General features: G+C 43.4%; 1 protein-coding gene across 1 annotated transcript in view; it reads right to left on the bottom strand.

Moving 5' to 3' along the window:
- Window positions 1–71,947: 71,947 nt before the first annotated feature.
- The window catches only part of PAX1 (paired box 1), a 7,267-nt gene continuing 7,125 nt past the window's right edge, over window positions 71,948–72,089 (bottom strand). Inside the window, exon 6 of the mRNA XM_054062341.1 lies at window positions 71,948–72,074. Within this exon, the coding sequence (XP_053918316.1) occupies window positions 71,983–72,074 (92 nt within the window). The 3' untranslated portion in view covers window positions 71,948–71,982. The remainder of the gene's footprint in view (window positions 72,075–72,089) is intronic.

Genomic DNA, 72,089 nt, shown 5'->3' with positions numbered 1-72,089 from the left:
CAGGAGGGAGGAACATGGATATTTTCTCAATTCTGGGTTTTGGATTTTTTTTAATAGCTTTTCTGCTAGAAGCCAGTCAAGAAATCCAAGTACTGTCTCACTGTTGGAAGCTTGTCGTTTTCTGTTTCCAGGTCAATTGAATTCTTTCTTGTTGAGTCCCTAACCTTGCTCTAAAGGCCAGATGGAATAAAGAGTCTCTCTTCTGACCGGTGGAAAATTACACAAAACCCAGAAAATTGATTTTCCGGGGCTTGTGCGGTTTTGTGTAAAAACCAGACAGTTTTCGTTTAGCCTGGCCCTCGGTGACTGGAATTTGGTCCTGAATGATGTGATTTAGTGATTGCTCAGAAGCATCTCTTGCCTGGCTGCTATAAATCAACGGTTCCTCACTGGAGCTGATGGGGGTGGGCCAGTTCCCACCAGCTGAAATTTGACCCTTAGAGACTTCTGTAAGATGCGGGAAAAGACATTGTAGGTGGTGGGTTACCCATTTGAAGCAGAGAAGAGGACCTCTGCACTCTTCTGGCCTGTGGTGGGAGCAAAGCTCCCGTGGATAAGGCTGAGCCCCTCTGGGGTGGCGTGTTCTCCTCCGACACTGCAAGTGGTTGTAATTGGAAGGCTGCATTATTCACAACAATAAGAAGAAATAAATTGGAGAAAGCATATAGCTTAAGATCTAGACTCCTAATGTATTTTTAAGTATATTTTTTTTGATTTCACCATAAACCGAAAACTTGCTCTTCCTTACATCACAGAAAGTGTTCAAGGTAGGGACCTGATTTTGTTAGCAATTCTGAAAGTTGGGCTACTCATTTTAGCAAAGAGCAGGTGTTGCAACAGACAGTCATTAGGCAAACACTCATGTTTAGATCTAGATTAAAAGCAAAGCATTGGTTGTCCTAAAGCAGAGAGAGTCAACAGAATTAATTTGGATTTTTAGTGTGATTCCTGCATCCAGTAGCAAAGAAAAATAGAGATGGCAACAATGTCTGTAAACAAAGATGTGGCATTTTGTTCTATTTGAGGTCTAGAAGAGTCACCACAGGATAAAACAAAGGGCAAGATTTTGATTGAGTGTCTTGGTATTTTCTTTTCATCTCTTGCTGCTTCTGACCAAGAGCATTTCCTGTCTTTCTTAGGAAAAACTATGTACTGCTTTTTGACCAGGTAAGATGCTGGTCTGTGGGTTAGCTATGCATGCCTGTGTCTGCTTTTCACCAGGCTTTACCTTCAAAAGTATTTCCAAAAGCCTAATAGTTATGGCTTTAGAAAAAAATTTGGGGCTCTTGGCCTGGGTATGATTGAAATAGATGTGATTCTTTTTAATTGATTTAAAAGATGTAAAGACAAAATTATATCAGTGACTTAAGCTTGATAGGTTAGGCTTATCGGAGTGGTTGCTAGAAAGATTTTGGATTTGAAACCAAAACCTTCTTGGTTTAGTATTAGTTCTTCTACCTTTTTATGACTAAAAAGGGAAAAATTCAAAGGAAAGAGAGGAATCAATGCAAAATGAAAATGTAGCTGGTGTCCATAAGAAAAGCTTTTTTAAAAAAATAACCCCACTTTTCTCGCAGCCTAAGGCTCCTGAGGTCAAGAGACACTTGTAGTCATACTGGTGCACGATTCCCTTTTCTGTGGCTGCTCACAGGCGAATCCCCTTAACTGAAAACACAGCAACTAGACAATAATGAGGAACAGAGCCAAAAATTGCCCAATGACAAAATATTTAGTAGCAGATAAAAAAACCCAAGGAACTGCTCAAACGAACGCTTCATCTTAAACTTATTTTGGCCCAAATGTCATCTGCTTCACGAAGTCTTTTATGTTGCGGTTGTTTTCTCATGTCATTCCTTCTGGCAGATGTAGGAATTCTGCTATTCCATCTCGAATAAGTTATCTAGCAGACAAGCACCATCCGCGGACTCAGACATGTATGCTTCTGCCATGAAACTTCAGTGGAGTTGAGTGATGCATTGATTTATTTGCTATATTTAGTTCTTTGCCTTGTAAACCCACCTCCTCCCACGTTTGGCACGCGGTGTGGTACCTGCTGAATATCTGAGAGGCCTGGGATAGATGTAGCCTTTGATCTTTAACTTGTTGGAGGGCTATGGTGTGGTTTCTCCAGATTCAAGACATCCTCTTGTTTGGCAAGCTGCTGTCCTGCATGAGGTTAAAAAGATTATAGCACAAAAGCACGAACTGGGAAGGAGAGGGAGGGCTGAGCGTTTGAATGACCAGAACGGCAAAATATTCACGGGAACTACGATAACCAAGCAGTTTATGTCTTGCTTGAATTTTGCAGTGTGACTAAGATCTGTTCCCGACTTCCTCGGAGTTTTCATGCAGAAAAAAGCCTCTGTGCCCTGGCTGTGATACAGTATCTCTCAAATTTGACTGGAGCAGGTTAGTAAGTTATTTTCACAGTGCCCAGGGGCCCCTCCACTGCATGGACCACCCCATCGCAGAGCCCCGTGTGGACAGCTTTCCCTTCACTCCTGGAGTACATGGATCAGCCGCTCTGCCTTCAGCAGGAGGAGCTGGTGAGATGCAGAGGAGGGCTCACCGAGGAGATGCCGAATCACCCCAACATAAACATGTCCAGGCTTAAGTAAAGCAAAGCTGTGCATTGCCTCTGATGAGGATTTTCAGGAGCTTCCATGAAGCAGGGAGTTTACTCCAGCCAGTTTACAGATTGCGGTGAAAGGGAAAACAGCAATGCGCACAGGGTGTAAGGTTTGGCTGGGATGTTCCTGTTCTGGTGCGCACACCCCCCAAAAGTTCAGAGTGCTGTTATTGTTCTGGAGCCAGGGATTGTCCCATAGGGGTTTCTCTCGTGCTATGACATGGGAGCAGCAGGCAGCAAACTTGGTCCCAGCCTTTTCTATCAGGACATCTTACTCTTAATGCATCAGGCATCTTCCTGTATAGAGGGCTGCAGGTACATTCCCTTTTTTTTTTTTTTCTTTTCTCTAAGAATTAATCCTGGAGGGCGTGCGCTTGTAAGTGAGCCACTATACACTGGACTCTGCAGGAAGCAGAGAAGAGGGAAACCTCTGAATCTCCACTACAGATTTTTTTTTAGAGCTTCATGGCATGATAAAAAGGCATAGGCTAGCCTGGGCTAGAGGCAAAATGCTCCCTGACCCTGTCCTGAAAAAGACAAATGGAGCAGGGGCAGGGATGATGGCAACAAAAAATTCTGATGCTTTTGTGGAACTAGTGTAATTTGTGGCTTGTCCTTGAGGACTTGGGTGTCTCAGAGGTGTGCAGGATTGTTTGCATTCTGCCTTCTGGACAACACAGCAGAGTGAAAGGAGCATCTTTGCTCTGGAAAACTTTCAGCTCAACAGCTCACATGGTGTGGGCCCAAGGGGACATGAGGTGGGCAGCCACTGGAGCTTTTACCTCCCTGCATTTTGTTCCCCAAAGTCCTGCCATCATTTGTAACTGCTGCTTCTCCAAGTCATTAAGGCTCTTCTAATGACATAAAGCCTGAGCTGGAAAGATGTAACCCGGTCCAACAGTAATGCAGTCAGATGAAACCTGAGTGGAAAGCTGCCACTGAGAGCACAGCTGTGGAATATCAATGCCAAGTGGTATAGAAGGTTTTCACCCACTACCAGGAGAGCAGCTCTCTGTGTTGATGAATATCTGCTCCAAAACACTGTCGGGAAGGCATATGTGAAGATATTTGCACATTACTGGGAAGCAGGTGTTGCTCAGAGGAAAGGTAAAACTTCAGAGCCAAGAGCAATATTAGAGGCAGAGAAGAGCCTGTCCTTCCTTGAGGTGTGTCAGTTGCAGATGTGGTGGAGTGTTCTAGCAAAGCCCACCACCACTACCACCTCACCCGCCTGTGCTTTGCTAAGTCCAGACACAGATGAATGCGATGCCAGAGAGCTATGCAACAAAAGACACTCACAGGGCAATAACTCATTTTTGCATTCTTTCCACCTTATTTTTTCGCACCGTGGTGATCAGAAGTGCGTGATGTGCCATAACACATATTTCAGAGGCTCAGGTTTCTGTTTAGTGCTGCAGATACAGAAATCAAAGCACTGAAGGGCCTTAAGTGGTTTGTTCCAGAGCAAGCCAGAAGGTGAGAACTGATCATACATTTGCTGGGTTCCTGCCTGATGCACCACTCACAAGACGCCACATTCACCACCGTGGTACAAAGACAGGAGGATGCATCATAGTGCCCTGTAGAAACACCTACCCATGTCTTCAGTGGCATCATTTAACACTAGTGGTGCTGTTTCAAGGGAAGTGGGCTTAACAAAAGCAGTGCAAACCATTGCACTAACCCTATGAAAATCAACCATACTTGAACGCATGCACACAATCATTCCCATGCCTGACGACTCTCAGGAACACTGAAATCCAAGCTTTTGCAACTTTAGCAAGTGCTTTGACAAAACTGGGTGTATTTTTTTTTTTTAAGCCCTGACTTTTGAGTCATATTATTACACATAACTGTGTTTTTAACAAATGAAAGCCCCTAGGCTTTGTAGCTGTAGAGGAAACCTTGAAAAGATCTGGAGTAAAAAATGGGAAGGAAAATGAAAAGAGCCCAGGATTTATTATTTTTCTTATTATTATTTGCCTGGTTTCTGAGCTTGTCTTCTATTTTCTTTGGAGCTAGCTCATTTTTGAATTCTCGGGGCCAATGATACTAGAGCTGGGCTCCAGCAAATGTGCCTGACTGCTGCAATTCTGCTCAAGCAGGTTTTACAGCCTGTAAGCAGGACAAAACAAACACATTTGTTTTGTTATTTCTTTTTTACTAGAGGCTATAAAAGGGAGTCAGATTGTGTCCCTGGGACTTTCTTCCCTGGTTGTAGCACCCAACTTCCACCCCTGCTCCTCCATGTTAAATGCAAGACTCCTCATCCTACTATGACTGAAGTGGGTAAATCCCTTTAAAGCTTCGCACCTTTTTCCTGCAAGATGTTTAATGAAAGCAGATAACACTCTTAGAGCTGAGAATTAAACCGATGACCTCCAAACCTGAGTATGGGCTGCCAAGGCATCTTCTAAGGACATTGCTGTGGGACAGAGGGAGCTGTAACCTGAAGCTCTTCCTGGGGATCTAAGCAGCCAGCACCTGTGACGTGCCCAGCTTTGTATCATCTGGGCAGGGGCCCACAGCATGAGTTGGTAGATGAATCTCACGGCAGAGTTGCCTCCTGAGTGGGGACCTGGTTTGCTCCTCCATCTGCACATCCTGAGATGAACCTGTATTTTTCTACACTTACACGTGGTGAAATGGGATGTGAGCCCCTAAACTACACAGAGTTACAAAATCTGTTGGTAATGCAGGGGAGAAATAGGGAAATCAACTGCTCTCCCTTGATGTTTATGTTGTGAATCTTGTTCATCACAGGACTGCTCACTGGAAAGCTTCAGGCTTTTTTTTTTCTTTTTGGCTACTTTATGGATTTGGCAAACGTCAGTGAGTTTTGGGAGGGTGGAAGGGTCGGAGAGAAGACTGGTTGCTGTCCCTGGAGCTGTAAGAGATCAGCTGTGAAGGAGAAGTGCAGTGAAGGCTCAGCTTAGAATTGTCAAAACTATTAAAATCCCAGTTTGTTACTGAAATGATTTTTTTAAAGTCACCTCCCAGCAAACTGAGAAGTGGATATATTGGCTCTCCAGAGGCTGGATAACAGCACCTGGAAATGCAGAGGCTTGGCTGGGTTTGAAGATGTTTCTTTTACAGTTACAGGGCTCAGGCAGCTGGTGCTTTCACAAGGACACCAAACAGTTTGACGTACTCTGCAGAATTATTTAATGTTGGATATGTTTGTTTCGCTGTCCTCTCTTACATAATTAGTGTGCGGTGGGGGAGACATTGTGGTGGGATAACTGGTTTACAGAGGGATGCCTGCACTTTAGATCCAATGAAGTGACGTGAGGTTTAGAGCAATATTTGGTTTGGAAGCCTGGATCCTGGATCTACTTAAGAAGCCATTTCAGCTGAATTCTTGGACCTATGAGTAGCTGACCCAGGTGAAAGCATCTTCCCTTTTCGTGGTGACTGCTTTTGGAGTAGCAAATCCCACCTCTAGTTCAAATGATTTCCCCTGTGTGTCAGTATGACAGCTGGTGTTTAAATGGAGGAAAAGAACCCAAGTGAAGATCAAACGAGAAGTTCATTGATTTTTCACTAAAATTCTTCAAGAAAAAGCCTTGGAGCTATAAAAGCATTGTGCCAGAATAGGATTTTTTTCCTACCTCCAGACCTAGATGCATGCTTGGCCCACAGAAAGACATATTAAGTGCAATAAAGGAGTTGTTCCTCTACAAAAAGCCATTGAAGGGACAGGAGAGGATGTGCCCAAAGGCAGATGTACAGGGAGGCACAGCAATCTGATAGTCTATATTACATGCATGTGTTAAGTTGTTACTGGAGTCTATAGGAGGCAATTCTGTGTCTATGTGTTTGGAGAGTGAAAGAAAAAGATAATGAACATATAAGCAGAACCAAGAACAGCAATTTAGACTCCAATTGATTAATTGGCAAGAGTATAAAACTAGTGCCCACGTGCAAAGGTTGCAGCCCAGTCACTCCAGTGCCTGGTTCTTGAATGCATTGGGCTAATCAAGGCATTGTGGTTGACACTGGCACATATGGAATCAGTTATTGCAGATGCTAAAAATCAGTTAGTGGATGTTTTTGCAGCTCTGAGCTGGGCTTGGTGTTGAGATCTTTTCTGTGGACTTTGTCTGGACGAACTATTTTTATTGTCACAGTGAGGGAGGAGGAGGAAGAAAAATTACTCCTTTACTAGTGGTGGTGGGGATTTCTTAAAATATTAAGCTGATGCAGAAATGCCAAGCATCACAGCAGTAAAAATGTAAGCCACTAATAAAATAGTTAACATTTCACAGTGCCTGCGTTTCTCAGGGTTTCCTGCTGATTTCAAGTGACTTTGCTTTGGCCCACAGATTTCGCCTTAAAGTAACATTCAGCAGTGGTGTTGCGATGAAGGTATAGGTCTGTAACAATAAGAAACATAATTGCTGTAGTAATTAATATTGATTATTTTATTAGTGCCAGGAGCTCTGCCAAGGAAACCCGAAACCCTTGGTAGAAGACATTCCTGGATGATTTTGGCTGACTGTACATATTGTGATTTGCACCAGGCAAATCTACACACACTGGCACAGAAATGAGTTCACTCACAATGAGTAGAGGAAAGCTGGCAAAGGACGAAGAAATACAGAAAAAATAATATATTTATTTTAACCATATAAGTAGCTTAATCTGTCCCTATTTCAGCATTGCATGGACTTCTCTTTAAGATCATTAAGTATATTCTTCATAGAATCATAGAATGGTTTGGGTTGGAAGGGAAATTGAAGCCCATCCAGTTCCAACCCTCTTGCCAGGGGCAGGGACACCTTCCACTGCATCAGGTTGCTCACAGCCTCATCCATCTGGTCTTGAACACTTCCAGGGATGGGGCAGCCACCACTTCTCTGGGCAACCTGAGCCAGTGCATCACCACCCTCACAGGAAAACATTTTTTCCTAATATCTAATCTGAATCTCCCCTCTTTCATCTTAAAACCATTTACCTTCATCCTGTCCTTGCACTTCCTGACAAAGAGCTCCCCCCCCCCGCCAGCTTTTTCTATAGCTCCACTTTAAGTACTGGAAGGCTGATATAAGGTCTACCTGGGGGCTGCTCTAGGCTCAAATACTCCAACTATCTCATTCTGTCATTGTATGGGAGGTGCTCTAGCCCTCTGATCATCTTCTTGTCAATCCTCTGGACTGACCCCAACAGATCCATGTCCTTCCTGTGCTGAGGGCTCCAGAAGTGAACACAAACAAAGGATGCCATGTGGGCTCTCACCAGAGTGGAGTAGAGGGGCATAACCCCTTCTCTTGCCCTGATGGTCACACTTCTTTGTCTGCAGTATATGATTCTCTTTATGGGCTGCAGGCACACATTGCCAGCTCATGTTGAGCTTCTCATCCACTAGCACACCCAAGGAGGGTAGCAGGTCTTGAGGTGAACGTTTACCTTTGACATCTATTTTTGCTTCCATTACCAAGTTCTTTACCCATCATTTAATTTGCAGTAGGCTGCAACTTGGCAAACCAGATGTATTTCTTCTAATAGGGCAGAAAGTTTCTTAAAATCTGAAGCTTGTTTCCTTAGACTTCCAGCTTCTAATATTTCTTTCAAGGATTTGAAAACAAAACAAGAAATAACAAAAAAGCCCTCACGCCCCTTTCTTCATGCAGTCACTGGATAATTTAATAAATTTAATCCTCCCTCGAGAGCGTTATAATTCTTTATTAATTTTTAACAGTCTCTCTGTGCTGCAGCTACTTTCAGGAATAGTATTCTGCAAGATGTGCCAGCACCATTCGTTATGAACCCTCACTGCCACGCAGGCAGCGTCCAGGGAAGGTGGGGCTTTGGGGCAGCCTCAATGAAAGAGCCACCTGAATATTGGCAGGGAGGAAGATGGAGCATCACCAACTAGGCGTGATAGTGGGTCCTCATGCTGCTTCCTGCCCTGTGGCAGGGACTGCTTGGAGCATGGATCTTCAAGGATCAATGTGGTATCCCTATCCAAGCCAAGAGAGTTGAGGGTATGGGGAGGAGCAGAGCGAAAAATGGAGTTTCCAGCCAATGAGAAATAACAATTTCTTTCTCTTTTTTTTTTTTATGTTTGTTTGTTGTTGTTTTTCTGGGACAAGAAGTCCGACCATTGCACCTGCTTGCCAAATGGAAAGTCTCTTCCTCCACAAAAGTAGAATTAATTTTGGAAAGACTTCAATGTTTTTCTTCAGCATTTCTAATCACTGTAAAACACTGACGTTTTCCTGCAGATTTTTCCCTGACGGGGTTGGGTAGAATTTTTCATCTAATTCCACAGGAAAAAAAATTGACTTTGGAAAAAATTAGTGTCCAGCTGAGGTTGAAGACCTGCTCCCCTGGGATGGTCATGAGGAAGGAGGTGCCCTCTGGAGGGTAGTAAGGTCCTTGAGCCCCACAGGGACACCTCAGCCAGAGGGGAGCTGTGGTAGCTACCTGCAGCTTTCCAAGCATCCCTATTGCTTGCAGCCCAGAAAGCCAACTGTATCTTAGGCTGTATCCAAAGAAGTGTGACCAGCAGGGCATGGAAGGGGATTCTGCTCCTCTACTCCAGACCTCATCTGGAGTCATCAGCACAGAAAGGACATGGATCTACTAGAGCAAGTCCGGAGGAGGCCACAAAGATGAGACTGAGAGAGTTGGTCTTGTTCATCCTGGAGAAGAGAAGGCTCCAGGGAGGCTTCCGGTACTTAAAGTACTGGCTATGGAAAAGCTGGAGAGGGGCTCATTATTAGGGAGTGCAGGGATAGGATGAGGGGGAAAGATTTTAAGCTGAAAGTGGGTAGATTTATATTAGATCTTAGGAAGAAATGTTTTCCTGTGAGGGTGGTGATGCACTGGCCCAGGCTGCCCAGAGAAGTTGTGGATGCACCATCCCTGAAGGCATTCAAGGCCAGGTTGGATGATGCTCTGAACAATGAGATCCAGTGGAAGGTGTCCCTGCCCATGGTAGAGGTGTTTGGAGCTGGTTGGGCTTTAAAGTCCCTTCCAACCCAAACTATTCTATGTGTGTATTAAGGCATGCTTCCTTAATGTATTTTTAAGCATGGGGTTGTTTTGCAGTGAGCGTTGGGTGCTGAGAGGCAATGTCTACCTCTTCCTCCCCTCCTTGGGATTTCTTTGGGATGGGATCCCTAACAGGTGTGAATTTGCACAGTTTCATTTCACTTTCAGAGCATCTGCCAACACGTCTTTTTTGGTCGTCTTGTACATAAGTATATATGCATCCAAAAAATGACTTCATTGAAGTCGTTACTAGTCCAACTCATTTGTCAGAAGCAATGTGAACATGTGCTTAGTTTACTAAGGTAAAATTGCAATCTTCTCTTTTCAAAAGGAAAACTAGCTTTTTTATTTTTTCTTAAAAGAATGCAAGCAAAGATTGTAATAAGTTTGGGTTTTTTTTCCACTAAGATTGTATTTTTATTTTGTTTCATGATCAAATGGTTTAGGAATCTCAATCAGCCTGTTTCAAAGCCCTTTCTGCTTCCTTCAGTTGCCCTAGCATATTAATGAATCTAGAGGAAATTGCTAGAGGCTGAGCTTTGTGGGCTATTTCTCTAAATCTGCTCTGTTTTTGCTTTATTTGCTACCAACGGAAGAAATAGAAATACCAAATCATGATCAGACTGTAGTTTTAAAACATACCAGGGAGGTGAGAAGGTGTTTAGCTTTTCAATGCAATGCCAAACTCCATTCCTTTCTTTCCATTGCAGTCCCAAATGGGAAACTGCAAATGCTTTAAAGCAGCAAGAAGTAAAACACGGATAATCATCTTTGCAAAAGGCCTGTAAGTGTTGTGCTGGCCACAAACAGCCTCTCAGGTATATCAGTTGTGCAGAGGTGGCATGTGGCGCATAGAGAGGTCGAGCTGAGGGTCCCAGTCCCCTTTAATTGTGCTGGTGTGTCTCTGGACCTGTCCTTACTGACTCCTCTGCAAGAAGCCATCAGCTCCTCAGCGAGTCCCAGCTCATCTCTCTAGGACTTGTTCTGCACCATGAGTGAGTGCTTCTCCTGCCGGATACTTCCTCTTGAAACACCGGGCTCTTCAAGAGCTGGCTGTGTTCTCATGAATGCAGCCATAAATTATTTGGTATCTTTTTAAGACAAGCGAAAAATAGGGAGGGGAAATCCCATTAAGACGCAGGAGAAATAGAGAAATATTCTGATGACATAACTTTATCTGAAATAATTATATGGAGCCTCTTCTGTGAAAGCTCAGCTTCTTCTGGACAGACTTCAGAGAAGAGAACTGAAAAATAAAAAATGTACCTCTGTGGAGAGCATGAGACATTTGGCTTTGTTAATCTGGAAATGAGGGGGGGTGAATTGTAAAGCAAAAGCATGCTGAAGAGGATTGGTCTGGGGAAAGCATCTCATACTTTTCATAGTGTCTGTGCTATTTCTCCTTCTGAAGTATTGATCCATCTGCCATGATCTGTTTGCATCAGGAGAGAGATGAGAGGGAGTGCACAGAGACTTTGGGAAACACACACATGCTCCCAGCATCAGACCACTCTGTGCTGTGCTCTGATCACTTCAGAAGCAACGTTCCTTCATCTTTGTTGTCACAATCCTATCCAACTCTATCAATGGTACACAAGTAAACATGTTTGATGGTAAAAAGAAAGGAATGACACCGATGAATGGATGTGTCTACTTTCTCTGGACTTTACTGAAATGAGAAATTTCCAGATAAGCAGCAGATTTAGGCTTGTATTACTGGATAAAAGACCAAGTACTTTGGCAAAAGTCAGAAAATGTCCATTTGGGCTGGATTTAAATCAGCTGAGAATCTCATTTAGCCCCCTTCCACCCTAAAATCCTGCTCTTGTGTTCTCCCATCACCATTGCTCTATCTACAAAAATTCTAATTATTTGGGGGTTGCAGAGCAAATCTAATCCATGAATGTCAAGAACAGTTGTACCACTTGTCCAAAATGTGCATTATTAGATTGATTAGCACCTACAAGTACATCCTGCTGTTCTTTTATCCCTTCAGACATCTCATATATTTACTTTTCTTTGCAGCTGGGGGGTACGGAAGCCTCTGGCTGCACCAAGACACGATGAAGTGGAGGAATAGCATGTCTGCAAGCTTTGCATTACAGCTGGATACCACAGGGTGCAGATGTCCAGCACAAACCACCGTTGGCCTGACCCTTCCCCAGCAATGCTCAAGTTTCCATACTGTTTTCTGCACTGGTCAGACACTGTGAGTCCCTCTTAACTGGAAGGGATTTGTGAAGTGCTCTGAGCTTCTGGATGTAAAACTCAACATCGCATGTCAGAGCACAACAGCTCTGTGATGATGTGTCCACTCATCTTATGGTCAACCTTCATCCAAAATTTGAGCTACTCAGAGATAATATCTTCTCCTCCTTGCAAATTGTTTGTGTGCTTTGACATTTTTAGATAAAATCCTGCCTGGGTACTATTTTGAAACACGGGAGAACTATGCTCAGAGTTACAGTGGTATCCTTCTGGAGTAACCTGTCTTGAGTTGAGAACAAAATCTGGGCTCTGTAGGAATGAGTTGCTATCCTCTCTCTTGAAAATGCCCAGACAGGGCTCACCCCATAGCCTGTGGAATTAGATGAGAAACACAGTCTCGATTTCAACAGTTTGGATCAACCCCCAAAACAGCTCGTTTCTTGTTTGCATTTCACTTCCTTGTTTAAGATTAATCGATATAGTTCCCTGCTCAGCACAGGAATGAGGGTGGAAGGGAGAACTCAACTCAGCTTAACCCCCAGTGTTGAAATCCGTGCAAGGAATGCCTGGTTTTATTTTCCTAGCCTTTCTTATCCTGCTTTGCTCCTCCTGGGAGCTGTTTGCATGAGTGTTTTGGTGTCGTTCTATTTTTGCTAGCCTTCTCCTAATCCACCCAGCTCTGTGGGGTATATGAACATTTAGCATAGTTTCGTGTCATTTCCATGTTGATCTTGCACACTGGAATTTTATTTTAATGAATTACACGTATCTTTTACTCATGAAAGCAGGCAAAATGCAGCGTAAAAATGAGAGGAAAAAAGCTATCAAAAACTTTAGATACGCAAAGTGTGCAAAGTCTGAATGTTTTTGAACACACCACGATTGCCATATATATTTTATCACTTGCATTATGCTTTAGTTTAAAGGCAAATGCTGAGATCAACTTTTGAATGCATTTAATATGTAGTAATTCCCACACTGAAAAAAAGAAAACTGCAGAGGGAACTTACTCAAATGATGGTACGTGCTGCCAAAGTGTAGGCGTTTTGATGTGCAGACAAAGACTGAGGCCAATTTATAAGACATTGTAATAATACAACAGAGAATTGATAGAGGAAGAAGAGTAAACATTTTTGTGATCTCAAAGCTGTTTGACTGGTGAAAGTCCTCATGCTGACTTCAACCTGGCTATGAACTGGAGGTACTTGCTAACATCTTCAGGGAATTGCTTACTTGCAAGAGTCTCCTGTCCCCGTAATGATCAGAGCCTCTTAACAATTGCGTTCCATGTGGACTTGGAGTTACCAAGATAGAATCCGTTATCGTGATGTACAACACCCTTTCTCTGTGGCTGAATGCCCACAAGATCTTGCGGGACTGGTAGATTTTAACACAGATACAAACGCTGGGGGATATTTTTTATTGGCAATTTTGACCTTTTTAGGGCAAATGTAGGTTTTCCAATGTATTTGAGTCTCCTTAGCCTCTCCTCGCTCTTGCATTTTTCAAAAGGTAGATGACTATGACAGTGCAGTGATCTGTATTAATGCTAAGTTAATGAGAAAACATCTCCTGTCAAAAGCATTCACATCCTGTTGTGAAAATCAATTCAACAAGATCACGTAAAGATTTTTTTCAAGCTTAATTGGGGTTTGTCATACTGCATTCATGCCTCATTTCCTAATAAAAGTCACCGTAAAGACAATTCTCAGGAGCTTGTGCATAGTTTGAGCCAATAAACACGACTGGCATGAGCAGAATGGGAAAGTGAAATGCAAATCAAATAGAAACAGATGGGAAAGACTGTTGTTCTGTCTGCTGGAGAGATGGGAGAACTAGGATGTTAATTAGAGATGGGAATATTTGCAATGATGCAGGATCCCTGCCTGCTTCCCCTTCTCCAAATTTTCAAGTTTTATCACCCTGTCTTATTCAAATCAGTAACACAAGACTGGTACGTGATGCTGTAGCACCTACTGGACAACATCAGTCATATGTTTGAAGTGATTTCACACGTGGCATCTCTGAGTTTGTGCACTTCTCCTGGCTGGGGGCCCAAGCACCTTTAATCTCTCATGCGTTTTCCCTCCCAAAATTCTTGTGAGAGGTTGTGTTGTCACTTATCTCACAGGCAGTTTGGTAACCAAGGCTAGTACTCCATCCATGTACCAATTTTTCTCCTTCACACATAAATAACGAGCCAGCTGGCCAAGTTTATCCAAATTTCTGTCCTAGACTCCCTTTTCTGGCCTTAGTAAGAACTGTCTTGGAGCTTTCTTACTTTGTCATCTTGGCAGTATTGGAGATGTTCACATTTATCCTTTGCTGCCCTCTTTTGCTTTCCCAGAATGTGATACTTCGGCAGATTTGATGTGGCTCGTGAGGCAGATGTTTCTGCCAGGCAGTGCTTTCTGGCAGTGCTTTTGATTTAAAATGCCCAAATTACCTTAACTGAGCTACCTGTGACACCTGCGTTATATTGAAACCAGGAATAAAAGCATCTTCACTTAGAAATCTGATCTGCCCAGAGCAATTTAATGCATTGGTGATACCAATCATCAAACGGTTTCGGTTGGAAGTAACCATAAAGATCATCCAGTTCCAACTCCCCTGCTATAGGCAGGGACACCTTCCACTGGATCTTGTTGCTCAAAGCGTCACCCAGCCTGGACTTGAACACTTCCAGGGATGGGGCAGCCACACCTTCCCTGGGCAAACTGTGCCAGTGCCTCACCACCCTCAAAGGAAAAAAATTCTTCCTAAGATCTAATCTAAATCTCCCTTCTTTCAACTTAAAACTGTTAGTCTTCATCCTGTCTCTGCACTCCCTCATAAACAGCCCCTCCCCAGTTTTCTGGAAGGTACCCTTTAGGTACTGGAAGGCTGCAATAAGGTCTCTCCAGAGCCTTCTCTCATCTGGGCTGAAAAACCCGAACTCTCTCAGCCTGTCCTCATAGCAGAGGTGCTCTATCCCTCTGATCATCTTTGCAGCCTCTTCTGGACTCAAGCAGATCCATGACCTTTGGAGCAGAACTTTGTCCGCTCCCTAGTCTCCAGATACAAAACCCAACAAGCACTTGTTCCTCTTTGCAAGCTCACAGTCCTTCACTTGCTTGCACTGCCACTTGCACTTGCAAACACACATGGTGCAGAGACGTTCAGCTGCTTTGATGGGGAGACTTTGAAAGACATTGCCGATCCAATTATTTTTTGCAAATCGTAAACAGAGATGACATTTTTGGCTTGTAACTTGACCGTGGCAATTTTGGAAGATGCCTCATTCGCATCTTGCTTGTGCTAGGACCACTTGCGTGTCAAACAATGAATGTCAGAAGCCTCCTAAACTTGGTTAGCTTAGATTTATTTTTTAAAACAAATTTGATATTTGTACCTCATCAATTTGTTCTTGGGAATTATTTGTCCCTCCATTGAACTGTGAAAAGAAAGTAATCTCAAGAGAAACTCAGAAAGCCCCAGCAAGGAGACCTGGGGTTGAAAATCAAGTGCAGTTACAGAAAGCAGTTTTCTCAAGGCCTCAGGAGAGATGTGCTTGATACTGGACCCATTGGGTGACCTGGCTCCCCAATTATTTATCTGCCCCATGGGGAAACTAAGGCTGGAGCTGCTGGTAACGTCCTCCCAGGTGGCAGCTTCTCATGTTGTACAGCACTGGTGATGTAATTTCGGGTACCATCCTATGAGAACGTAGGCATTTTTCTGAAATATTACAGAATCTTAAAATTATTGTGATTTGACCATCTGCCCCTGTAGGAAATTTTATTTAATTATTTAAAAATTAAGTTAAATCAAAATGCCCTTTTGATTTGTAAGTGGGCAAGCTGTTGTGTAACCAGTTAGTAAGTCACTGTTATGTTTGCTGCTCCCTGTTTTTTAGGCTGGATGAAGACATTTGGTACCTGTTGGGGTAATTTACTGTTGCTGTGTTTGTTTTGGGTTCAGTCTGAAGTGACCCATGAAAGGCTGTGGCTCTCTTGGGATAGTGGAATAATAAAGTACAGCCCTTCCCAAAGCTTCTTTTTTCCTGCTTTTTTTGTTTTTATCATATAGTTATTTCTCACCCTGCAGCACCATGTTAGGGAAGGCAACTAGCTCTGGTGCATGACATATCACAGTTCTCTTCCTTTTTACAATTTTTCCTCCCTTTTCCCCTTCTGCCAAATGAAATGCTTCTTCCTCAGGTTTTTCTGGCTTTTATTTGCATTTCCTGTTCTCCACAGGCCATTCTTTTTCTTTGCAATATTACAGAGGGCTTTGCAGCATTAGAGATTTGGGCTGGTCTCAGCCCTACAAAAATACACCTGTGCTAAGCTTATATGTATACTTAACTTTGTGAGTATAAAACGTTTGCATAAGCTGAAAGAGAGGAGATTTAGATGAGGTATTAGGAAGAAATTTTTTACTGTGAGGTTGGTGAGGTACCGGCACAGGTTGTCCAGAGAAGCCATGGATGCCCCATCCCTGGAGGTGTTCAAGACCAGGTTGGGTGATGCTCTTAGTAACATGATCCAGTGGAAATTGTCCTTGCCCATGGCAGGGGACTTAGAACTGGATGGGCTTTAATTTCCCTTCCAACCCAAACCAGTCTATGATTCTATGATTTACTCTGAGGTCATCGATAAGTAGGTTGGTATGTTTTTGTGACTTCAGTGCTCAAAAGTGCAAAACAGAATAAGCAAAGCAAAGCTTATTCTGTTGGTAGTTGCTGATGTTAGAGGACATAACAGTGACTTCCACAGCATTTTCCAAGGGTTGCAATACCAGTTAGAAAGGACTCTGGGGAGAGGCCAGTCTCCAGATCCAGAGACAGAGACAAGACTGTGGTTATCAGTTTCTGAAAGGCAGCAGCACCCTTAGTTGGAATAAAATACTTAAGGGGTTTAAAAAAAAAAAAAAAGAACGCACTGATCAGTCTTTTTCAGATGTGGTCATCTCTATCTTGTGGTCCCTTGAGCAACTTTGGAATAAATTCAGGGAAGCAGTACTTTCACATAGAGGCAGATGACAGGAGAGTCTTCATTGCTTTGAATCTTCTTTCTTCTCTGGAAGTCATACAGAAATTTTACTCATCAGCTTATACAGAGAATTGCAGGACAGGTCCATGACCACCTTGTAGAGGCAAGTGCTTGAGTTCTGCCTGTAAAGCAAAGAGGGATGTTTCTGTTCCTGGACGTAACACATGAGGTTTTGTCCAGTAGTGAGTCAGGGAGAGGGACTTCATGTGAAACACTAAACAGGGCTCGAATAGTATTTTTTAAACACATCTATATATTTAGTGGAACTATATTTCCAATATTTACAACTGCATTTGTAATTATGTAACAGGCAGCATGTCTTCATTTGGCATTTGTAACTTCTTTTCTTGTTGGGACAGGTTGGATGTTTGTGGGCTTTTTGATAGTTTTGTTTTCTTTGGGATTTTTCAGAAGATCAGTTAGGGTAAGTCAACTAAGTCAGTGAAGTTGCAACAGCATCTGAAAATTATACATCCATCCTACTGAGCAGACATGGAATAATCTGCTCTCCCTTTAGCAAGAGAAAATAAAGTTCTTTCTGCATACTTCTATTATATTTGCACAAAGCGAAATATGTATTTATCTCCATGTTTAAAGGCGTTATGGCAAGAAAGTGGAATAAGTTTTGAGGTCATCGTGCAATGCTGCAGACCTTGCAACAGGAGCTAACTGTAACATCTTTCAAAGTGTTCTCCTGGGGTCCATATGTGTAGACTGGTAAAGCTGTTAACGTTCCCAATTAGGTTTTAATTTATCTTAGTTTCCTCAGCCTTGCCATTAAAAGTCACACCATGCAGCCATTAAACCTTAACATTACAGTCACAGAGTTTTGTCAGGTGCTGGCCAGCAAATCTAGCTATAGATGAGCAGCAGAAACTGGACTTTAATTCCAGCTTTTAAAAAAAAAAAAATGTTTAAATGGGTCAGGAGAATTTACCCTGGACATCTGTTTGACGTATAATGTGAGGATATTTAAAAGTCTTTTAAGAAAAACAAATAAAGGCTTCCACATTCCCAAGGACAGAAACCATTTAATCTACTTGTACAGTCCTTTCAAGAATTTACCATTTTGGCAGGAGATATATGTCATTAAAGAAACAACCAATAAGATTTATTACGGCTAATTTATGTCTGTAACAGCTAAGACATGTTTTTGGGTAGCAGAGCTCACCATGGGCAGTATTTTCCTTCCTGCACATTCTTATTGTTTTAGTTTATTACAGCAGCACGTCTTGTGAGATCATTTATTGCTTAGCACGATGGTACGATGAAGCCATTTATTACTGGGAGACATCAACACATTGAGTGAGATCACTCCTTTTCCTTGGGGTCAGCGTACTGAAGGTGATGAAATCATGTATTTATGTACAACTTATTAGATGCATTTGATTGACTGGGGATCAATTTTTGTTTAACCAACTGTGCTGATGAGGAAGTTTCTCGGTGTACCGCCACAATGTTTCAAAACAGCCGTTAAAATAATTATCATAATATGAGACCATGGGACAGCCCTGTAACACATGTTTGCAGCAAGAAGAGGACAGTTCTAGCAACTAAAAATATAAGCCAGATGGAAAACTCATCCAGCTCCAAGGGGGAAAAAAGCTCAACCTGTTGTAGGTTTTTTTTATAAATTGGGAATGGTACAGTAAATGTTTGGGATAACCCAAGTCACCAGTAGGTCTTTCCTGCCATTGGCGAACTTCTGACCTTATTTCCTTGGAGGGCTGTTAAAATGAAGTCAGAGGGCAAGCAGAGTTATTTGCCAGCACTGTTTGCACTTGTGTGGTCTAGAAAGTTAAGATATTTTCCCCTCCCCTTCCATGAGACAGACGCGGTGATGAGGGGAAAGAAGAGATAGCTTAATTAACCTTCCCAAGTTATTCAGGGAATTTGAAGTAGCGGAGACGAGTCTTTCACAGCATCCTGCAGGCTGCCAGACTTCTCCATGATGGTTTCAGCACGCGGGTTGGCTGTATGACATACATGAGTGGAATGGAAATTGCTGGTATTCGGTGCCTCCTTGGTGCTTCCCAAATGGCATTTCCATCCCACCAAGGAATATTTGTTTGTTGATGGTGAGAACAGCATTTTATGACATACTGGGTCTTCCTGGTAGTGTAATAGTAAATAGAGACAGAGGGAGACATTTGCTGCTCTGGTGTTTCAAATAGATGGGGAGAAGTCTGTGGTCAGGAGAGAGTTAATTCCCTTTGTGCTCATCCTCAACTTGCAGACTGGCCAGGAGGTTAGTTTGTAGGATGCTAGGCATCTAGAGGCAGGAAAAGAGCATCATGATGGATGGAGTTCTCACTTCTGGAATAAGACTGAGCTGGTAATATTTTTGACAATTTGGCATTAAAGTGAGTTTTCTTGGTGGCTGGGCAACAAGTCAAAATAGAGCAAAAAATGAGCAAAAAAAAGAAGCTGGAGTATGTCTCATGATGATGTCAGAAGATTATCTGAGGGCAAGGTCCTGGGGGCTGGAGCGGCACTAGATATCAGTGTCTTCATCCCCTAGATCATAAACTGCAACCTCTCCTTAGGTGTCCTTCCTGCTGATTGCATTGCAAAATCTTTCATATGATCCTGGCGCTCCTGGGACTTTATCCTGAAAAAAGCCTTGAGTGTTTCCGAGGTGCCACATTAATCATGATGGCTATCAAACCTCAGTTTATGCTTTATGCTGGAAGATGATGCAGCATGGAGATGGTGTTTCTGCGTGGTCCTCTGGAAGGTGACCTCTCTGACACCTCTAACAAATTCATAACCATCCTGCTGCTTTGCAGCTTGGTGTCTTTGACTCAGCTTTGGGGGAAAATGTACCTTTTTTTTTTTCCTTGTTAGAGCTACACCATGTATCCCTAGGAAAACAGAGACCAAAGAGCAATGTCTGTGATTCTATTGTTTGGCAAATGCTCATTACTCCGGGCTTCTCTGGAAATGAAGAACTGTCAATGGTCAAGGGTGATAATCTGTACTTGGATACTGTTCAGTGCATTTGCTCCCAAAGAAGGAATAGGACTTTGTTTCTAGAGGCCAGAGACACGGGCAGAAAGAAATGTGGCTGAGTGGGAGGACATTATCCCACCTTGGGGTAAGTAGATATAATTTCTAGGGGAAATTAGGGCAAAGCAATAAAAGGAAGGCAGATACCTACCCATGTCTCCATTCTCATCACAAACTCAGGTAAGGAAGATGCTTAGGGAAGAAATAATTAGCCATTAGCTTTCTCATTCCCTTTCTTCTGTCCTCAAAGCTCTGCTCTGGGAACCAGCTTGGACTTTTATATCACTTTGAGGGAACCTGCTGGAAATCCTAACCTTGCTATCGCGTGCCACAGCTGGCATCAGGTTTACCTGACCATTTTTCCCCTCTTAATTTTCTAGCACCGGAGTTTTCTCTGGTAGCTTAAATAACGATTATTAGCCATTCCTTAACGTGCACCTCACAGTTGCATGGACCTCTTTGCTTTAGTTATTTTTAATAGGAAGGGGTTGCTTTTCCTTTTTAAGAGTTGTGATTTTTTTTCCTGCCGAAATTGGATCATAATTAAAGAATCCACATGTGTGTACCATTCCGCTGATTGATTCATGAACTGCTACATTAATTTCTTCCTACAAACATTCAAGTTCATTGTCTTTTTGCTGCATCCCAACCTTGCTCTGAGCTTGTTCCCTGGCTTAGGAGTGCGGGAAGATGATGTTCCTGGGACTGAAATCACTGCACCAGCAATATCAGGCATCCAATGCTGGAAGGATGCTCCCATCCAACCAGCCTGCAAACAGGTTAATAAACTGCTTATCTATGTCTAATTGCACACAATGATGATGAATTAGCATGAAAAGCAGTGGCAGCAGGCAATCCAAAATGGAGCTGAAAAGTAAATAACAGACAGCATGTTTCATTTTATTGCTGTGCTTCGGCAAACAGCAGACATATGTTCCCTGGCATGATACAACTCCACAGCCCAAGGTAGATCATACAAAGCAGCAACTACTTTCAGCTGTGCTGGTGCGATGAAATGTTTCAGACATATGGTCTCAGGGCTAATCCGTACATAGATGATGCCTGGAAATGGGGAGAAGGTGTTTCAGAATGAGTGGTACATGCGAGTACATTCTCAGAGCCTGAGGCATATGAGGGGCTTTGGATACTGGATAAGAGGGGAAATTGTTCAGCTAAGATAATGGTTCAACAGTGGCAAGCTTGAGTATTCCCTCTCCGAAAGAACAAAACCAAAACAACAACATGCCTCTACCCCCTGAAAAAAAACTTCAGAAACTGAACCCTTTGCAAAGGATGAATTCTCTGTCCCTCTTTTAATCTTTCAGCCCTGTGACAATTACCTTTGAAGCAAAACAATCAAGTGATAGCTTGCTAAGACATGCAAGAGGTCCAAAGGTAACCCAGTGTCTTACATCTGGGCATCACCAAAACATTTTGGCCCCAGTACCAGCACCATGCGTTTGCACCTTCTTCATACACATCATTTGCTAGAGGTCTGAGGAAAATCCTGGTGGTTTTGTGATCCATTGTTTAAAAGAGATGGCTTTTCTGAGGGTTTGCAGAGTAATAATGCAGAGTCCTTTCTCTTTATCTGTAGCAAATGGTGTTTGTGTGATTTGATGCCACAGGCAAATGAAGAGCCACTAATTGGTCTGGAGTGGGAGCCAGTCCTCTTGCTTTCTATTTCCCTCCCAGGGGGGCCGTCTAGGCCAGCAAGTTGGTTTAGGTGGGAGTGGAAGGACCCACAGGAGCAACCCACTTAGTGAAAGCTTAGGGATGACTGAAAACTAAGCAAGTAAATACAATTTTTCTCATGTTTTTTTCCAGCCTTTAGTAAATATGCTAGTGTATATGTACTTTCTTAGCTGCATTAGACAGAACGCCCTTCTGTCATGCTCTAATGGTCCTTTATGGCCTTGAAGATTATTGGCATTACCTGTTTGGGGTGGGTAGCTACAAATCTATCTGTCTGTGTGCAGACCTCTCCTTGTAGCTTTGCAGATCCAAGAGTTTTGTGGCTTGAAGGTCTCAGCCATGCTTTAATGAATCTAATTTCTCATGCAGACACAGTGGTGCTCACTAGTCTAAAGGCAGGTTCTTAAATCAGGGTAGCTGAAAATTCCTGGGGCACGCTTAAATCAGCTTTAAGTGACTTAATTCAACTCAGGCTGATTCCTTATCAATTTAAATGACTCATTTAATCTAAACTTTAATGTCAATCAATCTTTCTACCTAGCTGCTCTCATCTTCTGAGGGCAGAGAAATGGAATCCAGCTGTTTGAGTTTAGGTCTGTGAATGGCTGCCAAGGCGGAGATTTGGATTTTTTTTTTTTTTTTTTGGTGTGCAGTTATCCAAACATTCCAGAAGGTTAGCTTCCCTAGTGGGGACACTCATGGCATGGCATCCCTGACAAACGGGACTGGAAGGGGTGTGGAGAAGCCTTCTCATCCAGCCCCACTGCAGAGCAGGCTCAGACACACCAAGTTTCTTCCCATTAGTTGTACCTGAACCCTTCTCCTGCCACAAGTGTTGGAGATCACACTGCCTGCTCAGGCAAGCTCTTGCTGAGTTTCCCTAACTGTTGCAGAAAGTAACTGAGTAGCTAATCTATATCTGAATATATATTGATGCTGCAACTTAAAACCATGACTTCTTTTCTTGTCCACTGTGACATGCAGAAGTTTCTTTCTCTCTTGTAGTAGCTTTTAAATACTTGTTATACTGTCTCATCTTGCTTTTTTTTTTCTTAGTTGAACAATACTATTCCCTCATTCCTTCCTTGGGGGTCATGTTTTCCAGACTTCTGATTATTCCTGGTGCTCTTCACCAGCTCTGTCCAATGGGTCTGTGTTTTTCTCAAAGCACAGGACCTTTCTGAAACATTCAGTACTAACCTTGCTTTGTTGTTTTGAAAACTGAGTAAAGACAAAGGCTAAGGAAAAAATCACAAATACAAATGTGAAATGAAATGTTAGGATTTTTAATGAAGTATGAAAAGAATCTGTATCTCCAGAAATTTTTCCCTGTGTGGCCTCAGCAGATTCACATTTCTTCACTTCCAAAGCATCGATGTCCAACACTAGACACTTACATCTCAAAAGTTTTGCATAGATGGACGACAGAGGAGTCCGTGGCCAGAGGAGGTCAGTGCCCAGCCTAACAGACTGTACTCCTTTCTTGCTGATGAAGATCGTGGGACAGACAGTGACTCATTAATTTGAGATAGACAACAGGAAATATCTTGAGTATTCCCATTGGCATGTTGAATAGCATTACCCACTGACACAGTTGGGAACTGTTAGAGAATGCCCAGAACCCGTCAGAGAAACAGCTGATAAACCCATCCTGAAATGGAAATTCAGTATGTATTTCAAACTCCAAGGTAAACAGCAATTCAGGAAATTACCTCCATAAGCGATGTAAAGAATTAGCAAATAGTGGCCATAGCCACTTCTTTTTGAGCCACAGTCCCCAAAAAGCGCCAAAAAACTAACCGTAGGGATGAATTCTTCTAGGGTCTCACATCAGCCAAGAACTGAACCATAATGTTAACATTGTTCCCAGAGAGGTCCAGGAGGGTGTGCTGAAGACCGTGGGATGGCACACATGCCTCCATCTCTGCACCACCCTATGTACCTCCCTGAATGGGGCCATCCCAAAACCTGAGAGCCTCCTTTCTGTTTCTTAGATGTGTGGCAGACCTCTCAAAGCTGGGTGCAATTGTGATTGCACCAAAAATTGCAATTGAGTTGCAGTGCCCTGCCAGCCCAGCCCAGCTCAGACACTTCAGAGATGGTACATCTACTATAAACCTTCAAATCCTGTCCTCTGACATCCAAAAATTCCTCCTGAGCTGAAAATTGGCACATATGGTCTTGGCCAATAAGAATGTATTTCCACCAAATTTGAGAGAGGAAGAAATATAGGATCAGCAGGTTTTGGTTTGGAAATTGGTGAAGGGGTGTATGTGGGTACTGAAAAGTTTGAAATCTCTTGCCTACACACAGAGCCTTTTTTAAGTTTATTTGGTTTCTGTTTGCTCTGAGCCATTGAAACATGAGGTACTCCCTGGTTCAGCCAGGGAAAAGAGCCTGGTAAGGTGAATCCACATCATCTCTCTGCACTGTGGCTTTGAGGTAAACTTTGCCTGTGCAGTTGCTGAAGCACCTCAGCATGTTATTTTGATTTCATTCAGGCAAGGTTGTACAGTTCTTCTTAATGGGTATGGGGCGTTTTTTTGTTACTACAGGTTGATTACATATTTCTTGGGACAAAGGCCTGAATTTTATTCTCTTGTGCCCTGTAAGAGCACTTGTCTGTGGCATCAGCCTCTGACCTTGTCTTGCATTTTATGGCCTCTTGAAAATTTAATTATAGCTAAAATCCAGGCCGTGGGAGATTCATCAAAGCACCCCTGCAAAATCAGGATGGTTGGGAAGCTCGTGCAGGATGAATGATTCCTGGATTTACCACTACAAATTAAATAACCATCTCCTAGAGCAATGATCTGTGGGCTGTTTTAGGGAATCAAGACCCTAAGGACAGGGCCAATGGGGTTTACTGGGGTCATAGCCCATTCTCCCTACAGGCTGGATTCCTTCTGGCTGTTTCAAACAGCTTGCTGTCTCCTCCTCAGCTAACGATGGAGGCTCACCATACATCGTCTACATCTTCCATTGATTCTCCATCCTTAGCCTGCAATCTTACTGACAATTTATTGTCATATCAGCTATGGACCTAAAAATGGATAGTTGCTTTCCTGTCTGCATCCACCATTCACATCTCTGAAGGTTTATTACCATGGTAATACTCAGGCTACTCTGAAGGAAGCTGAGTTCATTTCTTCCATGAAGCAGGTTAGAGTTTTATGGGCTTGGACTACTCTCCTCTGGTTTCCTCTGCAGTTAGTGTCCATCTTTTCTTGAGTCGTGGACACAAAGTTGAATGCAGTACTACATCACACATCGCTTTGATCTTGAGCAGAGCTGCCTGTCTTGTAACAATGCTCCAAGAAGTGGATGCAAATGTGATCACCTGTTTCTTGTGAGCATTTTTTGCTGCTTGTTTTGCCCCTTTTTTAAACAATATCAAGTTATATCCCCTAGGTTCCACTAGGTCTTGCTTTTGGTTCTTCTGCAGACCTGCCACTCTGCCAGATGTTTTGCCTCCCAGATTTCTGCGAATGATCCTGAAAAACTGGAGTAATACCCTTAAAAAAGAAGGCTATTGGTTAGTTTCTTCAGGCCCAGCTGCTGGGTGACCAATGCAGCATGCAAGCCCAGCCAGCGTGGGAGTTTGGCCAAGCCAAACACAGCCAGCACAGAAGAGTCTCAGCAATTTTATTTTTGGCTGGAGCAATTAAAATAGTCCATGTAATTCTAATAATTCTCCAAGTTAAATCATATTTTATTTGTGAGCTCTTACTCTTTTATCTTCAGTCCATGTGAAAAGTGGACAGTCCTGTATTTTAAGTATAATTATGCAGATCTGAAAGTTTCCTTTTTCATTCTTTTTATTATTGGAGCCTTAAACACGGCATAGGCTATAATCAGCTGCAAAACAGATCCATGTGCAATGCACATGGCAAAAGTATTTCTAACTGAATCTCCGTATTAACAGCACCTCTCACTCTGGAGCAACCGGAACTTGGTTTTCCTCTCCAGAAGAAATTCTTGTCTTCCTCATCTTGTTTTCATGCTCAGTCACAAAACCAGCAAATTTTTTTTGTGGGCTTTTTTTCCCTCCTCACAAAATGATATTACAAAAATTATCTAGGACCAACCAGAGTGTTGTGTAGACAAAAGGAGAATCTTTTCCTTTTTGCTTTTGGTTTTATTTTTATTTAGATATTTCAAAATGGTTTCCAAATAGACCATCCTGTTCCTATACGTCCTGTTTGTTTCCATGTTTTATAACAAACTTTTCAAAGGTAAGAGCCATTCTTCTAGCAAGTTTCATTTTTTAACAAAATGGCAGTCGCTAATGGAAAACACTCCATTAAAATCATCTTGACAGACTTCAGCTATGTTCTCCCCAATTGCTGCTTCTGGTTTTAGATTACCGCTGGTATCATAGCTGGGATTTATTTAATACAGTGCTGTATTTCTGAATAACTAATGGAAGAAAATATCTGTTTGCAAGGAAAGCATATTAAAACTAGAATTATTTGCTTTTAAAAAATGGCTTAAAATACGTGCATGTCGGTACGTCACTTTGGGACACGTATGTGTGCTCTGTCTCCCTTGAAAAGAACGAAGTTCCCAAACTATTTAAAGCCTTCCCAACAGACCTCCCACAAATGATAACTTCTTGAAAGCCCAAACATCTCCAAAGATGTACTTGGCTTCAAAAGGGAATCCCCTCCAATGATTAGAACCGTACAGCCTCCCATCTGGATTCGAGCTCCAATAATAAGGGTCAGGACCTTGTCCATACATAGTAAAAAAAAATACTGTAAGAAAGCACTTTTTTAGTATTTCCAGATGTAGGGAGAACATTTTTCTTTTTGAAATACAATGAGAAAGCTTTGTCAGGCTTTTTTGGAAACAGATATATAGGCAAGCCCAGCAAAAAAAAAAAAATCCCATTTTGCCAAATAGTAAAGACACATTAGGGCAGGTGATTTTAGGAGTTGGCAGCATGATGACTCACCAAAGGCCAGCATATTTTTGAACTCTACTGTAAATGGGATTTATTTAAATCAAATAGGGAATCACATTTTTAATAGATTTATAGATTTTTCAGGCCAGAGAGATCATTAAATTTTCTAGGCTTTTCTTCAGTATAACCGAATTCATTGAATTTCCCCCTCAGTTACTAAGGAAAAAATAGAAGGGGGAGGGGGGGAAAGAAAAAGCCCAGTAACTTGCGTTTGGATGACGTTTTGGAAGACCTGCTTTAATCAGACTTGGCACCACAACTTCAAAAGCTGCAGGGTCCACCACTCCAGCTGGTCATTCAGATGGTCAGTTCTCATGTGCTTTGTTTCACAATTGGGTTTGCTTGGCCCTAGCCTTCAGCCATTTCTTATTTTTATCCCTTTTTCTTCATGATAAAAAGAAACCTTTAAGCACATGGTATTTTTTTTATTTCACAAAGGTTTTTTATGAACTGTAATCAAATTGCCTCTTGATCTTCTTCTTGATAAGTGAAACATCTTATGCTTCATGAACCCCTCTCTGTGTCTAACACAAGCCCTTGAATGGTTATTCTGGCTGTCCCCTGAACAACACCATTCAAACATGATATGAAGCTTGGGTATGACTTCTTTTCAAAATGTGCCTTGAGGAGCAAAATTAAATGAAAAGGGCACTTCCCTAAGAAAAAGGACAGTATCTGCATATCTGTAGACAAGATAATATTGCACGCATTCGCCAGTTTCAAATGCGGAAAACTGGATGCACATGGAAAATAATTCAATTTCCTTGAAAAATTAAAATAAGCAAAATATTTTTCAGCAGGTTTGGACTTTGTCTTTGATTCTTTTAAAGCAGCTGAAGGAGAAGCATTTTCATAGTTCCATTTTTATGGGGTTTTATGTTTCATTATATACCACATGTTTTGCTTGGATTTTTTGGTTCATAGGGTTCCCTTCTGCCTTTTTTTTCTCTTTACTTCCATTTAAAGAATAAGAAACAGAAAAGAAAGAAGGAAAAGGAAAGATATTTTTTTTTTTGCATTTTTAAAGGGCAAGATAAGGACTTAATGTCTCTTTGGAAAAAAACCCAAACAACATTGGTTTCTTTAAAAGCTGCTTTGGTTAGAGAAGAAAGAGCATCTTATGGATTTTTTTTTTTTTTATTTCCCCTGTTCTGGCTGTCCTAATTGTACTGGGAAGCCCAGCAGTAGGATGGCATGCTTACCCAGAGTTTGATCATTGTACTAAGAAGACAAGACTGGGTCTGTACAGAGGAGCTGTACACAGTGCAACCGCAGAATTCATCCTTCTTTGATCACCTTGCCTGGAGCATCCTCTTGCCTTTAATACCAAGCTTGAGTCAGAACACAGGAGACCTTGTCTGCTGCGGGCTGGTTAAAGTCTTGGAGAATTTCATGTCAGTTTAGTTCCACCACTTTTGCTTCCCTGAAGTGTAGTTCTGGGGTCGATACCTGGGGCTGGCCTGTGTTTGCAGAGCTGAGGTGTGATCAGGTTGGTACATCACCAGGAGTACATCCCAGCAGCATCACCCATATCCATCCCCTGCTTCATGCGAGGAAACAAGGCTGGGACTTTGCAACAGCTGGAGCCAGATGATCATCATGGTTGGTGCTAATCACATGGTTTGACACAAGCTACAGGCAGAACCACTGCAGGTCCAGATATCCCCAGATTTATCTGCTTTTTCAGCCTAAGAATGAGGATGGAGACTGTATGGATGTGATTATGAATTTATGCATGTCCAGTGCAGTAGTAATTCCTGAAATAGGACTGTGAATCTGAAAAAATGCAAACATATCCATAATGCAAGAGCACCGAAGAAGGGTGATGTGTACTCTACAGGCAAATTTAGCACAATTTGCTTAGCTCTGAAATTCATTTTCTCACTCGGATGTCACTGATATGATGAGCTTGCAGTTTTATACTGTGTTGCTGTAGAAGATGATTTATCACGGCAGCTGGTGGGGCACAGGCATGAGGATGAGACAAGAAATTGTTGCAACTGCTGAAGGACAGGTTAAAAATGCTTATTTCACACGAGTCTAGATAGACTGTTTTTAAGGCAAGAGCAATAGTAGTGAAAGGGCCCATCAGGTCGCAGTGTGTTTATGAAAGCTCAGTTTCCTGGAAGTATGGGACCTTATGAGACTTTTGGGTTTCATTTTTAAAAACATCATGTTTCTAGCCCGTCTGCTGCCGAGAAAATCTTGACAATACAATCTCTGTAGGTTGGTGAGGTTCAGAAAGCACTGGAGAGTGAAAAGAGGAGCCTTTCAAGTGCCTTCACTCTGCAGCTGATGCCACAAACATTTGGGTCCCAACTCACTGTTTTGAACATGTTTAGACTTGGCAGTGCACGTCTGGTAGAGTCTTTGTGGGATCCAATTCTTTTTGAGAATGTCTAGGTTTTGCTGGTGTTTTGCTTGGTTTGGGGACTTTGTTGATTGAATGAGAAGAGAAGGACCTGGGGGTGCTGGTTGACAGCCGACTGAACATGAGCCAGCAGTGTGCCCAGGTGGCCAAGAAGGCCAATGGCATCTTGGCTTGTATCAGAAATGGGGTCACCAGCAGGTCCAGGGAGGTTATTCTCCCTCTGTACTCGGCACTGGTGAGACCGCACCTCGAATACTGTGTTCAGTTCTGGGCCCCTCACCACAAGAAGGATGTTGAGGCTCTGGAGCGTGTCCAGAGAAGAGCAACAAAGCTGGTGAGGGGGCTGGAGAACAAGTCTTACGAGGAGCAGCTGAGAGAGCTGGGGTTGTTTAGCCTTGAGAAGAGGAGGCTGAGGGGAGACCTTATTACTCTCTACAACTACCTGAAAGGAGGTTGTGGAGAGGAGGGAGCTGGCCTCTTCTCCCAAGTGACAGGGGACAGGACTAGAGGGAATGGCCTGAAGCTCCGTCAGGGGAGGTTCAGGTTGGATATCAGAAAAAAATTCTTCACAGTAAGAGTCATTGGGTACTGGAACAGGCTGCCCAGGGAGGTGGTCGAGTCGCCTTCCCTGGAGGTGTTTAAGGAACGGGTGGATGAAGTACTTAGGGACATGGTTTAGGGAGTGTTAGGAACGGTTGGACTCGATGATCCAATGGGTCCTTTCCAACCTTGTGATTCTGTGATTCTGTGAATGTCTTTTTTTTCTTTTTTTTTTAAATGATCCTTGAAGATTTTGTGCTGTCATCAGCTGAAAAGTGTCTTGGGTTTTGGTGATATTAGCAGAATATCTAAAGGACTATCAAAAACTGATGGGCACCTTTGCAGCCTAGGATGGGTAGTTGTAACCTGGTTTTGACAGTCTAAGAATTTATTTCCAATGATTAATTTGTCTTGACTGTTTCACATCGATTGGTATTCCAGAAAAAAACTTTAATTAGCACCGTATAACTACCTACATTTAACAGAAAATGTGCCTGTAAAGCTATTGTGCCATTTAAAGGCACAGTTCATAGAATCATAGAATGCTTTGGGTTGGAAGGGATGTTTTCAGGTCATCCAGTCCAAACCCACTGCAGGAGCAGGGACATCTTTAACAAGATCACGTTGCTCAGAATCACATCCAACCTGACCTTAAATGTTTCCAGGGACGTGGCCTCTGCTACTTCCTTGGGAAACCTGTGCCAGTGTTACACCACCCTCATTGTAAAAAATTTGTTCCTTGTATGCAATCTAAATCCACTCTCCCTGAGTTAAAAACCATTGCTCCCTTTTCTGCCACAACAGGCCTCACTAAAAAGTCTGTCCCTATGTTTCCTGTACCCCCTTTAAGTACTAGAAGGCTGCTAGGAGGTCTCCTCTCGGCTTTCTCTCTGCAGTCTCAAAGTTCCCATTACCTGAGATCTTTTCTGCCTCCACCCATCTTGGGCTGGGAGAAGAGATGTATTAATTAATCCTATATTGTTAATAGCACTGATTCAGTGGCTCCTTTACTATCCCACACGACTCTGGCTGGAAAAGCGATGGGACAGGATTGGGCTGAGCAGCATGTGGGGTCCAGTTTCATCCATCATGTTCTGTGCAGTTGCTAAGTGGAAGCACATTGTGAGACCCCAAGGCTGCCCGCTTGCACCAGGGTGCTGCAGCGACACAAACCCTGCAGCCACTTGCTCTTCAGGGAGTTTTTATATAAAAAAATCCACACAACTTCCTGGCCTTTTTGTTTGTCAATCTCAACAATTCTGACATAATCCAAATGTTAGCTTACTCAGTTTTGCAGTATGTTAGTTATTTGGAAAAATTTTGTGCCTACTAATTATTTTCATTAATAGCGTTTTTTGAATGCGAGGGGTTTAGCTTTTCTTTAGCTTTTCCTTTAATTAAAAGAAGATAAATTCTGAGCTAACAATGCTGCAAATATTTTTAAATTTATACCCATGTGTCATATATGGTCTATACAGTTTTTAAAACATGTGCCAGACCTGCAGCTCCTTCAGGCAATGCCCATTTCAGTCTAGGTCTCCTCATCTGTGGATAAACTGTGCAAATCCTGCCTGCCCTCCTGTGCGCTAAAGCCGTCTCTTTTTGCTCATTCAGAGAATTAACCCTCCCATCCAGGCTATCCCCTTTATGAAGCTCAATGATTGCAGCACCTTCTCACCTCTGATGAGTACATGCTTCCCTGCCTGCATCCCTTTCCTAGCCCCAACACTCTGCATTCCTGTGGCTCCCTTCTCCTTCATGTCCGAAGTCTTGGAGGTGATGGCAGTTTTTTCCTGCCCTTTCCCCATCTGCTCCCTCCTTTCCTATTCTGCCGATGCATGCACCGTCATTTCCCAATTACCTTTTGTGCTTTCTCCTCACCCTTGGAGGGGTCAGTCCCTATAAATGTGCACCAAGCTGTCTTGCTATGACCTTCTGACACCCACCTTAAAATACACCACGATACCTGCAGGACACTTAGCCTGTTGTACAGCTTTTAAAATAGCAATTAGAGCTGGTCTCAGGTGCTCCTTTGTTGCTTTTTATGTTATTTAAGGAGAGGAGAAGTGGAAACAAAGACCTAGCTGTGTAAATTCTTATTTCATGTGCCGTGTGGCTTTCAAGCTGGGAATTTGGTCTGCTTCAGTCCAAAAGGTTAAATACCACACAGAAATAGTTTATACCCATTTCAACTTATCTAATATTTAATTATGGAGTAGTTATGTTTGCTAAAAGCTCAAACTATGCATCAGACAAGACCACAGAGGCTAAGAAATGGAAAGGTATGTTGTCTAGTGATAAATCCACTGAAGAAGCTGTGTTCACACACACAGCTGTGGCAGCAGCGGCCATGGGAAAAGGTCACCAGTGCCATGGACCCCACCACTGGCCATGGACGGTATCTGCTGTTCCAGACTGGCACAACAACTACCTTCTGTGAATTTCTGGAGGCTGGATTATCTCAGTTGCTCCAGATTGCCATAAATGAATTATGCTTCTGGCAGCAAGATCTGCTTAGAGTAACCAGGGGGAGCTACAGTGTGGATCTCAGGAGGCAGCAGTGAGGTTAGCCACGGATTAGCTTGAACAAACCACCCGAACCTCCATGAAATACATCAACCTAACTTTGCCTTGTAGGGGCACCCAATTTCCAGCAAGTCCTCTCCAGATATATTGAATAGCATTATACACAAGGATTTTACATCAAATTCACTCCTTCTAGCAGCAGTACCATCTGCAAGTATTTGAAATGGTTCTTACCCAGTCTCCTTCCAGACTTAAACCAAACAGGTTTGGTTCAGTGGGAAGTGCTTGCATCTTCTATTCATGCTTTCTGACCTTTATTGCTGTGTCATTCCCTCTTACTAGAAAGGCCCTTACTTCTCCAGAAGAAGCTAATTTATCTCAAACTCCTCATCTCACTTACGTAGCTGCAAAGGAGTAAATTTTTTTTAGCATATCCATTCACTACCATGAATACCACAGCTTATTTTTCTCAGCTTCCTAACCCTCCATGAATCAGCACAACGCAGAGGGCAAATAATTGCAAAGGAAGTGTGTTTTGATTATAAATGTGTTAGAGCATGCACTGAGCTAAATTTTTAACATGAGCAGTGGAGATCCAGTTGTTTCTTTAACGATGAATATCTTGATTCTGCAAGAGTTAAAAGAAATAGCCAGATTTCCTGCATTCCACATCTTCAACTTGATTTCAGTCTGTCTTGTTGCCTAGTCATGGATAGATTTCAACCCTTTGATTGAAATATGGACAGTATGTGACTTAATCGGTACTTGTTTTATCTGCAATGCTCCGTTTGAACTCTTTGTAGCATGCTGTATCTTGGCATGTTCAGACATGCTTCAAATTCACCATCTGGTTTTGGAACCGAGTACCTGTTTCTTTTACGGTTGCACTCCGTATCCCTCCAGGGGTCTATTTGTTTGCTTTACAGTTTTTTGATTTGGGATTCTGCTAAGGACAGAGCCCTCCTCTATCACACCCGGGGAAGCAAGCACAAGGGCAGCAAAGAGCTGCACACAGATCGATGGGCAAACCTCAAAACCTTTTTGAAGTGTGGTTCGGATCTGTGTCCAAAAGTTGGGATGCTTTTCTGAAACTCATCCAAACATATCTGAGACTCTTTACGTTAGGAATTGGGTTAAAACCCAGGAGAATAGTAATTTTTTATTTTTTAATCCTCTTTCCAGTTTGCTGTGCTTACTGGTTCTTTCAAAGCCCAGACACCAGTGAAAAATCGTAGTTCGTGGGGGAACTCAATAATTCTCTCTCTGTTCTTGGAAGAGGTTGAGATGACCAGATATATGCAGTCATTGTGCATGGGAAAATATGATGATATGGGTGTCCTTCCCCTCTAGGGTTGCTCCACCAGACCTTGTTGGAGGAAAATGTTTATCAGACACAAGCAGTGTGACGTTCCATGGAGGAGACCTGCTGGCTTGCCCCAAAGTCCCCAGTGCCACCAGCAGGCTCAGAGTTCAGTGGAGACCAGCACCATCCAATGTGCAAACCTCAGAACCTTTGCCTGCCCTAGCTAAAAAAAAGTTTAACTTGAAGCCAAACCACAGTCAAACCCAGAAATTAAATCGGGTAGAAAAAAAAAGTCATAATTTTCTCCAAGACCATGGCCCAAAGAGCATCTCTGCGATACTAAAATCCTCTACCAAAACCTACGGTACTGATATATTAGCCTACAGTACTGAAATATTAGCCCTGGCCAGCGTAAATCAGAGCTGCGTTGCCAAAGCTCGTGGAGCCCTGCTGATTTACCCTGTTATTGCCCAGTGCACTGACCTGCCCGAGGGTTTTAATCAGGTCTGAAGCAACTGAAGTATATAGCCAATAAATTACTGTGCACTCTTTGATAGCACGGCAAAGGTTTCCCAGTTGAAGAGGTAGAATATCTGAAATCAAACCATCAAAATACAGCCTCTCTGGTATTTTACCCCTTCAGCCTCAGTTCATCAAAAAGCCAGTTAAAGCCTCTGCGGATACTGCCTGGCTGCTACTTATTCTCCTCCTAATGAATGTGGAAATATCCATGGCAAGTGGAATTTATGGATGAAGGAATTCCAGTTACCATCATTCCATCTCTGCTGTAATAAGGCAGGCTGCGACTGACAGCCCTGTAAAATACTGCCAGCTCACCAAGAAAACCCTGAAAAGGGGTCATCTGAGCCCGTCCAGCCTGCATCCGGGGGAGGGAAACCACCTCTAAACCTCCAGAAGATGTTTATAACATAGTGCAGCTCCTGTTCGTTCACAGCCCTCTTCTCAAAGCCAAATGAAGGTGAACCAAATACTTTATTGAGTGGGCTCTGATGACCTTCGCTTATTTTTTTTTTTTTTAAATGAGCAGATCTCTTTAAGGGGGGAGAAAAAGTATATGAAAAACACAAACTAACTTCAGATGGCGAGTTTAACCTCCAGTGGTCTTGTAGATTAAAAAACATTAAATCTTTTTATCTAAATTCTAATAAAAATCATGTCTCCCGTGGTTTTAGTGACTGCTTCCAACTACACTTAAAAGCTTATTATTTTCAGGTCAGGTAGTGTGCACTGCAAAACTTTGGGGTTGGTTGGGTTTTTTTTTATATTTTGAACCATTAATTTAAGTTTTGCTCTTGCTATGAAATAACATTTTGTCAAGTATTCTTGCCTGTCACAATTTCACTCAGGAAATGCTTCATGTTTAAAATGAAGCAACATCATATTTTAACTAGTGGAGGAGAGAATTTTAATGGCAAATCAAATTCACTTACCTTTTTTTGTATAGTGTTATACATATAAAATATTTTAATGTACCAGCTGAGAGAAATATCTCTTTATTTAATGTTCTAAAATTAATAAAGTATGGAGAGTCAAGGCAGCTTCATTTTATCCTCAGGTAGAAGCATCCCCCAGAGGTCATGATTAGTTGTTGATTTCACTGTTTGGAAAAGTCTCTGAAGCCGAAAGAAAACACACACCTTCTCCAATAAAGGGAAATTCTGAATGTTTTAGGAGAATTAAGTGCAGATCTTGGCAAAGCTGAGATGGGCTCAACTTGCCGGCTGAGTAGGCTATTTGTTGAAAAACTGAAAGTTTCAAGTGACCACAGCTGTTCATTAATTTACTCTGGATTCAGCACAGCCTGCTGGCAAGGGGGATAAAATGAGAAAGGCAGAGTCAAACTGTCAGTTTGGGGTGGAATTTTTGCTATATTTTTAAATATGTTTTGAAATGTGTATTGGTGTCTTGAATTGTAAGACCAAAATGATGCTTGAGTGAAAATGTAGTTAAAGCGAATGTTTGTGTTTGCTTGCTTCTTTGCTTTTAGCATGGAGAATGGGGAAAAACAAGCGCCAAGATAAAATGACTTTGTTTCATTTTGGGTGAAACAAGGCGTTTAATTCAATCCACACTTGAACATTACTTTTTTTCACTTCTGATTGATCCAAAATAATTTGGGATATGCCTGAGGTTTCATATGTTATCATTCTTCTGGTTTGCCCACTTAGATGAAAATGTAGTTATTCCTGTGGGTTTTCCCAGAGTAGGCAGAAGGGAGCAGATTTGATCGGAGGGAGCAGCATTGCACGGGAGCACTGCGCTTGAGCCTACCAAGTTGGGAGTTTGGTGGGTAAAAAGGCTGTAATACTGCTGGATGAGGGATAAAATTAATCCATCTCTCCATGCCAGCAAACACCATGCACACACACATCCCAGCCAGGGTCTCTGATGGGTCCACTTGCCAATTTTGACCTTGTTCTTTCCTCCATTTGTCCAGAAGTCTTGCTCTGGCACTAGGTGGAAATCATCATTAAGAGTTGCAGTGGCTCTTCAGCCAGGTACTTTTGAAGCACTTCTCCCCAGATAGGCTACTAGTTGTGCAACACCTCATTTGAGGTGTTGCAGCTCCCATACAGTATTCCATGCTGGAACAGAAAGCCTTGCAACAACATCCCCTGCTCTGAGCGTATTTTCTGACTATCAACAAAGGCAAAAATATATGCTCTTCTCTACCTCTTGCACATCTGCATTATTATTGACAATGTTGTCATTTTCATCTGAACAGACCAGCCCAACTGCTGGAATTAGAGTAATTCCTCACCTACTTAAAAACTGACTTTTTAATGGCCTTAGCCCTACCAGACACGGTATTTTTTTGTGTCCTTCTGATTCTCAGACTGATTTTATGCAGTTCTGAGATTGCTGATATAGCCTTGCTTCTTTTTCTTTGTGGTAGCTAAAATCAGAAGATAATTAGGGATGGCAACAGTGCAATGCACCAAGCTGTGTTTGATTTCCATTAATCAAATAGAAATATGTGATTTCAGTGTGGTTTGTATGGAAAATATAATATTAGATCTGTAATACTAGTGAGTATCGTATATTGAGTTGATAAATCTGAAGGTATTTTAACATCCTCAGTGTTGTTAACATAAAAATATTGGGCTATGCTAATCTAAGACGATGTGGTGCCTCTCGAAGCAGCTATCTTTTGGGACAGGAGCAGGTTACAATGACACCTCCCTCCCTTCAGAGCACGGAGTCCCCAGACCTTTTGAAATATTCTTGGCTGCAGCAAATCCATAAACCAAGAGCTAAATCAGGCTGTATGGAGTCTCCCTTTACTCTAAAGCAAGCAAAAGTGAGTGGGAATAATGGAAATCTCAAAATAATGGGGTAAAACAGCCAGCTGATGTCCAGACCCCCTCTTCAGTGCAACTTTTGTCAATTTCAGAAACCTGTATTTCCCTTTCTAAACATTGCTTTCCAACGACTAAACACTTGCACTCAATGGAGGTATTTTGGTGCCAGGAATATTGAGGAAAAAAACTCTGACTTGCCATTCATGAGAGCATTTAAACAACACTTTACATCAAAGACTTTTCATTCCCCGGCTGGAGGAATTATAAATGGGGCTCAGTGCAATCGGTAAGGCTCCTGCCTCAGGACGGAGTGCTTCAAGTGCCTCGTGCTTTCAAATGCCACAACATTAATATCCACCATTCTGGAAGTTAAAAGAATATTTATACACGTACACATCACATTAATAATGCATTCGTTGACTGCTCTTATATTTAGAAACTAATATATTAAAACAAATTACCAAGTGACAAAACTTTCTTGACAGAGGATGAAATATGTTGGTCTGCTTTATTGTATGTTATATATATTATTAGAAATCAAGTAAATTCTTCCCATACTGTGACTTTTTAAAATAAAGTTTTCATGTCTGATTCTCATTTATATTCCAGGCTCTTTATACTCCCCTGCTCCTGTGAAGTGGCAACAGGGCAGATAAGAACGAAGTCTTTCAAAATTGAAGACTTTAAATCTCTTTATTTAGGATATACTTGATGAGAGAAAATAACCTTCCACCCTGCGTGTACCTACAGTGAGGGCTGGATATCAAACGCTAAGATTTCAGGGCCCCAGTACTAAAATTTTGAAAGGTCTTTAGCGTAATCCTTTAATCTGTTTACTGTTAGATACAAGAGAAAATGCTTATTTACAAGAGCAAACATCTACTTCCATTTCAAATAGGAGTTTAATCTGTTTAGAGAAAGGCTTGGGAGGAAATAATTCAAACTACTTTAAAGATTAGGGTTATCATCTCCCTTTTTTTTCCTTCAAAGGAGATTGCAGGCAACCTTCAGAGGAAGCTGTATTAATTAAAATTAGCCTGAAAGTGTTTAAAATACTCTATTATTTGACCTCATTGCAGTAAACCTAAATGTGAGATGGGCCAATTTTTGCCTTTTTTGGAGTGACTGTAGTGGACGCTGTAAAGCATGCGGCCCCGCATCAGGTGGGTTTTCTATTCCACAAATGTATGCACAGTCCCAGCTGTTCAATTAAGCTTTATGGGTGGCTCTAATACAGCCTAATTTTCAGGATACTGTGAGATTATGATATTATATTCCATTTTCACTCCTTTATTTGAGTCATCAATATGTTCTGAGGCAAACATTAGCAATACTTTTGAAAGGGCTTACTGTTTAAATGCTTGGTTTTCTTTTGAGTTTTTATTTAAATATACTTTTGATTAAAACTACCAATCCTATCAGATAGCCCTTCCTCACACTGCGCATCGATTGCCATGCAACACCTTCTCCTGAGGACAGAATAAATAGACTCTCGTTTACCATAAATCTGCTTACCTGGCAAAAACTGGGTAAAACCTATTTTAAGAAGCAAAGGTGGCTGCTGAGCTCCCAGCAGCTTGGCAGGGGATCAGGACAGGGTGAAATGGAGCTGCAATGTTGGATGGGTGGGAAGGATCTGGGCTTAATATAGCAGTTCCCCTGTTCAGTCTCCTTCAAGGAGACAGAGGGAACAAGTAGCCAGCTCCAGAAATTTAACTCCAGCTTTACCTTCAGCACTCAGACAAGGCTTGATATTGCCAGATGTGCCAGTACCTTCTTCCCTTGACCTGCTGGAGCACTTAAGCACATGCTTAATGTTTGACTTTGGTAGGTCCACTCAAGTGTCTACAACTAAGTGTGTCCTTTCACCACCTTTGCAAGGCCAAAACCTCAGAGTCAAATTTGGACTCTCAAAGTCCAGGTTGGTGCTTTCTCATTTGTATCCCCACCCATGGGAATTTTAACCTCTACTGAAAGATCCTACAGACATGATCCTTTCAGGCTTAAAGGATGTTCTCCCTTAGGCAGCAGCACCTAGACTGGGTGTTAAAGGCCACTGTCTGCATATAAAGGGGCTTGTCACAACCCAGGATGATCTCTGAAGTTTTGCAGTGAAAGGGCTTGGTAGCTCTGTGGGACTAAAACACAAACCCTGCTCTTCTTCTCCAAAAGACCACCTTGGTGACATGAAACATAACAGTGACAATGTCACCATGTCACACAAGAAAGCACAATAGCATTGAGTGCAAAGGATCACGATTGAACTGCCCATGATGAAGAGTTTAGGGCTGATATAACATGAGTTTTCTCCTATATTGAGAGCTGTCACACACATATTCTAAACAATTCCCTTTAACATTTCTTGCCACGGGAGACACAGCAGTTGTGGATGAGTGCCTGTCCACTGAGGTTCCCCTGACCCTTTTCTCAGGCAGTTCAGACATCCACACGCTTCTTAACAGTGTTGAAGGCAACAGCAAAGCTGCCAGGAGCTTCAGTAGAGCCAAGTTTAACCAGATCCCAGCAGAAGCAAACATGTTATAAGCTCATAGACTTACTTTAAGTGGAAGCAGTCATATCCCTTTGTGTTATGTCTGAATTTATCCCTCAATTTTTAGTCCTCAGAGTCTAAGGAGTACTCTCCCATCACTTGGATCACTCCCTGCTCTCCTTGCTTTGCAGAAGTGCCTCGTGGCACAACAGATCTACAAGAACTTTAAAGAGGAAATCACTTTTTTCCCAATCTCCTTTTGGTCAAAAAAATTGGTGATTATAAAAAAAATAATAAACAGGAAGCGCTGGTGCCAACACATCCCAGATATATCAACATATATCAGGTATCTCCCAGCTTGCCCCTCTTAGTAAATCCGAAGTTCAGGGCAGTCTTCTTCCCAGAGCCCTCAGGTGGAGGACATCAGCAGTTATGCAAATGCATTATTTACCATTAATTTAGAGAGATTCACCCTGTGTGTTGGTTTATCAGGCTTTTGTGATGGATGAAATCTGTATTTTTCTGGGACAGTTGTAAAGCAAAAAAACATCAAAGCTGATTTGATCTCCATCATTAAAAAAAGTGATTTCCTTTTTCTTTGGGGGCAGTAAGATAGGCATAGGGGAAGACCAGGAATCATACTCAATAAAACATTCAATAAAGAATGTTTTGGTTTGTTTGAATTTTTATAGGTACAGGAAGTATCAGATTTGTTTTATTAAGAGTGCAAAATGCCTTTTGATTTCTGCTCTGATCAAACTGTTCTTCCACCACAGACAGAGGCCATTGAGCACCACCAAGAGATAACCAAGGCAGAGCATGGGACTGTCAGACGCACCTCCCTCCAATCAGTAAGTGTGACTTTCTTCTCAATGCCTGATTTTTAAGATGTATATGTTACACCTAAGGATGGATCACAGGGTGTTTACTTTGGATGTGGTAATCCTATGGCTTTCGTTATTTTATCCCTGTTGTAGTTACAGTATGCTTGTAACAAGTCAGCATAGAAATAGGAAACTCATAGCAAGTTCTGGGTAGTCGTTGGACAGTTTTATCTATTCTCACCCTGAACGTGGCCAATAAAAATAACCAAAGGTAGAAATGTCAAACATAAAATCAATCAAACTCTAACGAAGCTTGAAATAGCTTCTGCAAGTCTAAGATTCAAGATATGGCTATCAATAATGCTGAAAATATAAAAGCATTTTGAAATGCTTTCTGGACAATCTGGTCTCAGGAGGTAATGTGGGCTGAGCAGGTAGAGCTGGGCTGAGATCCAGCAGCTCTGTAGATGCTGTACTTCTGCACCTCTTTGAGCATCCCTGCATGCTCTGTAGCTCTCTCTCAGCTTTTATAGACAAGGCAAAGAAGCATGGTATTTTTAAGCAAGAAATTTTCATTCCATTAAGTCGAAACAACAGAATTAGGTGGAAAATGGATAAACATCTCAAAAATCTGGCTGAAAAGTAACTGGGACAGTTTGCACTACGCAAACCTGGGAAATCAAAACAGTACACAGTACAAGTTTGTCAGGTTTTGATGGTAGCATTTTTGCAAAATGTCCTCAATTTCAGGTTTCCTTTTTGATGGAAATTCTAAAAATTCACACTTATCTCAAACAAGCGCAACCCTCACCTTCAAACTGTGAAGAATTCCCCCACTTCAGTCTGATATAGCTCTTCCAGAACAAGTGATGGAGTCAGCAAGGTGAAAGTTAATTTCTTTATAATGAGGGTTTAATTTAAAATAATTATTGCTATGTTAAAGAAGCAGTGTCCTCCATGATTTATTTACAAAAAGCGCATTAAAATGCTTAACTAGAGCTCAACCCTATTAAACCAATCTGCAGCATCAGCATATTACTCAATAAGCTTTGCAGCCTCCTCAGGGAGGCTGAAATGATCCTCATTTTTTTTTTTTAAAGGCAGACCCCAAAGTCACACTGATGTCAGTAAGGAATTTCTTATAAGGCAATGAGTGAAGCCGTTATTCACACGCTTATCTGAGCCTGAGATCGGAGCAGAGTAGCCACACACTTCTAAAATGTGCGAATTTGGAATATTCACATGTAAGCCAGTACAGCTGGGAGCGCGTGCCAGGTTTCATTTTGGTTTTGGAGTCAAGTAAGAGCAATTACAGGGTGTGTGTTGTTGTGGAACTGGTCCAGATCTTTTAAGAGGGACTGCTGATGCTTCTTTAAAACATGACTGTGCCCTGTGAAATGAATGCCTTTCTTCACCATCTCTGCTGTAAAGCAAAAAGCTTTGTCTCCAGATGGTGCCAGAGATGGAGCAAGATGGGGGTCTGATCTCAGGTCCCTTTACTAGAAGAAATAAAACACAAGTCTTCATAAGACTTTAAAATTTGATGGTGGTCTGAATGAACAACAGACATTAGATTATAAGTTCTTGTTGAAGAGCATCCTCATTTTTATGTAGGAGAGTAAAACACTCTGGAACAGTCTAATAGTCCCAGAGCACAGGATCCTGAAAGAGAGTTCAGCATGCTCTTTCTGGCTGGTTTTTCCTTTCTGCCCATTGCAAACCATGGTCCTGGGTATTTATTCTTCCTAGTCCTGCAGCAAAAATACGATGACATCATGAAATCCATCCTATGCCCATGCAGAAGCGAGTTCATGTGGCTCAGAATGGGACAGGTTTCCTCCATGGTAATCACTGCTGAAAGCAAGCCAGGTTTTGTCTTGGAGAATGACTTTAAGCTCATCACTCTAAACACGGGGGTGATTTCTAGGTATAGTTTTCCCAACATCACAATGAATGCTATAGGAAAGCATATTTCTTACCTACCTGGGGAATGGATAAGCAGGTTTCTATCACATTTACCCTTCTTTTGCAGTAGCTTACTTAATATGCAAGGCAAAAGCTGTACCACTGCTCTAAGAAATGATTTTTCAGTGTGTGTAAATCGGTGGCTAGTGACAACACCAACGGACAGGTGACATTGCAGGCAAAGAGAAGATGTGTACAGGCTGCTTTGTTCATGGCGTGTTATGGGGTCAGCAGTATCTTCAACATATGGAAAAGTCCATACGGAGCAAGGTGCAGCACTCATTGCAGCTTCCAAGTGAAGTTCTGCTGGGGCTGCAGCAGCCGGCAGAAGGTGAGGATGCACAGCTGAGAAGCTTAATAGAACCCATCCTGTCTGTGGGGATGAGGCAGCCTATCAGGTATGGGAACTGATTTTCCATGGTGGATAGAAAGAGGAGAAACGGTCTTAAATTATAGCGGGAACAATTCCTACTGGAAATGGGTAACAGCTTGCCCACAGCAGTGGAGAGGAGTATGTAAGGAGGCTCTGACATTTCCAGGTAAACATTTGTTTAGTCCTTAAAGGCTATTAAGCCCTCTTGGGAATGACAAAGGGCAGAGCTGGTCCTGGTTTGCAGCTGAGGGATGAAACCCCCTGGTTTCTGGAAGCCCAGCCACCCCTCGCTGCCTTCTGGCATTTCACCACTAGATGCCCCCGCGCACTGCAGGGAGGGCAGAGCCGCTGCTGTCCCCCCGGTCAACACCGACTCAAAAGTGGAGCTCAAGGGGCTCGACTCTCTGCTTCTGCAGCTCCTCCTTGTCGTGCTTAGGACCCTTTGTGATTCTGCATAGTATGAGGCCTCTGTAAAATATCAAATTCTGCAAAGAGTCCATCTGTCCTGACGGAAATAAGGTGTACTGTGAAGTAGCAAAATTATCCTAGAATCATAGAATGTCCTGAGTTGGAAGGGACCCACAAGGATCATCGAGTCCAGCTCCTGTACCTGCATAGGACGACACCAACATTCACACCATGTGCCTCAGGACGGTGTCCAAATGCTTCTTGAATATTGTCAGGCTTGGTGCCATGACCGCTTCCCTGGGGAGCTGTTCCAGTGCCCCACCACCCTCTGGGTGAAGAACCTTTTCCTAATACACAGCCTCCCCTGGCACATCTTCCTGCTATTCTTTCAGATCCTATCATTGGTCATCAAAGAGAAGAGATCAGCACAGCACCTGCTCCTCCTCCTTCCCTTGTGAGGAAGCAGTAAACAACCTGCGGCTGTCACCCCTGCTAAGGAGTTAATTCTCTGCACCACTTAGACCTTTGTTCCTTCGCTGCCTGCTAATTCAGAATTGCAGACTCTGTCATCTCAAAAGCGTGTCTTCAGCAGTGCTGGAGCACAGGAAACCCATGCTTGGTCCACCTGGGCTTTTCCTCAAACTTTGACGAAATTCATTTGTGGCCTCGCATTAGTCACAGAATTAATCATGCCTGACACGTCAAGTGCAGCCCCAGTACGAAGGTACAGAGCTCCAGCAAGGCCAGTGGCTCCTGTCAGCTCTGCCCTGGCCTTCTCTGTCTAAAGCCATTCTTTGCAAACACTAATTTATTTTCTAGACTGAAGCAGGGACTTATTTTTGGTCTGTCCACTGGGTGGGTTTTCATTTTTTAATGTGACTGGCAGGGTCAAGCAACACAAATGCTTTTCTTTTGTGATGGACAACAGAGAAAGGAAGCCTTTGTCAGCATGGAGCTGCCACTCTTTCTGGGTGACACCTTTCTTCCAGGTCTGCCTCTGAGGGAGAAAATGACAGTGATTTGTTTGGTCACTCCTTATGGACATGCCTCTACTTCCACCAGGCAGGTCTATTTATAACATGAGCTTATAACTCTAAGTTAGCCCCCAGCTGTACATAGCTTACCTATGTTAATAGGCTTGGAAAAGTTTTCAGCAATAGTTGTTGGATGGTTTTGGTTGGTTGATTGGTTTTTAATTTGGCTGATATTTTAACAGTGTAACTGCAGTGACCTAATTTGTACTCTAGTTATTTGATTTGCATAACTCCTATTCCGTGTGTGTGTGTCCTGTTGCACCAAGTACCCATGCTCTCTGCCTCTGCAGAAGCTTGCAAGGTGGGCAGACTTTGCTGCAACAACATCCTGCAGCAGAAACAACTTGGACTGTGCCCATCTTTCTTCCCTGCTCCCTGAAACAGAGCAGGCTGGTTAGCTTAAATCACAACTTGTCCAGTCCTTGAGCCCGTGTCCTGCAAAAGCTGTGGCTGCCACAAGCCTCAGTGCCTGCTCACTGTGTCATCCTGGATGCCATCTGTCCTGTCCCCTTGGCTTGCCTCTCCAGCAGACCCCTGCATCAAATCTGGGGTTTCTAAGCATCTAAACACCTAGCTATAAAAAATTGCTTCTTCTATACCCATCGTCTTTGGTCAGAGCCGGGATGGCTAGTCTGTTGGGTTGGATTTGCTGAGCAAATGTGGAGGATTTCTGAAGGCATTGGCTTTGGAGTGATTTACAAAACTGCCTCTCCTGGTAACCAGGAATGGCCACGGATGTCATAGTCCTTCTGTGTAGTCTCACAAAATCACAGGATCATTTAGGTTGGAAAAGAACTTTAAGAACACCAAGTCCAACAGTAAACCTAACATTGCTAAGTCCACCACTAAACTATGTCTCTTACCTATACAGTTCTTGTGTTTTAATTCAAAATTACAGGGGTTTAAGTGTGCACCTCCAGCAAATCATGCATTAAAGCTGAGAGAGGAGAACGAATGCAGAAGCAATGTCTTGAATGCACAAACCATCTCTTCAGCTGAATTTTCCCTGAAATAAAACCATCTACAAGAAAAACTGGAACCTTCCTCACCTTCTGTGCAACAGGGAGTGTAATTTTCTCATGTGGATTCAAACATCAATAAAAATGAGAAGTCCCAGATAAAAACGTCCTGAGACATCTCTCTCTATGAAGGTCCTCCCTTCGAGCATACCTTCCTTTTTTAAATGCCTGCTAAACCAACCTCACTGCTTTTCCTCATCATATTCCCAGTCCCTTTCTTTCTCCAGAAATAAATCTGAATGCCTCTTGAACTCATTTATACTGCTCAGTTGCCATCCCCAGCCTAACTCGTTCCATATGGCTATTGCTCTTTGCATGGAGCAGTTCTGCCTGGGTTCCCTCATTTACTTCCAAGATTCTTAATTTTATGAACAATTTCCTAACAATCAGATCAATTAGAATGTGGAAAAGTCCTCCAAGGGAAGCGGTAGGATCCCTGTCACTGATATAATGCAAATGTGGGCCAGACAAAGCAATTCCGCCTGTCCTCTGCGGAACAATCCCTTGGATGGGCTGATCTAATAAAGCAGTTATTTTCCATCTTTGCATTCCTGGGGCCTGATCATCCTCCCAGTGACACCAGTGGCAGCATTCTTCCGGTTTTCTGGGGGAGAGGCTGGCTTCCCTCTGCCCATCACACCAGGGTTTTGCTTTCTGCACACAGCTCTGCCTTCTTCCAGCATGAGGGCCACGTGATATAAAATTACTTGGGGTTATTTAGGCTTGCTTTCACAATTATAGATGTGGCTGCTTTGCTCTTCTTTTTCTTTTTTTCTTATTTATTCTGAGTAATGCTTGACACATGCTTGTTTCATGCTTTGTACCGATATATTCCAGTGAAAGGCAAACATAAAGAATGAAACCAATACAGTTTTAATGGATCAAATACCATCCTACTAAAACCCACAATTTTCAAATCAACATTTTTATTGAAACAGACTTTCATTCAGAGCAAAGCATCCTCCTGAAAACCAACATTTTTTCAAGCTCTTCTCCAACAGTCTCTTTTATTTTCCCATCTCAAACAGGTAATTTTCCAATCAGACATATTATACCAAATCAATTTACATTTACCAAAAACATATAATTACAAGAATTAGCTCAAACCAATGGGTTTTTTTAATCCTTCGCCTGTTAATGCAAACCACATATATCTGCAAGTAGGAATTCTTTTGGAGACCAATGGAAATGTATTCCAAACAACGCGTTCTTATTCAAATTCTTATACATTATAATCAAAAAAATCTTGTATTATCTGCAACCAATATCTTCGAAGTCAGCCCATTTTAAATCAGACCACTTTAACTACCCCCCTCGTTTATGTGGAATTAATATAGTATGCGTATTGAATGCAATGCCTAATGACTTTGATATAATAACACAAGCAAGTTATTTTCAGTATATATATAACGAATGACTATATTGCCGATATTTACCAAACCAAAACATCTTTTTATTGAAAACAGGAGGGATAGCCAGAAAGGACTAGCTTTTTCTCTGGCTTTGCGTGCCTGAAGGGCTTTGGAGTAGAATAGTGGAAGACCACAGGACAGTGTTCAGGAAAGAAGTATTCCCACCCTTGGAACTCCTGCTGTCTCAAGTAGCACACAAGAGCACAGGATGGTGATAGCATCTTTGCAGTGGAGATTCCCATGTGGTGTTATACCTTCTATAACCTCCAAAAAACACAGAAGTGGGAGTTTTTATGGCCACAACTTGTACAGAAAACTTCTTTGGGACCATCTCTGTGAATGATTAGGAACCTTCTTCCAGCTGCAGGCCAGCAGAGATCCACCTGCCTGGAGCCAGCACTGGCCTTGCTGGATATTCTCCATCCCTGAGATGTGGTTGTTGACAGAAGTTATATCTGCTCTTGGCTTTCACTTCTTTGTGCAAAAAGACAGGCCCTTTTTCCTCTGGGGTACCTTGTAGCTCTTCTCTGTGCCGGCCCTAGCTCCACTTGAGCTTCCTTGCGTGTGGATGACCGAATTCCACAATTCTGTATTAAGGGAGAACTCAACAGTCTTATAAAGCAGCAATAAAATTTTCCTGTCCTGGGTAGATTTACATCACATCATATGTCCGCTCAGCTGTCTACCTTTTCCTGCCTATGGCTGAAATTCCAGCTTTTAGTTCACATGAGCATACTGATCTCACCTAGCTTTGGCATCCATCTCAAAGTGAAATATTTGGTCTGACTTAGCATGGGAAAGGAAGGTGCCTCCACAGGGCAGGGCAGATCCTCTGATCTTACCGTAACTTGGGTCACCCTTGGGAGATGCTGGTCTTCCTCCAAGATTGCAAGAGGGAGCAGGCAGCAAAACGTACCTGCAGCTGGGTGGACAAGAGTGGAGCACAGCACCTGGGGGTGTGCCGGTTCCCAGCTAGCAGGCTCACACATGGTCCCACCTACATGGTACCTGGGAAGAGAGGAGCAGGCAGGCTCTGTAGCACAAACCGGAGGCTGATGAGAGGATTGAGACGGAGCTGGTGCTTCAGTCCCTGCCAGGCAGCAGGGAGAGTGAGAAACTGGCCTGGCTAAATTAATTTACTCCTCTGCTTGCTTCTTTATTTATTGAGGGGCTGAGCAGGCTTGGCAGCATTCTGGTATTTCAGCAAAACTAGATATTAATTTTCTCCTAAATGCTCTATAATTTTGTTTTATTAAAACTTTTATAAGGAGGGAGAGAGAGTTTTCTTGCACCATCCCAAATGGGTGCCAATAAAATCTTTATACCCTACCGCAGCCTCAGGTACTCCATGTTTGCTAAGCAAAATACGTTATGCAGAGAATGTCAGGCTTTTTAAAATATATATTAGAGTAAGGATATAAAACTTTATTGGTACTATATTTCCTACCCCTCTACTTCAGAAAGCCAACTTTCTCAAGTATTATGCACCAAGCATATAGTCCTGAAAGAGAGGAAAAGAGAAATAAACCTTTAGGCAAACATGGGGATCTCTGAGAGCACTTGCAATAATTTTTGCTGTGAAGGGAATACCCTGATTTTAGGGTCTGGTGCCTTGGGAACTGACATAGGTTTAGAGGAGAGCAGCCCCAGCAACTGTCCCTGGTTTGAGGGGCAGGGAAGACAATGCTGGGAAGCTGACATCCCTTGGAAGGTGATGGGACTTCCTGAACTACTTGTGCAAACAGAGGGTTTTTCCTCCTGCTTTAATCCTTTAGATTTTAACACTTAGAAAAAGCATCCCTTTACCATTGTACCCTTTCAGACTGTGGCTTTTTTTCCAGAAAAAAAAAGCTAATTTGCAGCCTGGATAAACTGGGTTAGCCCTGCTAGAATCTGATGATTGCTCTTGACTGAAACTAGCCAATAATCAGGTCCAGCCTTCAAGTTTTTATAGGGAAAACTTGTTTACAACTCTATATTGGGCAAAGGAAGCTTGTGCAGCCCTTCTACAGCTCTTATTCACACAAAGCTTTAATATTTGATAATGTTATTTAATAAAATCTGTTACAAGGTTCTTAAATAACTCTTTATGACCCTTTTATGATTTATGTCATGACACATAACCTCGGGTGTATATGTTTTATGTTATTACAGATGTGTAAACTGATATTAATTGTACACATTTTCCCCTGAAGTATAAGAACTTATTTTCTCTCTCTTTTTCCCTTGGCTATATAACTAGACATATAATAATTTCTATAGAAGGTAAAACCAGCACATATAGTAAAAAATGGATGAAAAATGTTTGTGCAGCTCTGCCTTTCATTTTAAATGAATATAAATGTTCGTATATGTCATAAATTTAAGCTGCAAGTAAATTACTGCCAAGTTCTGAGCCCATCTTATGTTTGAATCCTGGAGTAAAATAGAAAACATTTGTTGAATCAGTCTGCTGAAAGCAGCAAGGAAATGATGTAATGTTTATGAAATATGCAGTTTTGATACAATCCAATTAGCACTCTCGGTTGCTCTCTAGCAGGCTTGCAGCAGGTTTGCTGGGGGGATTCGCCCCCACAGCAGTAGGGATGGTTGGCTTTCCTTCAGAAGATGCCCAAGCAGCTCCCTGCAGCCTGCAAGTTATTGTTCATACCACTCCCGAAGATGTCCCCAAATACTCTTCAAGACCACCAGCCTAGAACACACTAATGAAAGTTTCCTGGTAGGTGAGGGCAAATGGGTGAGAAACCACCCGAGTAAATCCATGTTTTCAAGGGGGCCTTTAAGTGAGAACCATTAAATCTTCTCTTTTTCTTGGGTAAAAAAAACATCAAGAGCTGCTGTGTTTCGATGCAGTAGGGTTGGTGCAGCATCATTGAAAGGAATGGGCACTGGAATGGGCTGCCCAGAGATGTGATTGAGTCTCCATACCTGTAAGTATTTAAAAGATAGGTAGATAAGGTGCTTAGAGATAGGATTTACTGATGGACAGGTACAATTGAACTTCATAATCTCATGTGTCTTTTCCAACCAATCAATTATTTGATTCTATGGTTCTGTGATCCCCTGCCTGCAGGGGCTTTTATGGAGTGAACCCAGGAAGCTCACCAGGTGTGACTGTGCCCCGCAAAATGGGATTGGGACGTCTGATAACACCCCAAAGTAAAAGTACAGTACCAGGAACTGTATCCTGACATTCTGAACCTTCAGGATTTTGCACTCCAAAAATCCATCTCTGCAAATGATAAACCTAGCTGAGGAAGTCAGCATCAAAAAGAAGGAAAATAGAGCCAAGATACCTTTCTCTTCAAATGCGATCTATAAAACATTTCAGCATCTGGAACAAGGCACATTAGTTTTGATTATTTCCTTATGATATTTATTCAATTTGTTATACTTAAAACTATTATTGTTTTCTATGCTATCTCTCCCTCATTCTGTTCTTTTCTTTCATCCCCATATTTCTGTTAATTTATCAAGCACAGCTAAGGGGAAAAAAATCAGTGGCAGGGAAAAAAAATCAAAATATGTCATTCGTGTGGCCGGTTTTGTTTTATGGCATTAAATGAGCTGCCTGCCTAAGTAGAAAAAATAAAGCAAGCATTTGAAGTTTTAAATTATAACAACCAAAAGCGAAGCATGAAAGTGAGCCAGTAATCAAATACTTGGGGAGAGTATTTACCCAGACCTCTGCTAATGATGGTGTAACACTGCTGATGGATGCACATGTGTGTCTGCCACGTCACAGGCTGCGCTAACTTGAACTCACGTTAAACATTGTATATGAAGTAGCCATGCTGGGACAGCACAGGGACATGAGTCTGGCTTGAAGCTTTATAAACCAGTTAAAGCTGCAGAAATCAGGCCAGAGATGCTGACACATGTTGTCAGCAGCTGGATTTTATGTCCGCAGGTCTTGATGTCCACCCTGCATGAGGACAACTCTGTTGTCCCACTGGTCAAGAGGGCTCCTCTTGCCCTTCAACATGCTCATTCCAAGGAAGAAGCAGCAGGGATCTCTCCCCACCAGGAAGTCTGTGGAGGATCTCATGAAGCTGAGCCGATAATGGATTTTTTGGCTCCATGGCCAAATAAGAAGAAAAAAACCAAACAAACCCAGCACATATTAAATCTCAGCTTCTGGGGAAAAGCTTAAAACCCAAAACATGTAGTGTTGGGTCAACCTGGAAGACCATCTTTGATACCAAACCGAAGTATAATACTTTGTTTTGCTTTACTGAGTTATTTAACTCTTTTGTTTTAACTTTTGTCTTTTAATTTAGGTCAATTGAGAAATAAACAAATGCTGTTTGGAAACAAAAGGCTAAAAGGTTTTGCTTGGGAAATGTCAACTGTTTTAGCAAGTCTAAAGCGAAATGTTTTGACATTTTCAAAAAAAAAAGAAAAGAAAAAGGAAAATCCGTGCTTTTTTCTTGCTGAAATCAAAAGCTGAATTTGACCTGAAAGTGTGAAGAATTCCTCTTTTCTTCTAAAACTCCATTTTTAAATTAAGTTACTTTCAGTGGGAAAAAAAAAAAAACAAAACCCTATGTGCGAGCACAGTTCTCTCCTTTTGTTGAAAGGGAAGCCTCTAGAAACCCTGTACTCTCCTGCCCAAGATGGATGCAAGCTTCCCACAGGACCAGGGCACTTACAGATCTTCTGTTTCCCACCAACAGCTATTCAGATGTAATAAAAATGCACTTGTTAATAACCATGTGCGAGATGGTTCTTCTTTTTAGGGTAAGGACCTTGGCAAATACATCATCTGCAAATTGCTTCAATTCCCTTCTTGTTCCTCCTGTCTACCCTTGTTAAACCCTGCCCTCTTTAGATGGCCAGATGTTTTGTCCAGGGAATAGTCAAATTCTGCTAAGCTTTGGTGGCGTTTGCTACTTAATTGCATTTCTGAGTCTGTTCCTTTTCTCCTCTTCAATGCCTGTACTTATGAGAAGTTGGGCAGTTGCTCCATCCTGAGCAAGTAGAGTTTATTTAAGTCAGTTTACAGTGGCATGGGATACAGCTGGGTGTTACAGCACGCACTTAATAAATTACCAGCTGGTAAGAAATGTGTTTGGACAATGGGGAGAGACAATAGCCAAGATAAAAAAGAGCAGAAGTCATGCCTGCTTTGAGGAAAGCAAACAAAATGCTGCTGCCAGCAGCCATCCCACACGGCTCTGAGCTAGCGTTTTCCACATCTCCCATGCCTGGTCCAGCTAACCCTTTCTCTGAGCATTACCACAGCAGATCAGGCTGAGAGCATGCAAGAAACTCTCCTCAGGGTCAGGCCAGTCCCTTTTGCCATACAAATACAGAAGAAAAGTGAAGCTGGCCTGGTATGGGTGGCCTTCAGCCTACCTGGTCCCATGGGGCCACACATCCTTCCATCCTCACCTGGTGCAAAGGCAGTGAGCTTTGCCTTTATGGCCCTGGTGAGATCTGCAATGAAAGAGCTGCCAAACAGTTTTATGCTGATTGCAGGTTAACCCTGGCACCATGAAACGCAGGTGCCTGTGCTTTGTCTCACCGCCTTGGTTAGCCCAGGCACTGGGGAGAGCTCAGGAGCTGGTTCAGCTGCTTGCTGAAGCACTGTGTGAGGCTCCTTTGCTCCCCACCTAGGCAGAAGTGCAATTCCTCAGCTCCAAGCCGCTAGGAAAGTTTACTGTGGAAACTGATACCCTCCTAAAAGTCTCTTTCACCCCGGTGTCACTGCAGGTAGGGTTGGGTCAGAGGATTACTCTGAGGCTGCCTGCCATGCTCATTGTCCTCTGAAGCATGAATGAATGGAGTAATTTAACCCCCAGGGAGATAACGAACAGCCCTGTCTGTACCAACAGTTCTTATTAGCATTTCCCATGAAGCTGATGGGTGTTGGTTTAAAGGGTCTTTTAACAAGTTATCAGGATATCTAGCTCCTTCCAGGTGCTGAGTTTCTCTGTGACTCAACTTCTCTCTGGTCATCAACTACGAACAGGCAGAAAATCTTTGATTACCTTCAACGCTCATTACACTCCCCTTTTGGATTTTGAGGCAGGACTGGCAGGTAGTGGGTACCACGTCCTACACTCCAACACACACAGTCCATCCCACTGGAGAAATTTTGCTCCTCAGACAATACCTGCGCTCAGAGAGCTTTATGAAGTGTTTCTCCACTTTTCTGGATATGCACCAATGTTTTTCCTTCAAAGCAGGGTTTGCTAATAATTGTACCAGTTTAGATTAATATTGAGAATGCTTATGACCATCTATACCAAAAAATATAAACATATATCAGTTTAATATTATACCAGATAATACAACTGGAAATCAGTTGTTCCCTTTGCTAGCATTTATGGGTGCACATCTTCCACAAGCAGCTGGGTGTGTTAATCCAGGCTGCCTACTCTATGCCAGCAAGTTTCCCAGATGATAAGAGGTTAGCTGGAATTCCCTATCTGGTTAGTGGCAAAGTTATTTCCCCTTTATGCAAAATGTGATCATTGGCATCGCATCCTCAATATCTGCTCATTTACCACATCTGTTCAATCTTTCTTGATTGTCACGGCTCATAAGTGGAGAAGAAACAGTCATGGATGGGTGGGTTCACCAGCAGCAGTGGGCTTTGAGTCTCACACTGTCATGGAATAACTGGTTTGGGTGGGCATTTTCTGGCTGTCAGAAAAAGCTATTGCATCAGTATCTAACACAAGCGCATCTCACACGAAGCCACCCTGCGTGCACTATACCACCTGGGTTATTCGAGTGTCCTGATGCTGGAGGTCCCATCCCAGCTGCACCCTGCTTCGGAACAGGGGGCACAGCTGCAAAATGTCCCTTTGCACCTGCTGCAGGACGTCTCCCACAGTTCCTCATCCCCTGCATCTCTGCTCTTAACCTTCCTCCTCCCTGGAGCTGGGAACCCTGGCTCCCCCATCAATCCGGCTATGCCCCTGCTCTTCTGCAAAGGCAAGAGAAACCACATGTGGAGACAGCCCTTCCACCAAGCAGGGGTACACCCAGCATCAGGGCCGAGGCAGCCTCTGGCATACTCCATTGCAAGCCACACAGATGCCTGAATTAGAAGAACAGCACATGGGCTCCCGTTTCACACGCCTGCCATCCCTCCCTCAGTGCCTGCATCCTCAGGGTGAGCCAGCCTGCAGCTGGGGTGGCTCAGCGGCAGCCAGGGGGGCTCCGGGGACCCGTGTGTTCTCCCTCTCGTTTCAGGAGGGCAGCTGGTCATGGCTTGAGCAGTCGCAGTGCAGCATTTCTGGTTTTGGGCTTTCACGAAGGCAGCTTTTTTTTTTCCCCCATGGGTAGGATCTGTTGTGTAGGCTCTGTTGTGTAATTTCCCCCAAAATAACTTCCTCTCCTTTTCTGGCTAATTGTTGTTTAATTTTTGCGCGTGTCCCAGAGAGTCTGGGTGCAACTGGTGGGGTGAAAAGTGCAGGCTATGACTGCTCTGTACAGCCCCTTATCCTAAGGGGCGGCATCACCTATATCCCAGGACTCCATGCCAAGCCAAGCCATCTGGTAGCAGGAACTGAGCTTTGGATACGTCATTTATTTGCAGGCAGAGGATTCAGCATTTCATTCCCTATCTTCATGAAAGGCTGCAGACCTCAGATCAACATTTTAATTTCACCTTGCGTCAGATTCTCCAGTGGAAGAAATGCATTCTGCTCTGGGAAGCCATCTACCATTGCAAATGTCCAGCATAGAACAGCATATCAGTTTTATTAAGCAGGATGCTAGGCAATTTAATAGCCTGGTTTAATTTGGTAGAATTCATCCAGCTTAAGTATTTTTCCATCTTCTACACAACCTGTTTTATGATTTATCAATTACCTGTTTCACATATATCATGGGTTTCACTTCTTCACTCTGTAAATCATATTCCTGGCTGAAGAAATGGTTAGGTTTTTTACAACTGAAAAAAAAAACAACCCAACTCGTCTCTCCGTATAAGAGGCATAATACTTTCTGTGAAATATTTAAAACATCATTTACAGTAGAGACAATTCAGCAATGAGTCAGAAGATTTGTAGAATGTTTGTGAGGTTATAGTGACCTTTTGAGGATAAACTGTATTAAGTATTAATCTTTCCTACAAATAAACCTGATTTCCATCAATAGGCCGTTCTCTTTTTGTCCCTGCTATGTACACCACCCCTTTTAGAGAAAGCCTCTCCGTGTAGAATCACTGTTATCTTATATGGTTTGAGAGGAGCTGCCCTTCCATTCAAACATGGAGATGACTATTCATTGATGCAGGGATGTTTGTGGGTGTCTTCCCCCAGAGCTTTATTTTATAAAGCACTTACTGAAACGCTGCCTGAAAAAACAAACACGAAGCTTAAATCCCTCGCCCGCATCCCAAGGGGATGTCTCCATTCACTCTGGCAGGCACTGACCCAGACTCTGGCTGTGCAAAGGCACAGCAATATAATTGCAATAGGCCCTGAAACAGCACTGCTAAATTAAAATAAAAAATTTTTAATTCTCTTCCTCTAATTGTCCGTTGTATCCGATCCTGACTAACTCCCAAAGACTTAAAAACCAGACTGCTGGGTAAAATCCTGGCTTCACAGAGGTCAACAGCAGAAACTTCCATGGGCTTAATGAGGTCACGGGCTCTCCCCATGTCTGTTACAACTTTATTTATGTTGTGGTTTAATGAATGATTCTCTAATGCAGATGCGTAAATGACTCCAAATGAGACTGAGATCCTGTGGTGGTTGGCGCTGCATGGAAACGTGGTATTAGGCTGCCTCTGTCTCAAAGACCAGGGGCTTAAGAGAAAAGACAGGCAGAAAATACACCTCCTCTGTGATTTTTGAGCCATTTCTGTGGTGCTGCTCCTCCAGTTTGAACCCGCAGCATCAGTAGGAAAAACGAAATTTTACTTTGCAAAAATATCCCAAAAAAGTACACAGGAAATCTACACCAGAAGATGGCAAAGGCTGAAGCCCACCACAAAACTCCTCTATTTGATGATTACAGCTCCTTTTTATGGTCAGAAGTACTATTGATCAACCAACATCTAATCAATAGGGATCAATGTAATGAATTGATGCAATAAATAAATGGGCATTTATGGTTTCTGTCTGGAACATGACCACTGGCAAAAATTATTTTAATTTGAGATTTTAACATGGAAAATAAACCTTTCACAAAAACAGGCTCGCCCATTAAAGTTAATGGTATTGTGAAAAACGTTCATCTCGTCCTTGGAAATGTACATCCTTTATGTTTTAAAGAAGTATAACAGAAAACATTGTCAAGGCATCATTTTCTCTGCCAGAAACCAGCCAGTTGCAAATGCTTTCAAATAGAAACAACTCAGAAATTTCAAAAATGTTTGCAAAAAAGACATTTTCACTTTTCAACAAACTCTGTTATTGATTTGCCAAGCTGAATAAGGAATGCTTGTTGAATTTTATGGAAACTGATAGTGGGACTATATGAAACTGGCCATAAAAGATAACAGATTTTGTTTTAAAGTCAGATAAAAGTTATAGCCTCATGTTATTTGGCATATGAATTTCCTATGATACCAATAAAAATGTTAGTTATAAAGCATTTCCTGAGGAATGGTTGTAACCCCAAATGATCATGGTTATTTGCTGAGGAAAATAGGTTTTATTCTGAACAATAAACCTATGCAGATTTATTAACCTGGGAAACACACAGCCATTTCACGTACCAACCCAGTTCAAGCTGATGGAATTAATAACACTGATATAATGAAAAATATCTTTTACACTCCAAAACCATTGCCTGCATAATGTCACACATAAAAGAGTTTACTTAACAGCCCTTTAGCTCTATTTTCCCATTCTTTGCAGAAGTCTTCATTCACAATGCATTGATTCTATTTAAATGGTGATATTTGCTATGTATCATGTTACTGCAGCACTATTCCCAGTAGATGAATGAAAGCTGAGCATGAACTAACACAAAAAATACTCGGAAGATGAAAATTCAAAACAACTGAAAATGCCTTTCATGCTTTCAAGGTGATGGCAAGCAAGCCTGATGGGTGCTTGTGGTACCTCCAAACCCTCCCTGGTATACTCTGCAGCGAGAAATTGCCTTAGCTTGCCTTTGCTGCAAGCATAAACAGCCAGAGCCCCTCTGGAATTCAACTCAAAAAATAAATGGGGAGAAGATTAAACGAAGAGTTAAGTGATGCTTGTTCCACAGCCCTCTGAGCTCACCCGGGGACCCGCCTGCTGACTCGGCAGAGGGCTGGATCAGGGCTGCAACGAGTATAGGAAGGCTGAGCCCTGATGGTAGGTGTCAGGAGCCATGCATCCTCTGCCAGCATGTATCTCCAGCTGAGATCTGTATTTTCCCTCCCCTCTGAAACCAGCAGCCATAACTGCAAAGTATAACTCTATTAATAAAGCTGCACTGGAAGTTGCACAGCCATAAAAGCTTCAGCTATCAGCTTCATCTCTTCCGCTCATCTGGCGGCGGAAGCATGCAGCTCCTGTCCTCCTGTGGCTTTGGGTGGCTGTGCTCTAAAGTGCTATGAAGGCACCTAAAAAGGCTTGCCTTTGCTGGCCACCAGCCTACCTACCTCCTGCCAGGGAAGCTCAGCGTCACCAGACCCAGCACGGCCAAATCCTTTCTCAACAGCTATTTGTAGGTCCCAGGCAGCGGCCAAGCAAACTTCCTGCCATGTGGGGACAGAGCTCCCTGAGTTGTTCTCCTAAGCCGGTGAAGTTTTTCACTTTATCATGCAATTTTATAGTATTTTCTAATGTAGGAATAGTTACCTTAAACTAAGAGAAGCTGCAAACAGGCTCACTCGTTCACCAGCTATCAGCTGCTGAAGGATATTTTTGGAGAGCAAAAGCTAAGGCTTTTTGAGGACTCACCTTTGTGAAAGAGACAACAGAGGTAAATCCTGAAACAACCATCTGAACCTAAGGCTTGCTTTAGTTATCTATTTAAGTCAGTGCAAAAGTAAGATTCAATTATAAGAATAAGGCATTTTTCCCTAACGTTGCTTCTTTTAATTTTTCTTCATTTTACCCTGAAACCAGCTACCACTGTTTAATTCGTTCCACATTTCCCAAGGTCGAAGAATGCCATCCCGAGCAGCAGTGTGCTCCACAAATGTTATTTCTTTCGGAGTGCAGAACAATAAGCATTTTATCCCATCAGCTGCCTTTGCATCCTTGAGATGGCTCGAAGTGGTGTCACCAGAACAGCAGAGAGCTGTTGGAGAAGGTAGACATCGTGATCCACATCTAGCCTCAGTGTTTGGAGCAGAGAGAGTGAGAAAGATGGAGTGACATCATTTTGGAGAAGGTTCAGGCAGCAGTATTTCTTGTTTGGGGCCAAGGAGAAACTGGTAAGGTTAAATCAGCACCCCAAAGCTGCAGATGCTCACTGCTGAACACCCTCTCTGTAGCCTCCTGAGGATCAGAAGACCAGGACAGCCAAGTCTCATCTGTGGGTTCTACCTTTTCCCACGCCAAGACAATCTGCCTTTTCAGACTGTTTGACCTTAAAAAACCTTCTGAAACCATGACTGGAAAATCAGCTGGGAAACTATTTTACCTGATTTGGGCACCTCCTTTCAGAATCTATCAGTGATTAGCTGAGCAGCTTTTAAAACAGGGGTGCCCTATGTGCAGGCAGAGCACAGATGCTCTCATCCCATGGACCTGGGATATATAGGAGAATGTGTGGGGCACAGCTCCCAGCTGGCCCCATGGCCCAGCCCTTTTCAGGTCTGAATGGGGACTTCTGATGCAGCAAAAATCTCTGCAGCCAAAGAAAGCACATACAGTCGCTTAAACCCCCTCCCAAAATATAATAGACTTACATGACACAATGCTTGCAAACAGTAGGGAGAGGGTTAACAGAAGAATACGGGTTTTGTACAAATCAGCACATTCTGCTTTTATAAATGTATGTATCTATATATAGAGAGAAGGGTGAACATGCTGGCTGAATCTCGCAGTTTTATAAAGCAGAACTTAAGTCTACAGGCCACGTATTAAGCCAAACAGCATGTTTTCAGGTAATTAGTGTTTATAATCAGTTTGTAAAGCTAAAGTGACTCCAGATCACAATGCACTCAAGGAAAAACATGTAGAAAAGGGGGATTTTTTCCTTTGCGTATGCATGCAAATGCCAAATTAACATCTGCATACAATATACGCTCTGGTCAGACCCAAAATATTGTTGTGGTTATGGCCAATTCACTTAAAAGCCTATATGTTTAAAACCTCACATTAGTATGGATGAAATGTTTTCTGTTCCTTTAACTTTTTTTAGGGCTTTTTTTTTTTTTTTTAAGTTAAAGTTTCACATTAATGGTACTTATAAACCACAGCTGTTTCACTGTACTATATAACAATAGTGTTTTGTATCTGAGCAAGTTTGGAAATCTTCATGCTTACTCAATTCTTCCAAAACCAAAAGCAACCCCACTTGTTCCTTGAAATGGAAGAGGTATCTGCAGCATTTGCAAAACAATTAGATTCTTGACAACTTTTCATAAAGATAATGTTTTGCTATTGCTTTGGAAATGAGATGAAATTCAATCGTTGAGTCAGATGAAATTTGACAATTCTGGCTCTGTGACCTTTTTCTGCTATTGCCACGGAGAAAGAAAGTCTCAGCAGGCTACTTCACTTGCACCGGTGTGTCTCTCCAGGGATGGAGGCACATTTTGGCTGCTGTGTGAAAGCGAGTAGTGCCCTTACTTCACTGGGTAGTGCAGCCAAGCCACAGCCAGCTGGCTCATCATATATTGGTTATGGCACCTATGTGTGCTTTCACTGTGGAAATAAGACTCCTAGGAGCTGAAGCCAGTTGTGCAGACTCTAGGTGAGGCCAATAGGTGAAATGCCTGCAGGTCTCCTCTAAGGAGCTTCAGCAGCAGGAACCAAAAGTCTGCAAATACACAGTGACTAATGGCTTCGTAATGCAAGGCTCTTTCCCACACGGTCATCCTCACAAACATGGTTTTCAGATGAGGGCTTGGAAGAGAGTTTTGTCCTCTCAGGCTGTTTCCATTATGCCATGTTTACATTTCCCTGTCCTCTTCTGTCCCTGGCTGGCCTCATTGCATTGCCCAAGCTGGTATGGCAGGGTCTGCACAGAGTTATCCTGCGTCCTATGAGGCTGCTGTGCTGCTGCCCATCTCTAGCAGCTGGAGATGTGTGTGCACACCCTTGTGTGACCTTGACCCACCCATCTACTGCCTCGGCTTGTCTTCATAAGTAGCCTAGGGCCCATGGGAATGGCAGGAAGATGTGCCAGCAGGGGTTCAGACTGGATATTAGAAAATGTTCTTCACCCAGGGGGTGGTGGAGGACTCGAACAGACTCCCCAGGGAAGCAGTCACAGTGTTGAGCCTGACAATATCCAAGAAACATTTGGTCAATGCCCTCAGACACATGGTGTGAATTTTGATGTTGTCCTGTTCAGGGAAGGAGTAGGACTCGATGATCTTTGTGGGTCCCTTCCAACTTAGGACATTCTATGATTCTGTGATAATTCTCAGTAGAGTCATGTGCTGCTTTGGGCAGCAAAGGTGGCTCATTTCTTCTTTGCAGTGGCGTGTTCATGCTAGGAGCAGAGAATGGGACCTTAATGAGGTGGAGAAGTTGCTGGTGGTACAAAACCAGATGCCTAGGCAAAGCACCACAAAAGGATCAGGTTGGACGGGGCTCTGAGCAACCTAATTTTAATTAAAGATGTCCCTGCTCCTGCAGGGGGGTTGGAATAGATGACCTGTAAAGGTGTCTTCCAGACGAAGGCATTCCATGATTCTGAGATCTTAGGAAAGACACAGCAGTAAAATGGCAGATGAAATTCAGTGGACCTACAGTTATGCCATGTTTACACGGATACACATGTGGCTACTGTTAGCACAGCAGTTTCCTACCTTCATAGTCATACTTGCTGGTGATCTCTAGACCATCCTGTAGGACCAGCCCAGGATCCAGTTTGGGAAGCCCTCATGCACACGTTGCTAAACCCTACGTGCCTTTGCAAGCCCCCCACACCCATTGGACTCTTTGCTGAAGACTCCAGGTGTAGAGCTTGGCTTTGATAGATGTGGCTTGTGCTCTATGGCCTTGGAGGTCAGTGTTTGACTCCACTAGTGACCACAGAGGTCAATAAGCATGCGTGGGGATACTCGCAGGCAGGATACATGCTGCTCTCCTGCCAAAAGCGAGAAGACTGAGTTCCTGACAGAGATAGTTTATTCTCACTTTCAAGCAGATTATGAGGCAGTTTGCTAGGTGTTTTGTTTTGTTCCTCAGCACATTTCATCTCTTTCTTCAAAACTCCAGTTTTCAGGGAGAGATTTTGAAGTGGCCTCATTTGTAATCTGACCTCGCTTCATGTCATATTTGCGTCATCGGCTCTGGGGGCCGTGCTAGGATGCTGACAAGCATTTCTAGCTTTAAAATACAACTCTTTGGCAACCCGAAGAAGAGGAAAGACAAATACCCCGCTGTCTTTGGAGTGTTTCTCCAGAAAAGTGATGAGGGTTCATGGTATAACACAACTGCAACTAGGATTGTCTAAAGTTGCCTGGATCCCACTCTTCTTTATTCCTGCTGGGTACTGTAAGTCCATTTATTTTCTCCCATGAACTAGCCTCTAGGGGCCAGCAGAAACTGTTGCCCAAGAAATGTGAGGAACCGGGGTTATTGTTTGCTGCACAGGAAGCTATGGATCCAAACCCTGCACAACTCTACAAGTCTCCAGTCACATGTGATCACAAAAAGGCTACAGCCAGCTGTGATCCTGTCCCAGCAGGTACCATGCCACAGGACAAGCACGCAGTTGGACCCTGTGCATGGCCCCGCAGTCCTGCTGGGCTATGGCTGGCCCTTGGGCGTTGCACATCTCAGGAGCAGCCCTGGAGCTTTATGTTAATGTGTGAGGTTTGGCAGGTCCAGACAAGGCTACCGCAGCTGGAATCAGCTGGCCAGACCTCCTTTTTGGCAAAGGGAGGTCTTCCCTGTGGGAAGGGGCACAGAAACAGTGCTGAGTCAGAGCAGAGGCAATTACAGCTCCTAAGAAACAAGCAGGAACTATTTTAAGGCCACTTCTCAAGGCTTACAAAACTAATCCTGTCAATCAATCCCTCTTACCTCCCCTTCCTTGTGCAAATACATTCTGGCCATCACAGCTCCATTTGCTTGAGCAAGGGGTTTCAGAGAGATGAAAACTGGCTGCCCCATGGCTGAGACTGACCCAAATTAGCATCACTGAGGACAAAGGCAGGCAGGGCTCAGCCACTGCTTGCTGTGCTTGGCAATGGCACACAGCCATGTAACCATGCCTTGGCTTTTGGACGGAGAACAGGCAGAGAACAGCAAAGCTCTTGAGGACATTTAAAAGCAATCTGATATACAGTCATGGTCCTTCAGTCTCAGGAGAGCATTCTCATGTGCTCACCTGTGGGTGTTGCCCAGGTGGAGCTGCTATCTGACCCACCAAAGCCATCCTTGTGCTCACAGCAGACATGCCTTTTAGCTTACAGCAACCATGGAGCCTTGTATTTATCTTCCCCTCAAGACTACATGAAATTTTACATGATAAGTAACACTTTCTTGCTGTTTTCCCAAGACCTGGCTTTTACCAACCACGAAGGGAAATCTGTTAGACCTTTGCCAGAAACATTCTTTGTAATAAAATTAAAATGCCTAACATTAGATCTTGTGCTCGTGAGAAGAGATGCATCCTTACTGATTCAGTGGAGCTACCACTGAATTCTGCAATCTTGATGTTTAAAAAAAAAATTAAGCCTGTGTAGATTTAGAAGTAATCTCTAATCCCTCTGTTCTTCAAGAGACTCTTCAACAGTTTAGGGCTTGACATGTGCATAAGCATCTGCAAGGTTGAAACCAAGAGATGTTACAGCCAGCCTCAAAATGAAAAACGTAAATATGAAATATTAAAACCAGATCTGCTCTAGAGAAGAACTTTGACATTGCCACAAATCTGAAGAAGAAAGGAAAAACTCTGGCATATAAATTCAGGATGACATCACTTTCTGAGAACCTGATGCCAAAACAGTGCTATCTCTGGGAGAGCTTCAGTGAAAGCTTTTGTCGTCTTTGCCAGGTTAATATAACTTTGAGATAAAAAGTACTTTTGTATTTACACTGCAGGACTGGGGCAAGGGAAAGGAGTATGTTTCCCCAAGGGACATATTACATTTGTATCTATAGTGTCAAGTCAAGAGGCTTGCCATCTTTGCACAAATCATCGATCTTCCTTCTCAAACTTGCTCCAAGATCCATTGACACACGATGCTTCTGAAAGGAGACTGAAAACCACAGCACTCTTTCATGGCCAAGTAATGCTACACTTAAGGTTCACAATTTTTTTTTGCTTCAATTTATCATCACCAGCTTTCTACAAATTATGAAGAGGAGTCTTTGTCAAAACTCTGATGCTTCTATTCTCTTGCATCAATCAGTCTGGGAAGCGTGTCCAAAATGATAGAATGAAATGCAAAATTGTAAACCAACACTTTTCTGGAAAACACCTTCTTATCGAGTACAATCTTTATAACTCACTTCCTGCAGAAATCATGCCTCAGCCCTGAGCTTGTTCCCTTGAAGCACTCTCTGTCCTCAGGAGCAAGTGATCCGTGTTCCGTCACGAGTCACTGCAGTTGTTTCCAGCACTGCTCAGAGAGCTGGCAGGGCAAAGCGGCTACAACAAGGTCCACGGCTTATGTTTTGGGGGAATCATGGAGAAAAAAAAAAAAAAGCAGTTCATGTCTTTACCCTGGAATCCAGGAAGGAAATCAGGTTTTCAATAGTTGTCCGTAGTGAACTGAGCTCGTGGTCTGTATGCAGTCCTGGAGAACCTGCAGCAAAGGAAAGGGAAGCTACAAAAAGCTTATTAATCCCACAACTGCAGCATTCAAATAAAGGCTAATGCACATGGTGAATTTGCAGCTCTGCTTGGCTTGCTTCAAGCCTGTGCTGTTTTCTGTGACTAACTTTGCTGGCTTCCACACATCACAGACTGACTCCTGATGCTGGTAGTTCCTTTCCCTCTAAAGCTTTACATTATAAACGTCTCTCAGCACCTCCAGGAAATAAGCGTGTTCTCCAGCCTCTTGCTGTAGGAGTAGATGTCTTGGATACCAAGCAAGCAACATAAATATTGCAGCTGTACTAGGTGCTGATGTTAGTGAGAGCTTACGCAAGCAGAATTATAACTGTGGAGATTATCACTGTCACCTTTGGGACTCTCTGGGTAACACATCTGGCCCAGCAATACGCTGTGTCTCTCTGTATAGGGGCTATACCAAGAGGGCTGCCTGCTCCAGGGTAGTCTGCTCTAGAGCTCTCCTGCAGGAAAGGGCAAAGCTCAGTAAACAGACATAAGGTGAAAGCTCTTCTTTGGGTGACATGCAGCATCATGGTCATCTCTTTCATGGGAAACTCCGGTTTTACTCAAGCTAACACCAAAAATCCCACTGGCATCCAAAGGAACTAAGGTTTTCACACAGACCTCTCTTCTAGTCTAAGAGCTTTCTCAGGAGTGGTGAGAAGGATGGGTTTGGCGGCTCTGAGGTGAGGTATTAAGGTGTCAAACAGCATATTGCTGCTGTGCAAAGCTCCAAAGGAGTGTCTGATCCTAACTAGGGCGTCAGGAGCAATGGTAGCAGTGGACAGACAGGAGATTAAACCCACTGCACGTGGCAGCAGACGCTGCTTCCCAGCCAGTGTCTACATGTACGCGCTATTGGTCCTTCTTGTCATAGGACAGCAGCAAAACCAGAGAGGACTTTGTAGAGCGGCATTTAGAGAAAAGCTAGGGGGATTGTAGATCTTTGGATGGAAAAGCCATCCAAGCCATCTGCCCAAGACAAATTCCTCATCAAAAATTACAACCTTGAGAATGCTGAAGCAGGGATGCCAAAGATGGATTTCCTGAAGTGAGGCAGAGATCCTGCTTGCTATGCAGATGCATTAGCTTTCTGGCAGAGAACAGCCAGCACAGGCACACGGGAGGTGAATTTGTAACCAGAGCTGCCAGGGAGATGGACAGCCTAAGGAAGAGGGACCCAAGAGTGGAGGCCAGGTTTCAGAGGCGTGAGCTTTTACAGACTGTAACCCAGCCTGGGTAGTGTAAAGCTCGTCTCTGACTATCAACTTTTTTAGCAGTGCTTGTCTGAGGCACGTTTAGATTTCATCACCTCACGTGTTTGGGTTCTCTCCCTGTCAAATACATTTGCTGTTAATTAAGGCAATTTGAATGAGGCTGGGTGACTGTTAGGGCAGGGATACATCAGGACAGTCATGGCATGGGAGACACATCTGCCGTAGCCCCGTTACTATGCAGGGAAATGAAAAAGTGAAAACCTGATGAGTGGAAAGCTCTGGAGGCTGCAAGGCATGGCTACATGTGCCAGCAAGGCTTCACCTGTGGTCTGGCTGCAATCTAGCCAAGCTCACAAATCAAAGGGGTGGGAGAGGGAACTGCCTGGGAGGAGGATGAAAATCACAGGCAGATGGGTTCCTTCAGGAGGAAAAACTGATTTATTCATTTGGTTCAGGTCTGGAGTGCAGACTGCCCATGATACAATCATTTTAGTGTCGGTATTATCTTATTTACCCTGCTGAGCTCCCACTCTGGAGCTCCTAGGCTCTGCCCAGAGACCTACCAGATCTGGATGCTTCCCCAACAGGTGCTGGCAATGTAAGAGTTAACCATTAGGCCAGTGGCTCCTAACCTCCATACCCTCTCAGTATATCATAGAATCATGGAATGGTTTGGGATGGAAGGGTCCTTAAAGCCTGTCCAGTTCCAACTCTCCTGCCACGGGCAGGGACACCTTCCACTGGATCGTGTTGCTCAAAGCCCCATCCAACCTGGCCTTGAACACCTCCAGGGATGGGGCAGCCACGACTTCCCTGAGCAACCTGTGCCAGTGCCTCACCATGCTCACAGAAAAAAGTTCTTGCTAATATCTAGCCTAGATCTTCCCTCTTTTGGCTTAAAACCATTACCCCTCATCCAATCACAGCACTCCCCATTTCCATGGCCCTTCTAGAAGACTCATTTGGCTTTGGACAGTTTTTCGGCACCTCATGTGAAATGAGAAGCTGAAGACCAACTTTCTCCTTTGGCCATGGGCTGTGGGTGGCAAGGAAGGTTTGTAGGGAAGGTCTTCATGGCAGTCAGCACTGATGGAAGCCTGCTGGTGAGCAAGGCTGAGTCCAGTCCGGTCGCCCACCTAAACCAAGTGACCTAAGTGCCCAAAAGGCTGTTTATTAAGAGGAAATGTTATGAAGTGCCTGAGTGATTTGGGAATCAAAGTCTCATTTTCAGAAGCGACTTCAGCAATTGCGGGTAGGTTTATAAATTCACAAATGATGGTTTGGTTTGCAGGTTCCATTGAGAGCCAGTGAGACCTGGCCACATATTCTTGTCTGTTCACCTGCCAATGCTCCTCTAGGAGGATGAGGATTTAGTTACAAACAACACAAAACATTTGAACCAGTCTGATTTTGAAAATATTATGTAGGCTGCTTTCAAATGTAACTAGCAGTTACTGAAAACTGACACTTGTCTGAGGGCCAGTGAGGTCTCCAAGGACAAGTGCTCAGCCAGGTGTCCCTGCCCCTCCAGGACAAGTTATTAACACAGCTACACAAAAAAGCCAATCTGATGCAGGGAAGGTACCTAACAAAACCTCTCCTAAGGAGAAAAGGTTACAGTCTAAAATATAACAGCTCTAGCAAATACGTATTGTCAGTCTAAAGTTTCTCTTCTTCGCTCATTTTCCAAGACCATCTGTATTTTCCTGTTGAAGCAATAAGACCCCAAGTGCATGGAGTCAAACGCAGGGATTGTCACAATTGGGCATAGGCAGGGACTGGATCTGTGTGCATATGTGTATACACACACCTATAGTTGTATATATGACCATAAATATACTTCTATATAAACGCATACCTATATAGCATAAATATATGTATATATGTCTGTGTGTGTATATATATGTGTGTGTGGCAGTTGGAGACAGAGCAGGGAGGCAACCAGATCTTTGAGTACATCAATTCTTGGCTCTTAACAGTGAGCTAAAGTCACATGCTGCTGGTGACCTGAGCTCACCAGCTTGGACACGCGACAGCAAGGGTTATATAGGATGAAGGTGGTGTATTCTTTCCTGGCTTAAAATCAGCATTGTTTGATCTCTGAGGGCACTAGCTGTCCTGTGGTCGGCTCCTGTTATGAGCTGCTCCTTGCACTGACTAATAAACCAGACCAAGGTGAGGTGCTCAGGCACCTTATCCAGAGCCAGGCATGCTCAGCACACTGCACCACTGCAGAGGACAGCTAGCGCTGGGCAACAGGGAGGCAAACCTTGCAAGAGCAGCCGTAGTTTGTACTTACGCCAAACATCTGCAACCCCCACTTCCAAGGTATGGCTTGCTTTTAACCTGAGTGATGTTTTTAAATCTTTATGATTCTTGATATGCTAAAAAGAAAATAAATATGTAGGCTACCAGCGAGTCTCCAGTAACAAAGTGCAGGTCATTGAATGAGGTCTGTGATATTCTCCATCTTGCTACACACTCTCAAAAGAAACAGTGCTAAAGATATATATGAGGCAAGTAGAGCTAATAAAAAGAGTTTCAACTTCATTTTTTTCCATCAAAAAATTCCATTTCATCCAAATTGACATGTTCCGAGGGTTGGTATCAATTTTGGTAAAGCTGTCACTGAAAAAGTGTCAAAGTGGATTGTTTCCACCGTCTCTCTTTATTTCAATAAATTCCAAAACTTCTGCTCTGATCAACTCCAATTTTCCTTGGATTGTATCAGTCTGCCTGCACAGAGAGGAATTTGCTGTGAGTCTGGGTCATGGAGAAGCAAAGCAGCACTTCATGCTAGCCTGCAAGACTGATTTTATTTGGCGATCTGTTTGGGGTCTTTGCTCCCAGCATTCTTCTGTGATGGGGAATGAATTAGCTGAAGTGCATGTGGCAGACACTGAGGTCTCCCAGCTCCCCCAGGGATTCTCCACATGGCCACTGGCCTCAAGGCAGGATTTCACCACAAGGCAGAATAACACCTTGCTTTTGTCAGCTTTGCAGTCAAACTGCAAATTCACCTATAGAGGAGTGATCCTCCTTCAACGTTGGCTTGGGGAGCCAGGCAGCAGCCAGCCAGCTGCAGGCTGTGTGCGCAGCATGTATGCAGTAAGTCCAGCGTGTTTAGCATACATTAGGCACTTTGGAGGTTGCTCTTTCACTAGAGAATTGACCTGTGTATGCACAGAGGCTGGTTTCCAACCTGAAGACAGGCAGAGCTGCTGTGGACAAGTGGCCACAGCCCTCTTCAGCTCTTCACAAATGCCATCTTCTTCCCTTCTCTTTCTATGGGGCAAGTGAGGCAATGAGCAATACTCTCAACTTCAACAGGTCTTAGTCCTTGCAAGAGGCAAGAAAATTCTGTGTTAGCTACAGTCCTAGGGAGGTTTCAAGGTGTAAAACACTCTTGAAACTCAGCCTCCCAGCAACTTCCAGTCCCTCCACCCTCAGATCCCCTATAAGGTCCCCCCAGCCCCTCTGAGTTCCTCTTTCATGCTGTCTGCATCAGATCAGCCCAATATTTTAAGCTGAAAGAGGAGAGATTTAGATTAGATATTAGGAAGAATTTTTTACGTGAGGGTGATGAGGCACTGGAACAGGTCATCCAGAGAAGTTGTGGATGCCCCATTCCTGGACGTGTTTGAGACCAGGCTGGATGAGGCTATGAGCAACCTGATCCAGTGGAAGATGTGCAGGCCCATGACAGGAGGATGGAACTGGATGATCTGTAAGGTTCCTTCCAACCCAAACCATGCTATGATTCTATGGATATGAGTCTAGACACAAGAAGGAAAGGCTGAACACAGCAAGCGTGCTTTCCTTTCCTCAATTTTCCTGAGTTTACACCTCAAATGTCTTGGACTTCCATTTGGAGAGAGCAATACCCATCTCCATGAAATCTTCCATGGCAATAATTATCATCATTGCCATTAATAGTATGGGCAAAACAATGTATTTTCCCTCATTTTCTCAGAACTGAGTGACCTACTACAGATGGAGCTTATTTTGTTTCCTCTTCATGCTACTTTTTTCTCCACTGCTAAAATGTCAACGTTAGGAAAGTGCTAGTTGAGGCAAATTTAATTTCAATAGTGTATCATTCATTACATTTGCAACTGGAAATGGCTAAATTTGTAACTGGGAGGGCCTAGTAGTCTCAGTAGCATCTCTTGCTGCCAGGGCCATCAGCACTCATGTCCTGCTGCCATCACCAGCAGCAAGAACCTCATTTTGCTCACGTAAATGCATCGGTCATTCAGAGACCTCTGCTCAGATCAGGTCCAGTTATTCCTCTTGGCTCAGCCAGGAGGAACCAAGCCATGTCACGCTGAGGTGGGTGTTGCTGTTTGTACAGCCAATAAAAGGCAGCCTATGGCGCAAGGCTTGCATTCGAGGCAGGGAGTGTGGGGCTTGGTCCTGGGAGGACAGAGTACCAAGAGTATTTTCCAACCCAGCAAGGTTTCTGCTTAACCCTCCTCACGAGCACCAAGCCGTGGTGTCCTTGACCTGCTTCAACAGGTAGGTGGACACTGGACAGGCCACCAGAGTTGCTTTTCAGTTTTTCTGCCTATACCAGAAATACTACCAGGCAGGGAAACTGGAGGAGGGCTTTGAAGTGAGCAGCTGCTGGTCTGTGCATGTGCATGTGGTCCCAAACAGAGCCCATCCAGCACTAGGTCTGCTATATCCATCAGGACAGATTACAAACCCATGTCTTCATGTGATAGCTTCTCTCTCAACAGCAAAGCACAGAAGAAAAAGGAAGACAGCTACCAGCTTTAGAATACTTGAGTTAAATCCAATGACTAAAACAATCCCCTAAAATGTTGTGGGTTTTTTTTTAATGAAAAAGTTCCTTCCCTGATCACAATTGTTAAAACAGCATTATTAATAAAGGGTACTGACAGTTAAACAGTCAAGAAAAGAACAGAAATGAGAATCTTTCCTGCACAAAAGACATGCCACGGTTGTGCAGCGTGCTTCGCTCTCTCCCCGCCCCTGCCTACCTTTGAGCTGCATCACATGGATTGACACGGCAGCTCCTTGTGGCACCTCAGCCCTAAATACCTGCAGAAGAGCTGGTTCTTGCAGTGGCTGGGACTACGCTCTGCGGGTCAGTCTGTTCCCAGCTGGGAAAGCGGAGGCTTCATCAGGCTGCAGAAAGCTGCTGTTGTGTCTGTGGAACAATAGGGTCTCCCTCTGGTGGCAAATTCCGCCCGAGGTGTGTGGACGTCGCAGGCAGGGATGGGACTGTGGAACGACAGAGCTGGCTTCCAGCCGGCTGCCTGGGCATTGTATGGCTGAACAGCCCCAGCTGTGCAGATGAGGGGGCTCACAGCCTCAGTGCTGCTCACCTCTGCCTGGGGGTTTGCCCAGGATGCCCCAGGCAGCACTACTAGCATAAGCTTCATGTAGAATCCTCTGGAAGACTGGACACACAATGCATCCCATCACAGGATGCAACCATTACCAGACAAATGTAGCCCAAATGGTCTCCACCCCACCACTGAAGCCTGGAAGCTGCATCCCAGGGCCAGGACACAGTACCTTGCCGGCATGCAGCGCTCCTCCGCCTGCCTGTGCCCAGCAAGCGCTTGCGAAGGGCTGTTTGCCTTGGGGCTGTGGCAGATGCTAAGCATCAAGTTGTTGTTTGGGGTTTTGGCAGGTTCGCGACAGTCTTGGAAAGGAATAACTCAGACACTCACACACTATCCCAGCAGGACACTAATTAAAAAGATTGGACTCTGCACTACATCTCTGTCTAACCCCAGCGTTCGATATGACTGGCAGAACATAACAGCCGCTTGCAGGTTGGGGCACAGCATTTTCAGGCTATTTCAGCCTATATACAATGGGCTACCACCACCATGGTGGACATTCCCACTTACCCAGACCCCTCCACAGGTTGAGAGCTCAGCACAATTAAACAGCTTTTCCTAGCTCCCCAGCAGAAGGGCTTTTTAGCAGACCTATACAGAAGATAGAGTAGTTTATTTGTGCTCATGAGCAGTAAGGTTTCAGCACTGAGCATGTGAAGGACTCCTCTAACGTCCCACACCAGCACTGTCCCGAGAAGGAATAGGGCTTGGGCTGTCCCCATGCTCCCCACTTCTCTGGTCAGGGTTGTATTTCCCCAGCTGCTGTGGTGTCAGGGTGGACAGAAATGCTGCATTCCAGATTCTAGGGTGTTACTGTCAATCGTCTTTTCCAAAGCTGCTTTACCACATACTCAAATGTAGCTTTAAATGGATAAAACTGGCAAGAGACTAGCCAGAATTGTTAGTGATTTGTTTCAGGTGACTCGTCCATCCTCGCATCCATTAAAATGTAGTCAGTGACAGTTTGGCAGTAGATCTTGTCCTGGGACACTACTCTCGCCTGCTTAAAATTCCCTCCTTTCATTCCTGTGCTTTGCAGTCTGTTGCAAAGACCAGCTTTAGCTGGAGGCTTTGCAGCAGCAGAGGCAAAACTGAATTTTGCCACCCCAAGGTTGAAGGCAAAATAATTTCCAGGAGTGGGATGTCAGATTTGGCATCCTTCTTGCTCCCTCCTTCCCACAAAGACACACTCGCTGCAAAAAGCCAGGCGTGTATTCTCCTGCCAGGATATTTCCTCTCTGCCCCACTGTAGGACCTTCCCCTTCTCCAGACAATGAAGGGACCAAAGCCAATGGCAGCAGCTGGCGGAGCCAGGGAATGCAAAAGCCCAGTGGAACCCATCTTGAACGCGCCCTAGCTGGCTGGACAGGAGGGGGAAAAGTAACCCCGGTGGGTGGCCTGTGAGGGACAGCCCTGCTATCAGCCCCCCTCACTTGCCCACGGCCAGGTGTGGAGGGTGGAAGGTGGCCCAGGGCTGGGAGGTAGCTGCCCACATCCTCTCCTGCACCCAGTGTTGGTCTGTAGCCTCATGGCATCAGGAGTCGCTCAGCAGGGCCACAGCCCCCCCAGTGCAGGAGAACCCCAAGTCTACAGGTGCAATTAGGCATAAGTAGCAGGGTTGCAATGCACTCACAGCAGCGCAAGGCATCCCAGGTAGGTGGGTGCACAAATCCAGATCCGGCACAGAGTGATTCCTCCCAGTCAAGTGCCCCCATGATCCCACCGGATCTCTGCTGCTCACAAACAACCTGCAAGAGCAGTCTGGGCAGGACAAGTGATGGTGCTCAGCCAGACCCCAAAGGAAGGAGGTCATATGCACATGGTAGTCACTTTTTATTAAGATTTGTTATTATAAAAATATATCATAAATCGTTGTGGCACATTTGTCCATTTTCACTCCAGGGCAGAGGCTCTGGAAAGCTGGCGTGGAGAGGACTCCATTGCACAGCTTGTCTGGCTGCAGCGTGGGGAAGCCAGAAATCAGTCCCTGGAGGGACAGAACTGGGATGCTCCGAGCAATGGCTGAGGGCAGAGGCATTCACTGCCATGCATTCAACAGTCTTTGGGGACATGGGAAGGAGAAAGAAAAACTGAAAGCAGGAAAAAAAAAAAAGAAAAAAAAAAAAGAAGGAAGACTCTTCTGTCACCCCTTTCTGATTTGATGGAGGTAAAGCGTGCCTTTGGGCAGTGTGAGTGAACATCCTGACCGTGCTCCCCTGTGCTGGGAGGATGTCACCTCTCACTGTCTGAGCTGTCTCCTTGCTCCGCAGGTACCTGCCAGAAGCAGTGGCACTTTGGATACAGTTCAGTGGCACTTCAGGCTTCAGTTGCAGTTTGCATGTGCTTATTCCAAGGGTCACTGTCTTGACTGCTGCTCCATGGCTCTAGGATGAGGAGGCTGGGATAGAGAGTCCATGGATGGTATTTAGAGGGTCTGAAGATTTCCCCACAGGGCTGGCAGGTTTTCTGTCTGCAACTGCAAGAAGGGTAG

The sequence above is a fragment of the Cuculus canorus genome, chromosome 3 (genome assembly GCF_017976375.1).
Source record: "Cuculus canorus isolate bCucCan1 chromosome 3, bCucCan1.pri, whole genome shotgun sequence".
Taxonomy (NCBI): domain Eukaryota; kingdom Metazoa; phylum Chordata; class Aves; order Cuculiformes; family Cuculidae; genus Cuculus; species Cuculus canorus.
Note: the sequence above shows the minus strand (reverse complement) of the source record. Positions and strands in the feature narration are given on the sequence as shown.